General features: G+C 22.6%; 2 protein-coding genes across 2 annotated transcripts in view; one reads left to right on the forward strand and one right to left on the reverse strand.

Annotated features, from left to right (window-relative positions):
* LOC105363283 (ankyrin repeat domain-containing protein 50) overlaps window positions 1-5,458 on the forward strand; it is a 12,582-nt gene extending 7,124 nt beyond the window's left edge. Inside the window, exons 10-17 of the mRNA XM_011500946.1 lie at window positions 13-196; window positions 1,030-1,246; window positions 1,571-1,750; window positions 1,951-2,204; window positions 2,526-2,855; window positions 3,341-3,555; window positions 4,139-4,319; window positions 4,769-5,458. Of these exons, the coding sequence (XP_011499248.1) occupies window positions 13-196; window positions 1,030-1,246; window positions 1,571-1,750; window positions 1,951-2,204; window positions 2,526-2,855; window positions 3,341-3,555; window positions 4,139-4,313 (1,555 nt within the window). The 3' untranslated portion in view covers window positions 4,314-4,319; window positions 4,769-5,458. The remainder of the gene's footprint in view (window positions 1-12; window positions 197-1,029; window positions 1,247-1,570; window positions 1,751-1,950; window positions 2,205-2,525; window positions 2,856-3,340; window positions 3,556-4,138; window positions 4,320-4,768) is intronic.
* Window positions 5,459-13,361: 7,903 nt separating this feature from the next.
* Window positions 13,362-56,249, reverse strand: LOC105363284 (uncharacterized protein CG43867). The gene is made up of 21 exons (XM_011500947.1): window positions 56,219-56,249; window positions 42,292-42,354; window positions 33,540-33,707; window positions 32,956-33,141; window positions 31,789-32,030; window positions 27,344-27,552; window positions 27,177-27,244; window positions 26,232-26,394; window positions 25,668-25,904; window positions 24,919-25,195; window positions 24,420-24,693; window positions 23,460-23,849; window positions 22,574-22,747; window positions 18,500-18,792; window positions 17,058-17,391; window positions 15,743-15,982; window positions 15,019-15,155; window positions 14,817-14,946; window positions 14,084-14,293; window positions 13,751-13,886; window positions 13,362-13,436 (listed from the first exon to the last, which is right to left on the reverse strand). The coding sequence occupies exons 1-21, from the start codon at window positions 56,246-56,248 to the stop codon at window positions 13,372-13,374; spliced, it is 4,026 nt and encodes a 1,341-aa protein (XP_011499249.1). The 5' UTR covers window position 56,249; the 3' UTR covers window positions 13,362-13,371.
* Window positions 56,250-72,089: the final 15,840 nt, after the last annotated feature.

Consider the following 72,089-nt stretch of genomic DNA (forward strand, 5'->3'; position numbering starts at 1 on the left):
ATTTTTATTTAGACTAGCTGCTTTAGAAGGGTATTATGATACTGTGAAAGTGTTACTCTATCATAAAGCTGATATAAATGCAAAGGATGCAGATGGACGAAGTATACTTTACATTCTTGCTTTAGAAAATAGATTGGCAATGGCTACATTTTTATTGGAGCAAGCTCGTCCTAACATTGAAAGTAGAGATTCAGAGGTAAAATTTACATCAATTTCAACTAAAGATAAAAAATATATAAAAAAATATAATTAAAATTTTAAAAAAACAATATTAAAATAATTTATATAAAATTGTATACTGAAAGTAACATTAGAAAAGCTATTTTACATCTTCAAACAGATTACTATACATATTTTATTTTTAGGTTATATATGTTAAGAATATTTTTTGTAATATCTATAAAAATAGACATTGAAAAATAAAACGTCTATTAAATTCTTATAAATTTTTTTAAAATACTTCTAGGTTTCTATTCGAGTTTGAGAAATTAATAATGAGAACTTTAAATAGATTAAATGAAATGGTGATGAACTTCAATTAGAATTAATTAATAAATTATTAGTAAAATTGTATACACCAACTAGTCTGTATATAAATTTTAACAATTCATATATGCTAACAAAATAATTTGATTAAGTAAATAGTTTTCTATTAATAATAGATTTTTATAGGATCTGTTCATTCATCTACTGTTAGTATACTTAATTTTTTCATTTTAACTTTTATAAATTTTATATTACAATTATAAATCGTACTAATTTTACTAATTGCCTTTTAAATAAGTATTTTAATTATTGTAAATGTTATTGTATTTTATCCCTCAAAATATTAATCATTAATATAATTACAGATAAAAACAATAGTATTGACAGACAATTAAACGAATACTTATAATAAAAAAGCTATTAAAATATATGAAAAATAGTTATGTTTTTGTTTATCATTTATTTAATTATGAATGGTATAACCTTATTAAACTTACAAATTTGATTTTCCATAATAAATTAATTATATAATTACTTAATTAGGGTCGAACAGCTCTGCATGTGAGTGCTTGGCAAGGTCATGTTGAAATGGTGGCGCTTTTATTAACTGAAGGCTGTGCGAGCGTTAATGCTCGAGATAACGAAAACCGAACACCTTTACACTCCGCTGCTTGGCAAGGACATGCAGCGATAGTTCGACTGCTTCTTGAACATGGAGCTACTCCTGATCATACTTGCAATCAAGGAGCTACAGCTCTGGGTACCAAGCAAAGAATTAATTAGAAAATTAAGACAATTAAATAATTTTTGTTTTAATCTGTATTAAAATCATTAATTAATTAATCAAATTTCTCTCAAGCATCTATTCTTATTGTTAAAATATTTGTTTTATAACATATAATTTATTTGATAAAAATAATTATTAAAAATAAATGTAAAGCAAATACAACGCAATTTTAATTAAAATTTTAAATACTATAAGAATGTTGTAATAATGTTATACATAAAATATAAAATAATAATACCTTAGTCGCATGTTAAGGAAAAATTAAACATCACAAATAAAATAAAATAATATTCATAGGAATTGCTGCTCAAGAAGGACATGAGAATTGTGTTCGAGCATTGTTGAATCACGGAGCAGATCCTAATCATTCTGATCACTGTGGAAGAAACGCTATTAAAGTTGCAGCAAAGAGTGGGCATGATACTGTAGTTAAATTACTAGAAGAATACGCTGCCAACCGACGCTGTTCAAGAGCAGGTAAACATTTAAGTGAATAAGTCAATTCAAATATTGACATTTATTACATGTACACTACTGCTCAGTAATTATTGGTTTAATTATGTTAGTAATGACTTTTTAATCATTTGCTTAAATATGCATATGCAGCAATGACTTTATTATAATGTTTTAAAATTTATATTATATATTTTCGTAAAAGTATAAACGTATAATTGTAGCAGGGAGTAGTAGCACAGCTTCAGTTACTTCTAATTCAACAACAGAAACAAAGCCTTCATCTGCGATATTAAACCCAATATCAACACAATATAGTCCGGCAGAATCACCAGATTCTACCAAGAGGCGAAGTTGTATATCGTTAGGTAATAATTCAAGTAATAGCAAATCTAGTAGCAATTTAACAGGAAGTACTAAAAGTGACCGATGCAAAATTAATCAAAATTCACCTATAATCAATCAAGGTTCAAGCAAGGTAAGAAAATAAAATTATAAAATAAATTGTAAAATAAAATATCCCTCCAACCCATATGATATTTTACATCAATAAATATATTATTGTCATTTATCTATTATTTGTTTAATCATATTACATTTAAAATAAAATGCATAAATATTAAAAAAGGATACATTGTACATTCTTTTAATGTAAATTAAAAATGAAGATTTTTACTGTTATTGATTATCTTGAAAAACAATGTAATAACAATATTTTATTTTCTAATATGAAATTTTCAATCTCACGGCATTTTTATAAAATGTTTAATCCAAGTTTGAATCATTAACTTCTATTTAGGCAGTACTATCATTTACACAACAGTTACAACAATGCTCACGGGGTATAAAGTCTAGACCTCTCAGCAAACTTCTTTCACCTCTAAGAAGTGAACCCCAGAGTCCAATATATGCTTCACCACCACACTCACCCTCTAGCGACAGCATCATTCCGTATTCACCAACCAACAATAGTCCTCCTAGCGCACAGACTGCGGCAAGTATAATTCAAAGCCAACTGGGCGTATCACTGCTAACAGCGAACCACAGCACTCAATATAAATCGGCACATGCCTACGATCGCACGGGAGCTCTTTATGATGCTATTTGCATTAAAAAAAACCAACATATGGTAAGCATATTATAATGTATATTAAAGAAGAGGAAATGATATTTTCCCTTATTTATTTCTAATTTCTTTTACATTAGATTGAAAAACTTTGCTATCAATATCCGTCTTTATTAATCCGAATTCAAGTTTTTAATAATATTATTCTTTTGAAAGTTACAATATAATTTATCAGATTAAAATATTAAATTTCTATGCTAAATTTCTATATTTAAAGTAATTGTATTAAAATTAAATTCACTTTGTGACATAATATCCGTTGGTTATTAAGAATTGATTGAATTTTAATTTAATAAGTTTTTTCTTAAGATTTTTAAATTATTCATAATTATTCTATAAACTTGTACAAAATTAAACAGCTTTATTTTGTAGGGAATAATACTATCAAGTTTTTCTCTAAAGCAATTATTTATTACAATTTCAAACTTAACTATTAATATTATCTAAATTATGTACAATACTAAACTATATAATATTATCCATGATAGCATCAAATGGAGAGTGGCACAGAAACCAAGCCGTTTGAGTTGACAAATGAGATGCTCGGACTACCTTTTAACAATGAAAGAAAAAACTATTGTGAAGAAAAGAAGCCTGCTGATACACATTTTACTAGGGATACTCACATGAGGATTATTTTAGGAAATAGTGGCGCAGGAGTGGGACGAAATGTTAAACATAACTCAAATAATTTAAGTGGAAAGTAAGTTTTTTTTTTATTGCAATAGATTTATTGACAATAATTTAAATATAATTCTTACTATTAAAATTATTTTTGCTGTTATAGCTGTTGTTAAAATTCTGTAAAATTTTAATGTTTTCAATATAAAGAATGCTAAATTATAATGAAATTTTAATTTGATAATTTTATTCTAATAAATTTTTAAAGAGATATACATCGTTTACTATATTTTTTAAAAAATTATTAACATTTTTATATATAATATACGTTTTGATATTTTATATATATTTGCTATTTATGTTATTTATTTTATTAGTATGTACAGAAGGTATTTAATAACACAATAATATATTCAGCAAACATTTTTTTATCATGTCATATAACAGTAGATATAAAGTTCATGTCATTACAAATTTATCATACAACAATAAGTTAGATTTATTTATTTTAATGAAATATTAATAGAATTATTATTAAATATTATAAAAAGTTATTTTACTATATTTGAAGAAGAAATTTTAATATTTTAAAAATTTATTGAAAACATATATTTAATAATTTTTTTTTTTTATTACTACAACTCGTAATCAACGCTTTAATTCAGTATTGGAAATTCAAGACCAAAACGAAATGGCTTAGTTTCATCTAACCCGGCAATGCGTTTAGTTGCTGGAGTTAGAAATGGAATCGAAAATGCAACGAATCGAAATAAATCTGTAACTACACGCGTTAATGGATTTCAGTGGAAAGCAGAAGCTAGAAAGGAAACTCCCTTATAGGAGCAGGTAAATTTTATTTGACCTTAAATTATTAATTTTAAGAATGTATATTAGATTTTAAGTGACACAAATAGCAAAAAATTGTAATATAACTTAATGAAATATTACAATTTTAATAAATTAAGTGTAATATGCAATGTAAGAAGTGTTTTCTATTGAATATATTCGTTCAATTACATATACGCAGAATATAATAATTCAGAATAATAATTTGATATTTAATAAATTTAATAAAATAAAATCAATTTTTCTTAAATTAAAAACAAACAACATATTGTAACATTATTTCTATTTAAATCTCAAACTGCCTTTGCAATAAATACGCAATGACTTAGATTTATAAATTTGTATGCAGTTTCCAATTCATGTATATTTTGTAAACAAAAATTTAAAGAAATATCTACATAATTTTATGTATAAAATATCACTTAACTAAATGAAATTTTAATTTTTAGGATTTAGCTTTTGTTAAATGCACGCATGAAGCCTCTATTCAACGACAAACATCTAATTGGAAAAACTATCTGAGCAAAAGACGAAAATCTATTAAAAGATTTTTTTCGTTTCCTTTGAGCAGAATCAAATTGCCACCAAAGAAGGAGAGTAAGAGAAATAAGAATTGCAAGAAATAAAACGAAATGTGATTATGTTCAACAGGTTTAAATACCTGTCGAAACGTTATACCAAATTCATTAACGAATCATATGAAAACTTAATAAAATAATAAATAAATGACTAATAATATTTAAAAAATAGCATAAATATTATATTAGAAATGAACAGATGTAATCTTAATCTCATTAAGGAATATGTGTATAAATGTAATATTTAGAATATCCTCTATTGATCTCATCGAAGCTTAAAAATACGTTAGTACGTAAATACACTCATGCCTGTGCACATGGGTATATTCTGTACGAAAGCTGTGACGTTTACCTAAATAAAAATTAGAAGAAATAAAATATAATGTAGATGGTACATAAAGAAAGAAGACTTGTATCGTACTGTATTACATATAAAATAAAGAAATGATAGATATTGATTGGGGGAAAGACTGATTGCACACCAAATACAGTGCTAATTTTTCGACAAATACTTTGACAAACGTAGGTTTTAACAAAAAAAAAACGTAATTAAAGAGTGAAAATATGTATAGAATAACAATAAATACTATTATTATCTTAATTATTATTATTATTATTATTATTATTGGTATTTATACTATTATCATTTGTAATATTTACAATAATTTTTTTTTCATTATTGATATTAATATTGAATTGAAACTAAAAGGTAAAAAATCGAAAATTGTAAAATTCTTTTGTATAAAACCAAACTTTACAATGAATTGTTAAAGTTACAAGCATTGTTTCAAAATGATTTATTTATATAAAAGAATTTATATGACTGGATCTATATAAGAATTTTCAACGTTTTATATTATTTTATTATTAATATTACAACGAATAAATATTTATTATGAATTATAGTTTTATTGTAAGAAATCATTATAATTCCGTTGTTATGATTCAGTAGATAATATAATAAATTAAACTTTTGACAATGTTATATTTTATATTTATTTGCCATCGAAAATAGTTATTTTACATGCAGCGTCTGAAAATCAGATTACAAAACAATTAATTTTTATATACTAAAATTAAATTTGTTTTCTTAGAAAAAATTTTATAAAAATTAAACTACATTAAAATATTTTAAAATAATCTAAGCATAAGCATACTAAGGATCAGTTATATAATTATGAGAAAACAAGATCCTGTTTATATATATACATATATATATATTAATAGATAATGCACTATTTGCCTTTTCTGAAAATTCGACGGATGCAATAGTGATCAGTTTTGCCGATGAGTAATGAAAATTCAAGTCCATTTACAAACGTTGACATACAATACTACTCCAAATAAAGTAACATGAAATATATAAACGTGCACACCTAGTTAAAAGCAAAATCTATGGAAAAAATGAACTTCATATACAATAAAGTTCAATTATTTCATACAGTCAAAAAACTACCTAGTAAATAAGTTATTCTGATATAAGACCTAATAGCAACATACAAAATAATAATCAGAATTCCAATTAAAGTATGACTACGCAATCAACAATACAGAACTCAAGTTAGAATAAATTACTTTAAAGAAAAATATATTTTAAACATTTGTAGAGCAGTGTAACTCTACGAGTATGTAAATAAAGGTATATAGATATTGTTTTATTTATTTTTCAAAAAAACATTAGTATTTAATAAAGTTTTATTAACAATGCATGGTTAAAATTATTATTCGAATAATATTATTACTTTTATTTTCATTATTTTAATTGAATAATACGATTGAAATCTTAACATATGTTAAATTTAAAATTTAAACTTTAATTAATTTTGATAATATAAAATATTTTTTGCTGTATTTAATAAATTTGGAGTATCACAAACTATAATTGCTGTTTGATAAATTATATTTGTACTAGTGCAATATTTATTTTTAATTTATGATTCTTTGAATTTTAATGAAAACCTATAGTACGTCACGGAAGATTTGTTCTTCTGCTATGTATGCGAATATTTTACATTAAACGCAGAAAAATTGTTTTAAGAATTCGATGGAATGAGCAAAGAAGGCGAAAAATGGAAGCTAGTTTCTAATCGATATTACGATATTATATAGAAGCTATCAAGAAACAAAATATTAATGAATAGAAGCAGATTAGCCTGATGTAGCAGAATTGGGCAATTAAAGTTCAAATAAGATTACGTACGAATAATCTACTCTAGTAAATTGTAACTAACCAGCAACTTATTTCATTTTATTATTTATTAGCATTCCTGTTCCCACATACAGCTGCCACTGTGAGTGCGCGTTAATGAGATATCAGAATCGCTTACTACAATTTTCGAATATAAAAGAAGCGAAATAAAAACAAAAAATTAATTGTACGTGAAAACGGCATTATAATAAAAAGTGTATAAGAATAGTGAATTTTTTTATATGCAAAAAATCTTTTTAAATAACTTTATTGCTTTGTTATAGAGAATTCTATAATAATATATAGTTAATAGTAACAATATATGTGTGTATTCACTCATTCATTTTTAATAAATATGTAGAATTTTGTTAATTGATTCACGTGTTCTGAATTATACTTAGGAAATTAAAGATATAGATTATATATTTATATGTTAGAAATATCTCATGAATATTAAATAAAAAAGTAAATGTTTATTAATTTAATTATTGGAAAGTAAAAAAACAAATAATACAATTTCTAATGTAAATAAAAAGTATTTATCTACAAAAAATAAGCAAGTCAATCCTAATTATAAAAATATTAAATGATTTTCTTTCATGTGCCTTACAATATATTATTATTGATTTTTGAAAATTTTCTAAGATCACATTATCATAAAATTTCATATTATTTCTTTAAATTTTAATGATGAATATACATTTATTTATATATGCATCACATATGCTATACACTTGCATACTCTATATGCATTATATGCACATACATTTATTATACGTCGAGCACATATTTATAATTTCAAATAATTAGAACAAAAATTAATTTTATAGAGAATATTTTGTGTATTAATGCTAATAAGAAATATAAAGATTCTTTTTAGTTAAATAATAGTAAACGAATTTGTTATATTTTAATTCGTATTTGCTAACTTTTAATTTCAAATAACATGGAGTGGAAATTCTATTAAATATTCCGGTCAGGAATAATGTAAACAGAAATTACTATTTTTTTTATTGTTAATTGCTCTTAAATAAAATTTAAGATTTATTTAATAATTAATATTTCTAAAATTATGATTATTTCATTTGAAAAATCTCTTGATCTTTTCGTAATTTATTTTACATCTTTGAAGAATTTATTACTTTAAATTTATTAAGTATATTTATTTGATTCTGTATTTTCATCATAAGATAAAATAATATGAATAGTAGAAAAGAAGTTGGATTGTATTTAGGAAAATATTGTAATATTTTCTTACCTTCGAAGTTCAAACACAGCAAAATTCAATAGAAAACTACGTGGAACGTTGTATCACCAGACTTAATTGTTATATTGGCAAAGTAGAATAAACAAAATATCTATTTAATTATATAAAGTAAATTAAAAAAAATTAATAAAAAATAATTAATAACCTGAAAAAATATAGTAATTTTTAAAAATATTTGTAATTTATTTTCTGTATATAATTGTGTATTCATTTGAGAAAGCTCACTAAATTAATAATTTTTCATTTCTTAGTTCATTTATTATAATACAGTTACAATCTAATTTGAAATGTTTTTATCTTTTTTTTGAAACTTGACTTTAAAATAGTTCTTATGTAAAACATTCATTCTCCAATAGAGATGTGATAAATTACAATAATTTTTAAATTGGATCTAGATATCTAATTTAAAAAATACTTAATATGAATTATTTTCTAGGTACTATCATTATATATTAATTATGTTAATTTTAATTTTTCCTTCTATTTTAATACATTAACATTTTTAAAATTTAATACATATATCCAATACGAACTCCTTATTTTCCTTCACATTTGTATTTCTTTTGCACTATTGATTTTGTCTAGTTGCATTCAATGAAATTCATATTCATATGTTAAAACTATTTTTATTAGAATTAAATTGTCCCACTATCTAATTTTATACTTCGATTCACATTTATATTATTATTAATTATTACATTTTCTTAAAATAAGCCAAAAAATCAATTTGCTTTTTATTGAGAATAATTCACAGTTTTTTGTAGAAATCATTTTTTAAATCATTATCGTCGTCTATAATGTAAGGCAATGGTTATATAGTATTACTTCACTATAACATATAATATAAAGGAATATATTATTTCACAAATTAATTTAAATATTATAAATAATTGAATCTTGATTTTTAGCATAAAAAATTATTGTATAATATGAGAATGCAAACCTCATGGCTTAGTAAGAAACACAGGCATTATTTTATTCCTCGTTCTAATTATAAAGAAAATAATTTTAATTATTGAATACTACTTTTATTGCTCTTAAAGATATATATTCCAATCCAGTTAAGTATAGTATTACTAGCTATAATTATGGGTCGCAGAATTATTTTTTAAAACTAATGTAACCAATTTTATTAGTTCTAATGCAAAAAAGAAAATTTTTAAAACTACCATAATATTTATAAACTAATGAGATATTATTAGTAAATATAATTTATCATGCGAATAGGCAAAAAGAAATATAGGTAAATCTTATTTATCGTTTAAGTTTTGAACTTAAATAAAATTTAATAAGAGTAAATATTTTATGTTAAAAATATAAACTGGATCTTTAATTTAACGCACAATAAAGACTGTATAAACATTTAATTTTACTTTTATGACTAAAATCCTTGATATTCTTTCTTCTTTATGAAGTAATTAAAAAATAATCTTAAGATGAATGTGTCTGTATAGCTTCAATGTCTCAGAGCTAGTTCATTTTCTCGCCCTTCGACACTATAAATTAATTTATTTTGATGATAAGAAGATAACAGAAAATATATTCCTTTTCTCTATATTATTATTTTTTAATTTAACAAATAATATATAATAAAAATAAAAGAAAAATCAAATTTAATATTTTGTAATTAGCATATAAAGCGTATCGTAAAGTATTAGAAGTATAGTAAACGTATTTTAGTAATTATGTATCTTTACCCAAATAACGTATATTGAAAAACAAAATTTTTTATGAATTTCAATATCTTATTAATTTTATTTATTTTTATACGAATTTTTGTAATGGAAACTTCCTTTGGTTGAAATTTAATTTTAATTTTTTTTTGTTTTTTTATATAATTGAATAATTATATACATTCGTATTTATGTTGTAATACATTTAAACCTTAGGATATTAATTCAAGTATAATTCTGTATATCCATTTTATACATGTATGTAGTTATTTATTATATAATATGAATAAAATATAATATAATATAATTTAAAATGTTAATATTTAAATAGTACGCGTTAAATCATTTTATTTCCTTATATATATATATATATATATATAAAATAATATACATTTATTTATATGACATTTGCAAAAATGTTTGATTAATAATGAAATAATTGTATTTTTTATTTAAAATACATAAATAATTTTTGAAAAATCGATTTTGCTGTTTTATTTTATTAATAATAAATAATAATAAAATAAATATAGATTTTCAATTATTATAATTAATTAAAATTTGTTTAATTTTTCATGATTAAAATTAATTGAAAATGAAAGGTCCATATGTAAATAAAATATATAACAATTTGCACGTTTGAACTAACCATATTTATTATTTGTACAATAATACAATATATAATGATTTTCTTCGTACATTGATTGCGTCTATAGCGTTGATTTCTGTTGCAAATAAATAATTTATAAAAATTTATGAAACATATAATGTGTACGATTCTTGGCATTACCTTATTTTTTAATATACTTTCGAACGGATTTTTTCTGTATTTCCGCTGTGTATCTATAAATTTACATACAATAATTATATACAATATGAATACATTTTTCACATTTTTCTACATTCATAAATTTATTACATTAATTTTTTATATCAAAAACATAAAACAAAACGTCACTTTTTTTTTAAATTTCACTTCATTTATTATTTTTTTTTTTGTATTGCTGTTTTTTTTTATAAATAATGCAATACAACAGTATTTACTTATTTAACTAAACTACTTTTAATACTTCGATTTTATGACTTTATTGTATGTATTACTTGTTGTGTAACTGATCATTTATATTTTTGTATTTAAAAATGAATGTTTTTTTAAGATGTCTCTTACTTTATATTGCTTTATATTTCTTAAAAATTTTTAAATTCTGTTGAATACCAAATTAAAGTAAACACTAATCCGATCTTAATTTTGTTTCTATTTTGAGTTGAATTATAGAAATCTTGTACAAATTATATGAACGCCCTTTTTAAGTTTTTTTCTGTACAAATAATATTTTATTTATAATTATTTCATAAAGGAAGACTTCTTACTAGTTATTAAGGGCATAATAAATACATTTGTACAAAACTTCTATATCAGTTTGTGTAAAGCCCATCATGTCTTATTTATTGTAAAAACAAAATTTCTTTCATACATGCACTCAAGTACACAACATATTTTTATCGTACATATGTACAAGGTAAAATTAAAATTTTTAAAAATAAAATACAAATTAATTGATGACTGAAAATGACTATGATAATTACAATAAATCTCTTATATTCTAATTTAAATTTTCTTTTGTTGATTAACAAAAGAATTGGATATTGAATAATATTGAAATTATATTAAACATTATTCTGTGCATCTAGGATACTACAAACTATTAATGTATAATTAATTTATTAATTTATAACTGGTTTCAAAATAAATTAAATAAAAAATATAATGATCCAACTAATATATTTATAAAAAGATTAATATTTTCTTACAATTTTCTAAAATAATTAATACTTCACAAACGGTTACGTTTTCGAATATCTGCTCTCTTTAAAAGTAAAAGTTATTATTTTACAATTACTTGCTCATCGTTTTTATACATCAAAGAATTGTGTTTTATAAAACTTACTATAAATTAAACAATTTTATGAGACTAGTTGTCACAAAAAAACAAACAAAAGTTGTAACCTAAATTAACGAATGGGATTGTTGAATATCATTGCAATTGTTTATACAAAGAGTTTAGTTTTTTGTGTGTTGATTATTTTTAGGCACCCTGCATTTATGGCAATATAATCATATATATATATTTTTACGAAAGTTTAAATAGTCAAAGTATTATTTTCTATTAGCAATAACATATTAACAATTTTTTGTATATGTTTCCAATATTATTCAATATATTTTTTCCTTCAGTCGAATTTCGGTTACTTTCAAATTTGGAAAAAAATTCTAAAAAAGAAAATTATGCAACGATAAATTTAATTAAGAATACTTATACTAAAATGCTTATTTTATTAAATTACAAATAAATAGATACGTCTTTTGAGAGTATGTAGTGTAAGCATCTCTGCCTATTCATATATATATATATATATATATATATATATATATATATATAACTTTATATTTCTGTATTATTGCAATTTGTACATTCAAATTCTATATGCTAAATACAAAATGTCTATTGAAACCTAAGTTTAATGAATAAATAAAATAGGTTTTGTTTAAGAACTATAATAAAAATCAAAATAATATTTATGCTAAAATCAATGTATCAAATTTTCATGAGAATTACTCAACTACTCGTAAAGTATAATTAAAAAAATCCAAAATATAAAAGCATTGTTATATTATAATAAAAAGGATTATTATAAATATATAAGTTATAAGAAGTTACAAGATATTTAAAAAAACAAAAAACATTTTCTCACTATTTAGTCTAAAACGTTTTGAATTTACTATTCAATTTTGTTTCAAGGCTCCAAAATTCGTATTTAAAAAGTTGTCTTACTGTATCAAGTATTACTAAAGTCAAAACGTACTTTCTTAAAAATATTAAAAATGCTTTAGCTCATTTCAGTTCCTACATTTAGTCAATTATAGATCTCTCATTCATCCATTATCTAAATTAAATATCTCAATATTAAGCGTATCAAATACTAGTATTTTCTATTCGCTGTTGCTTATGAAATGTAAATCAGTTTTTAAAAAAACTAGAACTGTATAATGTAACTAATCTTTCTTTCTATTCATTAATTCAAAATTAACTTCTTGGATTATTTATTAGCTCCTGCGTCATTCATTATGAATTTTTATCTGTGTAAACACAGTATATAATTATTAGATACTTCCGTATTCAAATTTGTTAGAACAATTGTGTCGTTTGTATAACTTTCTTGTATTTACAAATTATATTTTGTAACATCTATAATGTTTGCTTTAGAATCTTGGAGTAACTGATGACCTTGTCCGAGTCACATTGTTTACAAGTAAAAAATATTTCGGAAGATTTAAATTGCTATTTCATGGCCGTTGATGATCTGGAGTAGACTTAAGAATGTCGGGTTGTATAGGCAGACAACTTGAACCTGTAAATATTTATTGTGCATTTAAAATATTGTTTTATATTAAATTCACAAATAATCTAAATATTTGTATAAAACACCTATAATAAGGAAAAATAATCTATATTTAATGATATGATGATCGATTATTTAATACTTGTTAAATTATTAAATAATTTTTTTTTTTTAATTTTTTTTATATATGATTATATATATATATATTACTATTGGTGTAAAATGTATCTAATATCTTTTATTGTATATTTGTTTGAACATAAAAATTTGGGGTTTTATTATGATGAAATAATTTGAATAAGTTTATTATTTAAGCTTGAAACCTGTTGCAGTTCTCAAGGTAGACTTTATAGATCGATGTGAGCCATTTCGCGTTAAAGTATTCATTTGAGGTGTTCCAGGTAAAGTGTGACCCAAGGCATTCATGTAATCTGCTATTAATAAAGTAATTTCTAAAATCTATAAATGGAAAAAAATTAATTATAAGAAAATTATAATTCTAAATAAATGCAAAATTATAATTAATTTATAAATTTGTCTTAAAAAATTATTAATTATAAATTCAGTAATAATGGCATACTGATTTTAATATTTCATTAATTTTTTTATAAATACCCATAATATATATCTTTACACAAATTCTTTATTTGACTAACCTTGGGCTTACTAAGAGCGAATAAAAGCTTTTGCTCAGCAGCACCTTCATCTGGACATGCTACGAGCATAAAGTCATCCAGACAACCACCAAACGTAACGATGTTTCCGTAATTGTATCGACAAATAATAGCCATACTTTGTAATTCGAGCAAGGTAACGCTATCCTCTGATACTGCTATCCATACCGTTGATGGATCAGATTGTTTTAACTGTTAAACATATTTTTAAATTATCTGCTATAATTAATGCATTTTAATATATTTTTAGAAATTTTATAATTTATTTTTTTTCCTATTACGCGAAAATGTATTAATAATATTGTAATGTTCATTACCGCCATCACGAATCATTACTTAAATTATTTGCCATTTAATAAATAATAGATTCTGACTTGTACAATAATAAATACCAATATTCTATTTACGAAAAATGTAAGAAGAAATGATGTAACAATTTTGTTAATATGTTGATCGTTTGGTACATCGATTTATCTACTTCAACGTTATAAGAATTAATTAATAAAGGATGAAAAATGAACAGTACATTATAAATTCATTGGTCAGACGATTTACAAACAATATAAAATAAGTCATGAAAACTGAATGAATTTTTTTTAATTCAATATATTTACTTCAATAATCAAGGGTGATATATAAAACTATATATACGTACGTAGCTATGAGGTAAACCAAGTCTCTGTTTTTTTATTTTTATAATATATTTCTTCCTCACCTTAGCTTGATAAAGTGTTGCTCCAAAAAATGGCCATTTTCTTGTACAAGTCAGATAAATTCTTACACAATCTAAAACACTTCGCCCTTTTAAAGAAATCCATTTTTCTTGTAATTTATCCTGTAACTCTCTAAAAGTATTTTTTTTTTTTTTTTTTTTGATTAACTTAAGATAAAAATTTAAGAATATGTTTAATATTCACCTCAAGTGATCAGCAGTAATGTTTGAACGGTATCTAATGGGATAAAATTTATCTAAGGCTTGCAAAACTAAATGGTGGGGATTGTTACTTGATCCACTGCCACGTGCTTTTTCTATATTATATTCTCCACAATCAATCTACAAAACACGAAAAATTTACAAATAAAATAAATGATATTAAATTTGTTATAAATATCAAAAATAAAATTTCTTTCCATTGAAAAGTAAAAGAATCTATTATTTTAATTTTCTTACATAATAAATTAATATTAAACTAATATTTTACTTAATACTAAATTGATTATATTAAATTGAAAGAAAATTTATTTTAAATAAAGTAAAGTATATTCTAAATAAGAAACTTTTCATAAATATTAAATCTCATATGAGATAGCTGTTCGATATAAAGATAATATAAAGAGATTTTAAACTCCTAATATTGTCATTATATTTTTACTTTCAACTAGAAAATTGAATTTTAATAATATACTTTGTAAGCAAATGTAATTAGTAACGAAAAATATTATCGATAAATTATGTATAAAAAACAGAATATATGGAAAATATAGTGAAATTACAATTGATTTGACAAAGTACTTTAAATCACTTTTCAAAATAAAACAAATGTTTTGAATTATTTATTAATTAAATTTTTAGGGAATAAATAGATATATTTTGACTCTTCAACTTAATATTTCTATTAAAAATAAGTTCTCATTATTCACCTGCGCCATAAGTGCTGTAAGTTCGAAGGCCAATTCTCGGCTAACCGGGAACTTTCCATGAACGACTTGTTGATTAATTTGATAACATAGCAAAAGCCGCTCTCGATCCGTTTCCATTTTTGCTGCGTGTCTCCAATAACATCGAGATTTATAAGTAAGTTGAATCACCCTTGTGTTTTCGAACTTTCCAGATCCTTTTTCTCGTAATGCTGTTTCCCACTTGGAAATGATATCGCAAAGCTGTTTATGAAAAAATACATAGAAAATATAAAATCCAAACATCACTATAACATTATTACAATATTTATTATATTTATAAAATAAATAAAATAATTTATAAAATATTATTCACATATCATTTATTAATTTCTTGATAATTACATCAAAATAGTTATTTATATAACATAATTAATATTCCATCTAGGAATAACTTTGAGTTATCATTAAAAATGATATTTTAAAATATTAACAAAAAGAGTTAACAAAAACTCGATCTTTTATTAATATATTTAGAGATTATATTTATTATTAATTTTTCATTATTAAAATAGATAGAATAGAGTTAAAATTGAATAATTGAAATATATATTTAAAAAAATTAAAAAGCCATTTCTATACTATATATGATACAAACTATATTTTCTAAATATTATATGTCTAGTTCACTTATTTCATTATTTTAGTAAAATAAGAAAAAAATACATTATTCAGTCATAAAATAATATTTTACAGTTATTTAAAATGAAATTTTTATATTAGCATATGTATAATAACTTTTAAATATTGCTTTTTATCTTTAATACAATACATTTTGTGTAAAAATATTTCTTCTTGATAATTTGATTCGATAAAGATAGTAAAAAAATTAATATTATTTTTTCTATTAGCATTTAATACATACTTCATTTGTCAATTAATTTATTTTTACTCCATTCAACTGATTAATGTGTGTTATATATATTTATATATACAGAATTACTCGTTACGTTTTTAAACAAATTTTTTGTATTTGTATATTCTAGTTTTATTTTAAATTTAAAGAATTATTTTACGTACATAATATAATTCAATTAGTAATGTTTAAAGTTTCGAATATTATGTCTTAACATTTATTCTTATTTATTTATTTATTTATTTATATTAATTTAATTTATATTAAATTATATTATTTATATTATTAGTTATTTATCTTATAAATAACTAATTCGGTACAGATTAAAATTTTATGACATCCATAGACAGCCTACTCAATCAAGTACAGTGAAAATAGATTTAAAAAATCCACATATAAAGTGTTTTAATAAATGATTCTTACTTTAGCTTGCAGATCTATGAAGTGTTCGAGATCCTTTTCAATTGGATCATCACTAAAAAGCGTAAAGCCGGATTGATGTACATCTCTACAGCAAATCTCCTGATTAAGGGTCATAAGGAACTCTTCGATAGTAGTACTACCATCAAAGCTAACGACCTGATACGTTCCGTTGAGGAAATGCACAGGAATTGCATGAGGTAATGAGTGATGATAGGGATTTTTCAGCAAAATTGACAAAACTTCCATTCTCGAAGGTTTTACCTCTCGACAACCATTTTGCAAAGTGCGTTCTAGCGCCCGTTCGCAGTAGGCTGCATATTTACCACACTCCGTTCTATATATTTATAATTAGATTTAGTAGTTGCACTTAATTTAGAATATCACAATTTAAAACTTATTAATTCCTAAAAATGATAAGTAATTCTTTATTAAATTTAATTTATTTGAGCATATAAATACTTCTACATGATTCTATAAATTTTTTAAAAAGTTTTTAAAATATCTCTCAAATGCATTTTTAAAACATTAAGAGTAAGTTGTAATATAAAACTATATATTTATTTTATTATATTTCTATTATATTTTTTAAAAATTAACTGTTGATACGTAGTATTTTTAAAATATTAAATTAGATTTTGTACAAATTTATAATAAATAATAATTTACTATTTTGTCCTACTGATTTTTAATAAAATTTATTTTATAATTGTATAGTAAAACGTATGATATAATAAATATTGATTTTTATGTATTGTTACATCAAATTATTTTTTTTTTATTCACGTTATAAAAATTTAGATTAAATTAGATTAAATTAATAATAAAAACAGAAATATCATATATATACTAAATAAACCTAAAACTATTTTTTATAGATTTTTTTATTTTTCTTTAAATACTTTTATTTAAAATTTTTCTTATATGAATAATATATATTTCATTTTAACTTTCATTTATATATAAATTATTAAAGTATATATTTTTTCAATATAATTTTCATTAGCAGGATAATTGTACTATAAATATAATACATTTTTTATAAATTAGTTCGTATATTTTGTACAAAAATATTATAAAGAATAATCCGTATAATAAAGAGAGTATGTTTTCGTTTATAATGAAAAAACAAATAACAAATATAAATATAATAGAAATCGTCATTCACGTTTATATAGTTTTAAGTTACGATACTTGTATTGCATATTATAATCAATAACAATTTAAATATATTATAAAATCTATTATCTCTATTGTTAGAAATACATTTTATTATTATTTATGAGCTTCTAAAAATTGAAACTTTCGAATGAGAATTTGTGAGAAAAGTATTTGTGATATCATTTGCATTCTATAATCTATCTATCCATTGTTTATTGTAGTAGTATAAATAGTTGTTAAGAATTAAAAAGAATTGAAGTAGAAATATAACGAAAGCTTCTTACTTGGTATCTGCATTCCTCTGCAGATGAAGCTTAAGGTACCACAGCAATCGATTGTTCCTGGGTAGGAAGAGTGAGACGGCCAAGGCAAGCAGCTGCCACCCCTGGACAAGGACGTACTGGGCCGGGTTGGTCTTACAGTCAAGAAGATTCGCGGAGGAGTGAGCCTGCGTGAGCGGAGGACTGTGAGAAGTTGATGCAGTCGACTGAACGTCCGCATTATCGCTGGCCCCGCTTGTCCCGGGGCCCTGCGTATCGCACGTGAAGAGCGAGTGGGTGGCGCACAACAGGAGTTGCTGCAACGTCATGGTATGCTGGCATACTACTCCTTCCTCCAAAATTCACACACACGCACGCACACATTTATACGCTAAGTTACCTTCTCTCTCTCCCTCTCTCTCTCTCTCACTCTTTTTCTATCTACCTCCCCCCGAATTCTAAATTAGTTCAAGCTATATTCGACTATATTAAAAATTGTATTTAACAAAGAAAATTTCATAAAGGATTTTCAAATGTATCAAGAATTTACAAACTTATTAATTTTCTTACTGAGCTTCATTAAAAACTGGGAGCCTTGTATGAAATTAATATTAAATATTAGCTGAGATATGATTAATAATAAAATTATATATATGTATGTATATATAAATATATATTACTTTTTTCTAGAATTTTGAAATTCTACCTATCAATATAAATAATTATATTTTAAAAATACAAAAATTATTATCTTAGTTTTTAACTTAATAGTTTGGTATTCGATTTATATAAATAATATTAGATTTATTTTTAAATGAAAAACAATGTATTTAATATCTTTTTTTATAATTAAATATTGCAAGTATAAATAATGGGATGAAAACGTTGAGTTAACAAAGATCATATTATTATTAAATTTAGTGAGAATTTCGGTATCCAGAAATAATTTTTTCAATATATATTTAAATACTTATTTTTACATATATTAATCAAAGCAAGTAATTTCATCGAAAATTTTATAATATTCAGTAATAATATTAAATTATGATTTCATCGTGCTACTGTAAAAAAGTTCATACAAAAAAATAATTACAATCTCTTTGTTTTATTTGCAATTAAAAAATTCTCATATCTCATTTTTCTTGTAAGAAATAAAATATTGGCATGATTACTAAAATATTAATGTGTATAAATACATTTTAAGCATTAATTATACGGTGATGATAAAATTAGAATAATTAATGTACGTTGTTAACTTATATAATTAAAAAATTTATAAAATAAAATGAAATATTTTCTTCATTAATGCTTTTAGTATTAATGCATTATTTTAAAAGTTTCGAAAGAATTATATTTTGAAGACCTTATTAGAACCTTCTATAATGATAAGTAAATTAAATTTTTAATTATTAAATTTTATCTATTGTCAAAAATGTTGAGAGAATTTGAACAGTAGTTAATTAATTAAATATTTCATACATTTAATATATATTAGCCTATATTAAATTTTAATAATTTTAATTGACATAAGAAAAACTCAAATTTTAATGAAATGCTCGTTAGTTAAATATTTCATTAATTTAGTTTAATTTAGCTATTTTAATGTATTACAGTATATCGTATATAGTACTTTTAAATTAGTAATAACTGATTGATTTAACGATAATAAAAGAAAGTTTTTTTATTTATTATATTTTAATATTATCTTACATGTTGTTGAAATAAGAGAAATAAAATAATTTAAAAATATTTTTTAACTTTAATCTACTGTAATAGAATAATATTATATATATATATATATATATATATATATATATATTATTTTCTCCTAATATATTATAGAATATAAAATATTTTGTGGCAATGAAAATTATAAATCGACAATAAAATAATCTTTACAAATGTATATTTTTAAAGATTGAGTTAAACAAATTTTTCGTTTTAAGTAGAATAAAATGAACACTTTTTTATTTATAATTTTTTACAAATATGTAAAGTTAATGTTTTAATCCTTAATATTTGAAGATCAAATAATCACGATAATATTTTTACCAAGTATAGCAATAACGTTTGAAAATTTAAAACATTGAACATTCTATTCTTAAATAATCAATTCAATAATCAGCAATAATTAATAATTAAAAAACTGAAATTTATATGTTAATAATTAATTAATTGTCAAGTATAAAGCTGGGTTGAATTGAGAAAAATAATTAATGAAAGGGGTTTTAAAATAAAATATTATATTTAGGAGACTAAAATATTAACAGATGGAATTATGTAAGCGTATTTGATTGAAAAACTCTTTAAAAGTAAAAGCTAATTATCTTAATGCATGAAAAACTTAATAATTTTTAGTCAAACATACAATATACAGGAAATCCTAAATGATAAATTAAAATGTTTATCAGATTCTATTCTATAGATTTTGAGTTGCTTATGTTAGTATTATATAATTATATATTGATTACAATATGCCATAATTAATGTACATTTATAATTCGGAACTGATACTATTAATTAAAAAATTAATTAAATCAGCCGTCTTGTAAAATAAACTAATATCTAATTAAAATGAAGAAAAATATTAACTAAAGGGATAAAGATAAAAGAGAATAAAAATCGAGAGTCTAAAGAGAATGTATTTCTTGTGTGTGATTTTTTCATGTACACCAACATACCATTCTGCAAATGTGCGTATAGCTAAATGTACTTCGAATTAGTGAAAGCACTTTTTTTCTAATATAATAAGCTTATACATCACTCTTAAGGAAAATAGAATTCTTTCGAAGTACATTTGGCTTGCCTAATTGGATATATAGGACGTTGAGTGATATTAGAAAGTATTACACAATTGAGTTATTTTGAATTATTTTATGAAATAGAGTATATGAGCGTTTTTATAATTAATAATCCTGGAGATATTATAAAAAATGTATTCTTTTAAATAATATAAATAAATATATATATATATATATAGCGGAACGTTAAAATTTTATATAAAATGTATTGGATAGTTATTATAACCATGGGTATCTATGTATATATAATTTATTTATATTCTAGTTTCAGCAAGTTAATAATTTATACTTAAATATACATAGATATTAAAATATATTTGATAAATATCATTTAGAGATTTTTTAAAATATATTTACTACTCATTAATTCTATTCATAATCATAATAATATAATATAAATAAATTAATATTTTAGATATATTAGAATCATGCATTTGTGTTAGTATACATATATAGCAGTAGCACATATAAAGCAGCAAACAATAGTAAAATGTGAATCGGCATTTCATAACTAAATTTATTATTAATTTTTTGTCAAGTATAGTATATTAAAAGAACATTAAATTCATTATTTTTTTACTAATTTTAATTAGTATAAAAATAGCAATTTGTTTAAACATATATGTTGTCAATACGATCATTTTTTTATTTTTATTTTTATTAAAATGATAAATAGAATATATTATTACTTTATTAATTAATTTAAGAATATAAATGTTAAAGAAACATATAGTCGATAGTGAAAATTTTATGGAAATTGTTATTAACTTAGGTAAAATAATTGTTTTCATACTTGACTGAGTTTACCCAATGCATAATTTATTATTTATTAGTGAGATTATTTTTATTTTTAATTATTAAATAATAATAATAATAAATGTTATTTTTTTAGCTATTTGAAATATTGAAATTGATATTGAAATATTAATTTGAATAATTACTATAAATAATAAAAATTCAAATTTATTCAAAGTTCAATCTGTATCGCGTTTGATCGATTATGTTGTAGTTCAATCAATTTTGCACTTAATATATCATCGAAATCATTGATATTGTATAAAAACTTTAATAATAATAGAAGTTAAATTATTATTAAAAAATCAGCTTAAAAAGTATTTCCTTTTATTCTACACTTTTATCCAATATTTTTCAAATAACATTTTAAGAAATAACTTTATATAAAACATGTTACTGATTATATGCAATCGTGCAATGGGTAAACTGATGTGGTTAAACAATAAGCAAAACTTACAACACGCGCAATACCCAGCAACATTAGTCTGGCTGCCTCTTTTACCTGTACGCCCAAGCGATGCTGTGTGTGACGACTGGTTTGTTTAACCAAGGCGCATATAAATTCTGATTGAAGCTCCGGTTGATCTAGACACTGTTGCAAGGCGTTTTGCGCAAGAACGACATGATAGTCAATACCGGCTTGTTCGACTGCGACTGACATAAATAGTTGAACAGCCTAAATTTACGAAGAAAAAATTACTTAAGTTGAATAAAATAAATTCATAGATTCTTTCTTATAGAATATTTATCAAACTCGAGTTAATCATTACTTTAGCAAATTTTAAATCATACGTTAATAAAAAATTAAATTATATTAACATAAAATTTAATTAAATTATTCTCCCCTTATTAATTATTGCTTAATTTTATTTAAATTTAATTATTTAAGTTTATTAATTTATTATTTAAGTAATAAAAGTAATAAATTGGTAAAATTATAGTCAATAAAATTCATTATTTCCATATTCTACAAATAAAATTATTTTTCTTTTTCAATAATAACAAAACGTAAATTATTTAACTGAATTTTTATTTGATTAGTTTAGTTATTAGAATTTAATATTAATAACAGTAATAATTTTATATAGTAAAAAATATTTTTTACAGATGCATATAATATATAAAATCAATTATAAAATAAATGAAAGTTAAATAAATAATTTTAAATAACAAAAATATTTATTAAAATATTCGTATTGGCCTTGGAAATATTTCCATCATTATATAATACAACCATTTTAATTCCGAAAATATAATTACCAATCTATCATTTATATTTCATGTAATTCTTCATATGAATTTAAAAAAAGATTCAATAATTTCTTAAGAATTTATGATACTTAACATATAAGCCAAAGGTTATGAAAAAATAAGAATAATGAACTTACCTTGAACAATTTTATGGCTTCTATCTGCAGTATTTCCGAGGTGAGACTTGTTAAGGGACTTGTTATATTCTCTTTAGAATGTAATAATAAAGGATGTCTCCAAAGTACGCAATTTGGATCGCCATCGGTCTCCATGAGCCTTTGAACGAGTTGCTCATATTGGGTACCAGCACTTGGTCCACCACCGGATACAACTGTTAAGTGATACAACCAATTATCTTTGTCTTGCTTATGCTGCATAAGTAAGTATGTCGGGCCTTGATGAGATGGGAAAATTCCAATTGTCTGCTCATGTGCAGATTCTGATTCGCGTTCTTCGCTATCACTATCCGAAACATGTTCGACTTCCTCAACGCGAGCGTCTCGCATATTTATCTGACCAATAGGATTCTAAAAAATACTATGTTCGAATTAACATTCCAATTTAGTGGTTCTTAATTATAAAGATATACTATTTAATTATTTATTTATCTAGCTTCTTATTTTCTTCTTATTTGCAATAATATCAACAATTATACTTGTGTATATATTTATTTTTTATAAAATAATTTACAAAAAAATTGATTGTTTTAATAATTGTTATTTAATATTTATAATTTATTATTATTAACGGTTGTTTAATAATGTTATTTAATCAATATTAAAACATTGCTCTCAATAAAGTTATGTCCGATAGACAATGGTAAATTTTGTTTTTCTTTTTGTAGGATTTAAACAAAATTTATACTCATTTTCAGTTTTTTAAATTATAAGCCATCGTTATATTTTTTTACATATAGATATTTATTAAATAAAATTACAAATATTTTTTCCAAGGCCTGTCTTTAAAAATTTACTTATTTATATTTTATCTTAATTTTTTTTATTAATTAATTTATATTAATTTATATTTGTTCTTTTATATTTCCTTTGAAAATTATATAAGAAAAATTAATCAATTATAACGTAAATATTACGTACCATGTCATTCGGGCATTTGAAATAAAGAAACATTTTTCCAATAAGAACGCACCAACATTTTTTCGCATGGCCATTTTTTACTTTTGTAAGCCAGCCTTGTATCGTTGGTTTATTGTCTTCTTTACTTAATAAGAGTTTCGTAGCATTTCGTCGCTGTACGTTTTGTAACACTCGTATCCAATCTTCCATTGTTGCTATGCAATCAGCGGTTAAATAATAAGTTTTTTTTCCAATTGCAATTTCAAAAGTAGCTGCACCTTCTGCTCTATTTATCCTGTATAAATTACACATTATCACTGGAATATTCGTCGATTTTCTTAAATTTCTATTATTTAAATTCTATTTTTTTAAAATAAAATGATAAATTTTGAACATTAAAGACTAGAAACAAGTCACTAAAAATTAGTTGGATATATTTTTATTTAGTATTTAATACCTTGTTATTAATGTTAATAGTTTTTATAATAAAGTTTGAATAGAATGTAATAGATGTAATAACCTGCAAACTTCGTCAAGAAAAATTTGACCCTGTGGCTTCCGATTAATATCATTTTGGCTCTTCCAGTAGCATAATACACCATTTTTCAATACAAAGTATCGTTTCCTCCAAGTTTTGAGTTTACCACCGAGTTTCGCTAGGTGACCTGTTTTCTCTAGAGACTCGAGTCTCTTTGGACTTTCACCAGAAACACGCAGAAGACTTGGCATGCTTGACTCAAGAGACGTTGAGCTTAAAGCATCTGGTGGTATTGCGTAGTCTTCTGACAGTCCTGATTCTAATTAATTTTTACATATGAAAATATTGATCATTTTTAGTTTTTTTACTGTTATGAGAACTATATACAAGAGAAAATGAACAGATTAACAATTACATTATCAATTAGTTAGGCGACAATAGTTTTGATATACGGTAAAAAAATTTCATAACTAATCTTTATATTAGATATCTTATTGATAGAACAATATATATAGATTCTTTTAAAATAAGATTTTTATCGAAATGTATTTCAAAAATTAGAAATTCTGATTTAGATTTATAGTCATCTACGATATTTATATAAAAAATGGCAGAAGAACATATGAAATAGAAAATGAATAAAATATAAATTTTTAAATATATAGTCTGGCAAGTCTAGTCGTACAAAACGGCTTATAGTGCTAAATAAATATTTCTACAATATATAAAATTTCAAGTTACCATTAAACATTCTTTTAATTTTGTAATTAATTAAACTATGAAGAATTTACCACGCTTAATGCTTTTACTCGGTGAGCCACTAGAACTACGTTTAGCTGGACTAAGACTGCTAGTAGTTTTGATACTTTTTGACGGACTACTACCGCTGCCCAGAGATGAATCTGTATTATCAGAAGAACTGTTTGTAATTCGTGTGTTTGTCTCCGTCTGAATCTGGTGTTCTTCCCCATCAGAACTATCGTCGGAACTGTCGCCAAAAGGCATTGATCTTATTTGACTAGCTCGACCTGTAATATTAAAAATAAACATGAAAATTATAAATAGAATATCTCAATATCTTAATTTTTTGTGAAAGCAAATTCAATTAATATACATGCCATATAAAATAAAAAATTTAAAAGCGCGAAAAGTTTTTTTTTATTAAAAATTGTAATATATGTTGAATATATAATCGAATTGAAATTATACATTAGAGTTTATATTATATATATATAGAAAATATGATGAAAGATATTATTAGAATACACAATACATTTGTTGTATTTGTATGATATCGCTTATGAAATAAACAAAAATTGTAATTATTTATTATTATTATTATTATTGTTATACACCTTTGACTGTAGCGTAAACTGGAACTGAAATATCACAATATCCTTGTAAATTGTGTGCTGTTAAATTGTGTCCAGTATGAGAGTGCTTTGATGTATTTGTTATTGTTGAAGGAATCGATTCATCATTCATCTGGGATCCAATTCCTAATCCTCCATCAGCCACCTAACATATTAAAAACTTATATTTACTAAGAAGTTCATTTCTTGAGAAGCATTTTCTTATTTTATTTAAATATTAATATAATATGGATATTTCTGATAACTTAACTTTTTTGTATTTATTAAAATATACAGACTTGTAATTACAATTTCTATAAATTTTTTAATTACACATAAATCAATTTTCAACGATATTAATAAAGTTTAATATTTAAAACTCCCTATTACTCGATTACACAAATTAAATTATAGAATTAAAAATAATATTGAATTAAATAAATCGCTATGGCAAACATTACCAAGAAATTGTAATAAATTATCAAAAATTATTATTTAGATATTTTTTATTGCAGATCAATTTCATGTCGATAAAATTTAATGTTTTTTAAATTGATCATAAATTTCACTACAAAAAGGTCATTTAATAAAATAACAATTTACTTGCTTACAAATGGCTTGACAGTAATTTAGATTGATGCTCTAGAACACAACGTTTTGCGTTACAATCCATTATAATGTTATAAATACAGCACTAGATATAATAAATAGTAAATTGTGAAATGGCTTTGCAATCAAGAAAATTAACATCGCTCCATCATCTAATGTATTCACTAACTGTCAATGTTAATGGGCATCACATTAAAATTATTGTTCATGGTTGATCATATTCATCACTATGCAATCGTATGCTGCCACCTTATACATCCATATACAACTACATAAAGGTACATAGTAGCAAATAGATTAATAGATTGAGAAAATCCACTGGATGTCAAGTATCGTCACCTGGTAGATTTTTGCCTCCCAACTAGGGAATCTGTGAAGCGGTGGGGTCGGTGGCTTCGGGATATTGAGTTCGGATTGCTGGTGGTGCTGCTGTTGCTGCTGCTGTTGCTGCTGTTGCTGTTGCTGCTGCTGCGGCTGTTGGTGATATTGCTGCTGCTGTTGATGATTGTTATGCTGTTGTTGTATCCAGGCAGCAGCTTCACGACTTGGGGTATAGATCTCGGCGTAATCGTGGATGGCTTCGTTCCCGCTATCTGCACTGTCGCGACTTTGGCGGCTATGGCTCTCGGATGCTGCACCCGTAGCGATGCTGGACGCCGTGTTCGGCAACATCACAAGACTCTCTACTGCTGCAGCCAACTCCTCGGATAGCAAACTGCGCGGGCCAAGCGACATCTTTTAATCTTGTACTCAAACAAACGGAGCCTTGCAACGTTTTATTTGTTTCGCAAGCATCGATCTTCTTATGAGTAACAACCTAGAGTTTTTCAATAAAAAATGAACTCAATGTAAGAACATTAATGCTCTTCAAAGACCAATTAGCTTTTATTATGATTGTACTTGTAAGAAGACTGAAACTTTTGAGAACACAATTTTTTCTTTTTGAATATGTTAGCATATTTCATGCTTTCCTTTGATGTCAAATCGATTACTGAAATTTACTTAAGGCTTTAATACAGAAGCATGAGTTGCTCTGAAAAATAATAGATTTATTAGAAATACATTAAATAACAGCTATTCTAATTGTACGTACAAAATATAAGTACGTACCAATAGTATTAGATAAGATGTAAACAGTCTTAAGTCCTTCTAGACATTAAAATAAATTTTATAACATACCTATTCTGTTATGTTAATAATGATAGGCAATTAATTAAAATAAATTATAGTATTTATAAATTTAGTCATTTCAAATTAGTATAAATAAATTAAATTAAATTTAAAATAGTAAAATAAACTTTTTGAAGATAATCGAATTATTTTTTGCATAATATATAATTATTTATAATTTCACAATATCAAAAGAATAAATAAAAAATTTATACTTTCTCTTTCATATTTGCAACTTTATGGTATGACTTTATAATTAAAAAATATATAGTTACAGTTTTAAAAAAAAAAAAACTTGACATAAATAATAACCATATATATTTTAAAAGATATATTAAAAATAGGTTTTACCTTAAAAATATAATTCGTAATTCTAATGTCACCGGTTGTGCTTAAGTTAATGTTTTTTTGAAAAAATCTCTCTTTTAAACTGAAATGTATTTATACATTTATACTGTTACACTTTTTGAATTTTTACTAAAATACATTACTATAGTTATATTTACAATTACTATATCTATGTTTATAAAATGTAAAATTTTCTTACTGAAATTCTTAAAATTATAAATTACAATCTTCATTAAAAACTTAAATGATATGAAAATAAACTATAAATATTTTATCTGATTATGTTAAAAATTTTTCTTTTTAAAAGATAAAAGCTAAATATGGTATAAATAATATAAATATAAAAAAATACATTTTTATTTATTGAACAAAGAGAATTTTTAACATATAGCATAAAGTTTAAAAGATATCAGAACATAATTAATCAAAATCAATACGCCAAATATTTCAAGCTGATAGATCCCTGCAGGAAGTCCCAGAACGTTACAGGGTACCATATTTTGTTTAAAAAGGCGCCGCTATTACGTCGTGAGTCCTCCCAAAGAGAATAATAATGCACTTTGAATATTTTGAATATTTTAAAATAAGTATCTATATTTTGTATTAAAAAATCATTTCTAAACAATCATTTACTTTTACATTTTTTATTATTGTATTATAGGATAGTGACTTTGATTTTGTACAAATCCTTAAAAATGCTATCTTTATTGATAAATTTAATTTAAAAGACTTTTTGGAGCAAAGCCACAGAGCAGTTCGAACAAATCTAAGACTTTATGTATTTTATTTTTCTATTCCTTATTATCTTAAAAATATATTTATAAAATGTTGAAACAAAAATTTTAAATATTTTGAATTATATGTGCATGTTGAATTATATTGTTTGTGTAAGCTATTAAACGCTTGAAATTAAGCAGGGTTAAGCACATTTTACCTTATTTACTTTGTAGTATACATAAACTCGATGACGCTTCGATGTATTCGTTTTTAAGCATAAAGTCAATAATAATTCTTTTTATGCTCTGATGTACTCATCCTGCAGATGTCTGAGCACGATAATTTAATTTATTACAAAAAAACTGTAATTGAATTATTTTAACTATAAGATTTAACAAATAATAAAACGAGATTAAAAATTTCCTTTAAAAAGTTGATGCACTACTTATATTATTATCCATTTAAATATTAGTTTAAAAATATTAAACTTTAAAAATTTCGATACTATAAAAAAAAAATTTATAAAAAGTTAAAACGCTAGGCAAAATATTTTCATTTACACTCTTTAACGAAAATTAAATATAAGAGCGAATTTCAGGTTTTTCTTATCGATATGCTTGTGGTAAATAAATATTTAGATTTATTGCATTCCATTTTTATTTTGATTGCAAAAAAATTGCAAATATAATTTAAAGTATTCGAAGACATAAACTGAAAAAAAAGAAATTTTAATTTGTTTTTTAATCAGAAGATATTTACACTACAAACAATGTGTCTCTTTTACCGACAAAATATCTCTTTAGGAATAATAACATAAAAATCAAGAAAATGTTTAAAACATTAAAATTTTCAATAATGTAATTCATAAAAACTACGTTAAAGATTTCAATTCAATAACTTTTATATGAATCGTTAAAACTTAAGATTCATATAGTATAAAAAAGAATTTATAAACTATAAGCATAGGATAATGAGTACAGGCTTACGATATTGAAAAAAAACTCTTCTTTAAGAATAAATTTATCGTGCAACTTATAACTGAGCTATGTTTCTATGAATTCACTATTTATAATCAAATTTATTCCATTAATATAATGGATTCGATTATTTTTTTATCCCAATATAATTACTACTCAGAGGATAAACATTCTTGGTACACTTATGAAGTAGTAACAGCAAGTGATATATTAAAGATTATATTAATAAAGTAAGGCGATTAAGCAATAATTTTAAAGTAACACCTCTAATTTATACAAACTTTAGTAAGATAAAAAAAATAAATATATATATGTAAGGGTTTATAAAAAAGGAGAGCTGAAATGCTGTGATTTTAAAAGTCGTTAAAAAAATATTGTCAAAAAAACTATAATTATCAAAATAGAGCTGATTTGAGAGTTATTATTCTTAAAATAATAATATTAAATGGTTGGAAATTAAAATGAAATCGCTATCAATTGCATCACAAAAGTTCAGTCAAGGTAAAAACTTGTGGAAAACTGAAAAGAATTCTAATAATTATTACAACCCTAGTTTATATTATAAATAATAATAAATTATTAAAAACGACTGAAAACATTTTTTAGAAAATTGATTTATTCAAAATTGGGTACTTTAGAATTATATAAAATGTTAAATAATTTTTTTAAAGAATTCCAATGGGAAGGTTTCTAAACATTTTTATACTCGATGTAAATTTTTTAAGTAGAATAAAACTTTACTTTATAATATTATATGAATACAATATATATTTAAAAAGTATGTCATATACTTTTAAAATTATGGAATAGAAAATATAATAATGAATTTGTTCAAAATAATTCTGTGGCTTTTTCTTTTAATTTCTGAAATGAAATATCAAATTCATTCAAATTTGAAACTCATTTCTAAATTACATCTTTCCTTCTGTATTAACTTCAAATTTTACGAAATTAGTTGATACATTTTATCCCTTTATAATTAAAAGAAATTTCTCATGTATAGTGGATTTAATTAATTTTATTCAGTAATATTTATAGAAATTTAATGATTATAGTAACGTTTAATATTTGATTCTTGATCTTAATCTCATATTAATTTCTATAAATTTACACACTGATTTTTATAATGAATTTCTACAAATTATATGATGTGAATTTTATGATATTTTAACTTTCAAAAATCTTTTAGAAATAAATAGTTAAGGAAAAACTGAGTTGAAAAAATATAGAGATTATAATATACATTTAGTCATCAATCTTCAAATTAAGAATTTTATGTCGATATATAAAGATATCGATAGAGTAAACCTTTATGATCTTTCTGATTTTCTTCATTTTTTTTAACTGTTAAAATTATATGACGAAAACTCAAAAATCATATAGGATGCATTATGAACTATATATTAAAATGTGTTATTTACAGTAAATTATTGTATTTTATTATTAATGATAATATTAATAATAATTTTGTAAAATCGATAGAATATTTAAAAATTTAAATATTATTAGGAACAACATGTATGGATAAATTTTGAAAAAATTGTAAAGTAAAGCAATATCAATACTAATTAAGCATATACTTAATTAAATATCGTACTGTTTATTAGCAAAGAAAATGGAAACAGACAAGAAAGAAGTATAGTTAACAATGGTTAAAAGTTAATGCCAATATTTTTGGGCTTAGATATACATATGGATATCTTGAATATGTTGAATATAGAGTTTATAAATATCCTCACCTGGAGTCCATATTTGCGGTTTGACTGGATTGCTGAATAGTACCGCAAGCAGATAAGTGCCTACGATGTCTGGTACCAACTATGGTTTGTGGCTCAGCTACACTCCCCGAGGCCTGGAGTAGCTGACTTCCCGCGCCGATACCACTATTTTCTGGGATCACCTGGGCCGTGCCTTCCAAACTCTCCGATCTTCTGCGCAGACTCGAATCGATTTCCAAAGATAAAGAGGCTCGGGTTGGCAACTGTGGATTACAAAATAAAATTTTAATAATTAAATTACAAAATAAATAATGGTCAAAATCTCCAGTTCGGTTTACTCACACCCATTACTTTTAAAATAACAATGATTAATTTTGATTATATTATTTTTATACACTTCTTAAATACTACTGCGTCTATTTGATTAGAATCTGATTTTATTTTTGTGCAAGAAATTTTATAGATAGAATTAAGATTATTTTATGTCTAGATAAGGTAATAATTTCAAATATACGAAATAAGCATAAAATAATTTAGAAAATTTTTTGTTCTTTCGTTTGTTAAGTGATATAATTGGACAGTCACAAAGGAAATTTTAAAAATATAATATAATCGAATTAAACAAGTTTTTCACAAAAATAAAAATTTTTTTTTAATTAAATATGCATCTACACTCTTCTTACCTAATAATCGAATAATAAACTGAAGCGGTAATTAAATTATCTATATTTAATTTTACATTAATTTGAGAGATCTTTTATTTGAATAATAGAATATAACTTGGATTCCATTACGCTTCAATGATCGTAAAGCCTCTCATAAAATAAAAAAGTACATCCAAATTTTTAATATTCTAAGAAACACAATTAAAGAAGTATATAGAATATATTTAAACAATTTGAAATCTAATCGATTAATTTCAGTTCGTTATATAAAAAGTAATATAATATAATATAATATGATACAAAAAGTATATAATATATTATTTGAATACATTAAAAATTATATCATACAGAATTAAGAAAAAATAGTATTAAAAATTTTCTTCCATGAACGAGATTATTAATAATTAATTGAAAAATTAATTTATTCGTTAACTGTTCCCTATTAAATTTGTTTATATATAACCTCAAATAAGTATTATTTTTTTAGAATATTAATATTAAAAATCTAGGATACCGAACTTACAGGCGGTCTCAATCCAATATTAGTGATATGATTGCGCAAAAGTTCAAGTTGTTGGTTGCACTTATTATTTTGTTCTCGTAGATGCTGATTTTGTTGCTCAAGTTCCCGCAGTTTGTTCGTCACCCACTCTTTTATTCGTGCGGCTTTCGCTTCAACTTGTCTTGCGTCCTGCAGTCGTAACTGTCGCTATAATACAAACGTCAATACACAAAGGCACTAAATATAAATAGATGAAAGTAAAAGTTTTGATGTATAATATTATTTGAGGTATTAGTTTATTCATTAAATGAGTGAAAACCAATAATAACTGAGTAAAATAAACTTTTTAGAAACTTGGATCATTTTTATTATAATTACTTTCTTATTTTTCGAAATAGATATCTTAAATTTATGTAATATGCACATAAGAAAAAATTTTACAAAAAATACGAAAACTAAAATTGATACATTATTAAACATTAACTTAATTAATTTGTTAACTTAAATTAATTAAAATTAATTAACTTAAATTAAAATATAAAATATATGATTAAGAGATAAAATTGCTGATAATCACGTTGATAAAATATCAAATGAATACAGACCTGTTCTTCGACTTGAGTCTCTAATTTAGAAATACAAGCGCAATGAACCTCTTCAATTTTTTCATTCTGAGTATCAGAAGTTGAAGGCAGAGAATGTACTGGAGAACCAACTCCGGAAGTATTTAAACAGTATTCACCCTTCACAAGCCGTTCCTCCATCATCCGTACCTACAACAAATTATTATTCTTATTTATATCTTCTAATATTATTAAAATAATTTCTACTTATTTATTATATTCATAATATTAAGAAGTAAATAATTATAATTTTATTATTAATAAATTATTTAGATAAAAATGAAATGTATTTTTATATAAAATGTATTCGAATTTATAAATTTTTAATTAATTTTGTGTTAATATTTAAATATAATTTATCTACGGCTTCATCATTGAAATTTAAAATACAGAAATTAATATTATATATAATTAAAAATCTAATTCTATTATTTAATTACATAGTAGTTAACATAGATGAAAATGTATTTGAAAAGACAAATAATACATTCGCGTTCAGCTATGTTTATGAATTAATAACTACTAATAATAGAAAACAATATTTTTAAGAGTAAAAGTAAATTTTTAAATCATAAAATTCAGTAAAAGAGAAGTACATCTCGAAAAAACGTACTAATAAGTCGTAATAACTTTACCTAATTTGATAAAGTAATTCAGAATATTATCTACTTTTTATACATATTTTACATTCAAAAAAGTAAAAATAATTCATCATCTTCACCTAAATTTTAATGATTAGTTTTAATTTTCTAATTAGATGATTTTTTATTACAAAAATTAAATAAAAATGAGTTTTTATTATCACAATACCTTTTTCTTGATATAAGTAATATGTTCGTAATATGATGACATTATGAATTAATCTAACAATGTTTATGGAATGGATATTTAATATTTATTTAATAATAATTAAGAGGAAAAAATAAGTTTCACTAAAAGTTCCAAAATGCCAGCTCATACTGATTATAAATTCACTTTAACGTACATCCGACGATCTGTACTACTGTGCAGTGTGTACATACTGTCGCTTTACATGGACTGCACCATTCAAAATGTAGAAAAAAGTATATGATTTTAAATAATGGAGGGATCTGAAGCGTCTCTTGCGACACGTGCGCGCATTCCATGTATGAACGTACCTACACCCCCTCGGCACTGAGCAGCTGTCAAAAATCGATGTCGTACATGCAATCTCTCGTCTATCTGTCTGTCTCTCTCTCTCTCTCTCTCATCTGTCTGTCTCTCTCTCTCTCTCTCTCTCTCTCTCTCTCTCTCTCTCTCTCTCTCTCTCCCACAGGCATACACTTACATTCTCTCTCATATGCACATATACTCTTTCACGTATACACACATTTGTGTAAGCACAGTATCATTTATGTAGCAGAAGTGTTGTCGACGAGACGGAGAGTTAAAGCTTCGTACAGCGGTGTACGTCGTTAAGGGGATACACTACAGACGACGACACGCGAGAAAAATCAATACTGGACGTTATCCCTTTTCCTTTCTTCATTTGTTTTTTTATTTTATTGTATTTATATATATATATATATATATATAATATGAAGTGTACAGTATGCTAAATAAATTGATTTTCTAATATGATCAAGTTTTTCTGGTCATAGGTCTTAATGATTTTCTTCAATTATTGATTTTTCATTGGATTAAAAACGTAAGTATTTTCTAGTTTAAATTCAAATATTTAAAAATTTTAATTTATGCTACACACTTTTTCACTTTATTTAATTAAATACAAAATTATATAGATAAATATAAATTATTACACCAAAGTAAATAGTTATTTTTGTAATTAACATGATTTTCAATCGGTGTAATTTTTTCACAAGCACTATTATGATATAGTAATTATATACATAAATTTACCACTATAGTATATTTTTACATAAATATGTTCATTCGTAATTGTATATCAACTACTTTTTTTATTTTTACATACAACATATTTATTGCCAAGGAATGAAGTTAAATAAAAAGAACATTGACAACAATAGTATAGCCTTAAGTTTTGACATATTATTTTTCTATGTATTATAAGCAAAGCATAAAATGGTTGGAATTTATATTAAATTTCAGTAAAATAATATATTACTTTAACTAATAATTCACTTTAAAATAATAGATTTTATAATGATGAATAAAATTCAAAAGTTCTTTTTTTTAGCATTGACTTTTTAATATTTTTTATTAATAAATGAATTATTTATGATATTTTAAATATAAGAATTAGAGAAATTTAATTTAATTACAAAATAATTAGAAATATAATTATTAAATTATTAATATAATATAATATAAATATAAACTTAATATAATTAGAAAATACTAATATCATTATAGATTATCATTAACAATACCATTAACATAATATATATAAATATTTGAATTTTACTTATTGCAATTATTCATATGCATGAGTACAGGAAACAATGTTCGTAAATAACAAATAATAGCAGATATACGGTAAACGATGATATCGATGTACAATAAAATGAAATCCAATGTTCTTTTCATTTACGAAATCTATACTATTTAGTAAAGAATGCATTCATTATGAAGTTATCTAATTATGAAATACAAGTTACAGCTTTATTTATGATATATTAGTATTTGGAAAAATTATATATCACAAAGAGGTTCGCAAAAAGGGAGAACAGGAAATGGTAGAAGTAGCTTCTCTCACCGTTCAAGGGCTCCATAATTAGAGCGATTAGAGGAGTTGGAGTCAGAGATGGACACGGAGATGGAAAATGAAGACTCTTCAATTATAATCAATAAGTCTTAAACACATCCTCCTTTACCGCTGCATGCAAAATAAAAATCTCCTTGCACACTATTGTACCGATACTGATAAAAGAAGCGATAATAACAACAATAATAGTGGTAGTGACGGCTAAAACAACAGCAGCAGTAGTATCAATAACAATGACGATAATAATGAGAAACACGAATCGGTTCTTTCTCAACTCGCGTTGACGCTCCCCGTGACTTTCGGAACCAGATTAAACTGGGACTTTCCTAGAGGCTTTCATATCCACGCGGTGACTCATAGCTGGCTCTCAACCAAGCCTTCCCCATTGCTTCCCCGTCACTTCCCCGTCGTTTCCCCGTTGTTTCCCCGTCATCGATGCCTACGAGACCTGGAGGGGAAATTAGCCAGGCGAAGCTTCCATGTATGTGGACCGTCCCTGACAGTCAAAGAGAAAGGTTTTTCTCATTTTTTTCAGAGGTCTTTTCGTATTTTCCTCTCTTTGCCTATGTATGCCGAAGCTTTATATATATATATATTATTACGTTTCAAGGCATTTTGAGCTTTCCACACGACTATGGAGCCTCTTTCCGGGAATCCACACATCTTTTCAGATTTGCAAGTACTTTAAACTTAATCTTTCTATTATTTTTTTCGTTTTTTACATCTTATATATTTGGTTGCAAAATTTTATAATTTTTATTTATAATATCTCGTTCTTTCGAATGAATACAATAATTACTCTTAACTAAATAAATAATAAAATTTTTCTATCTTCACTGATACATGAATAATATGACGAATATTTTTTAATATACGATGCATATTAATAATAAATTATATTGTATTCCTTTCATAATTACCAAATACAATAATTATTTGTATTACTTAATAATTTTATTGGAAATGTATTTTTATAAATTTGTAAATAATTATTATTATATTTAATTATAAGTAATAATATTTATAAGGTATGTCTAATTTCCATACCTTAATAAAATTTCAAACTACTACTTTTACAATCTATTCTTATGTATCATGAAAACGCGATCTTATTTTAAGGGATATTTAAATAAATATTATATACATATTTTTAATTTCTTTCAACTTCTGTACAATGTTTTTATTAATAAAATAAAATTCTATTAACATTTAATAGAAAAATAACATTTTTTTTTTAAATTTTAAAAATATAAAATACTCCATATTTTATCATAATTTTAGATATTATAGCGTGTAACGGCAATAATTTAAATGTACTTGTTTATTAATTATAAGTGAAATATACTTTAATACTTCCATATAAATCTCTTTAATGTATTATTTGATTCATTATATTGTAAAATATTTTAAAAGCTTTTTATAAAAATTTACGAATTTAAAATTTATTTCATTCTTTAAATAATGTGGATAAAATATGAATTTTATTAAATTGAAACATTCTAATCACAAATGATTGAATATCGAGTATTAGGTATAATTTATAAAAATATTAATTAAATATACATTTAATAAAGATATTATAAATTCTTTTTAGTAACATTGGTAACCATATTTCGCTAATGATTTATACAAATTTTATATATCCATTCATATATATATTTAAACCACAGTAAACAGAATAACTAAACGAGCATTATTTATTAGTTAAAACATTTATTATAATAAAATAAAATCTAATTTTTCAAAAATTCATACATTTATTTGAAATTACTTTGAAATTATACTACTTAATTTGAAAAACTTTTTTTTAATTACATTAATCTTTTCATTGTTATGATTAGGTAAACATAAAATTGATATTATAAATAACAAAAATTGAAAAATTAATATTATTATACGTGACTTAAATTAAACTTAAATAACTTATATTCAATAAATATATATATATATATATATATATATATACACACACTTACATATACGAAAGCGAGAGTAATGATTGATTGACAATATTTACTTTAAATAGTGTTATAATTATTGATAGCTTAAAAAATAATTATTTATTAACTATATAATAAATACTTAAACATTAATAATAAATTAGTTTTTAACAAAAATAATATTTTATTTTAATAATTATTTTTTTTATTTATTTCAATATAAAAACAAGTACAATAGCTTACTAATAGGATTAATCTTATAAATAGTTTACTGAAAATATTTCGCAAATACAAAAAATATACAAAGGATCTTTTATGAAATTTATACTGTTCAATAATAGATTTCTTTGCATATTTTTTGATATCTATTCTTGAATATGTACTTGGTGTTTTAAATACATATTTTTTAAACAAGCATTAAATGAAATATAATCAGGATAGAAATAAATGAGAAAATTATATAAAAGATAGAAATATATTCTCTTTAAGAAGTAATATATAAAATTTTAATATCACTCAATCACTCGATTTTGTTCTAGCAAACGATCAAAAAATTGTTTCTTTACAAATTATACAGTACAAATCACAATTAATTCAAATAGTCGTTACAAATTCTTTTTAACTCAAGAAATCTTGAATTACAGAGGTATTTTGTGTAACAAATGAATCTATTAGTGTTTAAATATTGAGATAAGTTATAAAATAGAACAAGAATAAAATATCCAACCTTAGACAACATTACAAGCAAAATTTTTATTGTAAAATAATCTTATTCATCGGAATAAAAAGCTCTGAGATTTATAAAGCAATAGAATAGTGTATAATGCTATATAGAAGGTCAATGACTGTCTGCCTTTAGTCGAATGACCGCGAAGCTTATAGTTATGCAGTCGATAACGGTCGGGTAGTAAAGCGCTTTCTTTCTCTCTCTCTCTCTCTCTTTCTCTCTCTCTCTATTTTTCATCACCTGCCAGTATCTTCAAACAATATAATCACTAACATTTGTGACTTCAATGATTCTGGTAGAAATTTTTTAATTAATAAAAAACTACAGCTAATAGAATACATTAAGCTAATAGTTCATATAAATTGGAAAAATGATAGTATAAAACGTAGTTATATTGATAATTATTTTATTTTTATAATTTAATTGTTTTATTTGACTAACAAAAATTAATTGTGTAAGTTAAGTACCAAATCAAGAACAAAAGTATATAAAAGATTTTTATCACATCTTATATAATATTTATTTATTATAAATTTTAGTTAATATTATTGTTTTAACAACAATAAATTAAAAAATTAAAGATAAAGTAGTAATTTGGAAATAATACAAGTAATATGCAATTTTTAATTAAAATTTAAATAACATAGTGATTGATTGAAAATCTATAGAAAAAAGACAATGTTTTTTAAAGAGAAACTATTAAATAATATTTATTTCTCTACATTCAATACAAACAATATTATCACTGAAATGATCCATTTATAAAACCTTTATAAATGATATTGAATTCTAATTAAAATCATTCCGTCTATTAAGATATTTCAATATAATCTTAAAGTTAATAATGAAGTATAAATATAATAGCTTATTAAAAATAACAATTTATTTTTATATAAAAATTAGCCAAGTTTTATATTAATAATTACTATTAAAGTATTATATATGGAAGCAGCTTATCCCTTAATATTCTAAGTGATTGAGAAAGAAAATGAGAAAGAATCCAGTTCATAATAACCGCCAATATTATAAACTACGTATACATTGAGAAATAATACGGTAATTAATAATAAATATTTAAACATTTTAATTTTGATTTATATGTTAATATAAATAAGATAATTAATAAATAAGATAATGAGACTTACTCAGTAAATTGTATGCTACATTTTAAATGTTATCTATCAATGAAATTATCCTGAATCCTTTTAATTAAAAACTTCAAATAAATAATAAAATTAATTATTTTATTATGAATAATATTTTATTATAATTTTGATAAAAAAAGTCATATAAGTGAAAACTACATATTTTTTTATGTTCAAGGGAAGTAATAGAAATCGGAGAATGTGGAAATGCAAGAGAAAGAGAAACAGAAAAAGCAAAGAAAATATAACGATCGATTGCTAGTTTAAGAGTTAAGTTTAAAATATATGGAGGATTATCAGCATAACCTTTGGGTTATTCGACAATTTTAAGTATGTTTCTAAATTTAATCGGTAGACAACAAATAAATTTTAGTTATTTAAAAAGTGATTCAATGTTAACAATATTTACAAAAATTGTTATAGAAACATTATACGATCTATACTATCCAATCATCCAACTATTTCGATGAGAAAAGCATCACTACTTAATAATTATACTGGCTCAGTGGAAAAGGAAAAGGCACGGATTCTGAAGCGAATGCAGAAATAAAGGCAAGGAGACCAGTCGTATACCTGTCACGAGTGTCACCTGCTGGGATCCATAACACAGTGGCTCATGTGCAACTGGGACGTTGTTACCTTGCGTACGCGATCACGAAGACGAAGGTGAAGGCAAATGTAAAGGCAAAAGTGAATGCGCTGTCCTACCTGGGGCAACTTTCACAAATTCACGGACTGGAGGATCTCCTCACGAAGTTCGGACCCATAAGAGGGATGTGCCGAAGCCGGTCTGCCTTCTGCCATCTTGGCGGAGTCATACCACTCGGCTGGTATTCTTTCGTCCGTTAACTCCTCTGCCACCCCCCTCTCGCACTGTTCGCGTGCGCTTGATTCCCGAACGAAAATCAATGCCGTCAAGAGCTGCCGCCAAGAGCTACCGCCCGACCCCTTTGAGCAGCGCAAATCGATTTTGACGAAAGCAGCGCCACCACCTTTGCTCCTAGGGGATTCTAGTATATGTCGGTAAGATGTCACCATACCAGTCTTTTTTACCAAAGGAGAGCACCTGAATACAGCAATCTACTTGGATATTTAATTGTAAATAATACGACTCGATCGATGATCTTTTAACTTTATCGCAAGCTAATAATTCATTTTTTTACTTCAAGCTTCCCCGAAATCATTTTTATTATATCATTCTTAAATATTCATCATTAAATATAATTATTAATTATATTATTATTATATATAATTATCCTCGATAAGACTTCTTTCATATGAATTTATCTATTTTATTTTCTTATTATAATATTGGAATCTTTTTCTAATTTCGCTAATGACTATTTTCCTTTTCTCAATAACTATTGCACAAATAACAATAACAATAACGAAAAATAATAATAAACTAATATAATAGGATCAAGAGGAGATGATTGCTTTCAATTATTACAAATGTAACTCATTGCTTATTATCCACATAATTTATACGATATTAAAATCCAAATATCCTCGCATTATTATTAGAATTTCATCAAAACTTATGAAGAATACAGCAGCGAAAAATCAAATGATATACGTTACTTTTATAAAAATTTTGTTTTTCTTGGACATTTTTCATCAAGTGCATACAATTATTCAATAAATATCTTTTTTTTTTAACTACCCTGTGTAATTTGAATAATATTGTATATATTATATATATATATATATATATGATATATACACACACATACCGTTATGCACCATATTGCAATAATCACATCATTTATATATTTTTATTTTATAATTTGATCCAATAAAAGAAAATAATTTTTTATTTATCAAACTAAATAATACCGGAATAGTCTAAGTTAATAATTTAATATTGATTATTCTTAATTATATAATTATATGAATTAAAATTATATGTTCAATTAGTAATAATATAGAACAAACTTCAAATGATTGACAGTTATGTAAAAGAAAACTTCTATATGTTTTCAAATAGAAAATGTTGGATTTAACAATTATATAGTAATTTTAATTTAAGCAAAGTGAATTCGGTTAACACTTAAAAATTCTATATACTTCTGGAAACTGGAAGTATATGGACATCCAATGGTCTATTTTACAGAAGTTACATCAATGTATATACTGGTGTATACTATAATATTTTTTCACCAAACTAAATTTTAAATTATTTGATACTTAAATTTTTACCATTAGTAATATATACCTTATCTTCTGCCTCATTAGCACGTCCTTCTGCCTCTAGGACACGCTGTTCCAACTCTGATAACTAAAAATAAAAAAAATTATTATTAAGCAAAGAGATTTTGCAAGATTATTTATTTAATCTTTTTCTTAATATTGATTACATTTTTTAATTATAAATTTTTTTCAGAAATAAATAAATATATTTTATTTTTATAGGACATATATAGCCAGCATTGAAAAATAAAAATACTATTAACGCAATGAAAACTAAATCTATTTTAATGGAGTCACAGCATAATTTAATTTAATTTGCATGTGAAGGATCATATTACCTATTTTTATAATTGTTTCATAGATAAAATGTGCATATATCGTAAATTTTGTAAACTTGATTTGCATAATCTAAAAAGAATGTTCTATAATAAATATACAATGTATTATTTAAGCTTTGTTTCGTTTAAAAAATAAAGCTTAAAAACAATTTTTATAAAGATAAATATATTTGTACGCAGGTATAATTTACGAACAATATGTTTAAAATACATTGGCAAAATATTTATTAATTCTCACGCATGCATGTACGTACGCACGCGTATCCAGCACACACACACACACACACAGAGCCACAAATATTCTTTAAAAGTTTCAAACTTAAATATTTATTATAATAAATGATTACTAATCAATTTATAGTAGCTATTATATTAATAAATAAGTATAGTTGTACCTCTTCAATATATGAGATTATCAATAGAATAAAATTGATAAAAATTAGTAGCATAAATAATAAATGAATAATCTGTATAACAATGTAAAAAATTGGAAATTCAAGAATCAATTAAAAATAAAAACAAAAAAAATAAAAAAAACAGCAACAGTTGAAACATACATACGTTTAATAATATATTGACAATTTTGCAATTTTATAATAGCAGATCATGTAAAAATTAAATATTCTAAGAAAGATGTAAACCAAAAATACAAGCGTAAATAGTAGCAAGAATTTAATATTTTTTATATAACGGCCATTTTTCATGAATATTAAGGTATATAAAATAGCTATAACAGTGACAATATACTGCTACTGATAACAGAATTTTATAAAACGGCGTTGACGAGTATTTAAATAAATATCGAATAGTGATAATGAATAAAATAAAAACTAAACATACTACAATTTATAATCGTAGAAAAAAAAGAATCTTCTGAAAAAGTACTATCCCTAATAAACTAACACTAGCATATGTAGAATATATGTATCCTAACAAAAAAATATATCAATATGTAAAAATTGAATTAAAAATGCAAGTAATATTGTATTATAAAACTGTAACTATAATGCTAAAATTACTTATATTTGCTTTACTTAGCTTAGCATTAGAACTAAATATATTATTATTAAATACGACACATTGAAAATTTTGCATAAATTGGGAACAGAGTGTTTTTTTTTATTTATGACGGCCCTTGGTTCCTATATTTTTTATGAAATTATATATTTCAAATTACACTCATTTATTAAATTGCCTTTCTAAATGCTTATTAGTGGCGTAGGTGATACTAGATACACATTCTTCTTTACTGCTCATCATTTAATACTTCAATTCCATTTGTTTTTTATTACAATCGTATGTCTTTAATTTTTTTATTCTCAACTTTCATTTTCCTCATTTATAGCCTTCATTTTTGTTATTATTGTTTTGACAATTAATTTATAGTTGAATTTACAGCTAAAAATTTATATAGACTAAATCGCCCTTTGTTGTTTTGCTTCTCAACCGATTCATTTGCGCTGCAGTCTGATTAACTCTATCGTATTTGACTTTGAAATATAATTTGAAAAATCAATCCGTTATAAAATTATGACTTCGCAATTTCCCTTTAAATAAATGTATGCAGTATATATGTTGAATGGCTCATTGATATTCTTATTTTTCTCCCTTTAATGTAATGGCTTCATCAACTTACTTTCATGCATTGAAATAATATTTATTGATACATAATATTAATGAATAGTCATATTTACTTTTTCTCAATAAACATCTTGCAACTTCATTAATTTTATACTAGGTTTTAAATGCTTTAAATGGATCATCTTTTATTATCATTTTTTAGTTGAAAACTATCGATAAAATTAGTCACGCATGGGATTTGTATGACTACACAAACATGCTTAATTTCATTTTTATTATTTGCGTCCAATATCTCTGATATTAGATACATTTTCTATTGTAGGATTTATATCATTACATAATGAATTCCTATTCTACAAATTTGCATCGTTCTCAGCAATGCTGTTATTTCTCTTTCTATTTACCTATCATCTTGAATAAATACTAAATCACTTAACATATAGATGATTTTAAATATTCGTTCGGTTGCACAACATTTTTAGTATTAGTAATTTTTCAACATATTTTCCTTTTTAATTCAATCATTTTTAATTGCTCAATAGTTAATTATAAATTTCGTTCACTATTTCCTTACTAGAGCTATAATTTTAATACTTAGCCGCTAATTGCTATCAAAATTTAACAAAATAGTTATAATGATATATCATTTTATCTTAAAATTAAAACTTCAATTACTATTAATATTAATTATGAACCCACTTTTAAAACTTTAGTTTTCTTTCTTTTGTTATAATTTGTTATTATATTAATTTTATTTTATGGATAATAATTTAAAGTAATTAAAATATCACTAAAGTTTATAAATCTCTTAATATAATTATTGATTATTTTTATTCAACGAATCGCGTTGTCTTACGTCTGTTTAAATAAATTAGAACATAATTTTTTCATGATAATTTCTAAAATTCATTCTCTAGAATTATTATAAAAACTTTAAACGTTGTATTTTATTTTTATCTAATTAAATGAAAACAAATATATGTTTCAAAGATGATTTTTCTTATAATTTAATATCAGTATATTATTTGTAAAATACACTTATTTTAGCATGGTTTTTCGTATATTGAATCATAATATTAAAATTTAAACTTAGCAGTTGATTTACTTAGTTGAAATAATAGTGGAATAATAAAAGCATAATAGTTAACCCAATAGTTTTATTATGTAAAATATTTAGCTTTTGTATTTATTGGTTAAGAATATTAATGATTTTTTAAATGAAGTATTATGTGATTCATATCCGCCATTTATTTATAATCAATCATCAATTGATGTATATTTCTCTCTCTTCTTGTAAGACGAAGTATATAATAATACGCATATTAAGTAGTACGTTATTTTACTTAACTGAATATAATGTAAAATATTTGTATGATACCTATAAGTCATATTTTCATTTAAATCGTAAATAGATATATATTTTAATATTTTTAATTAGTTTTGGTTACTTTTCATAATAATTTAATGACTTTGTGTTACCCGTTATTCGGTGCGAAACAAGCAATCGTTGAAAAATAGAAGATTAGATTTAATAATATAAAATTCTTCTGTTATTATGGAAAATAAAATTTTTTTTTTCAAACTCTCTATAACTTCAGATTAAATTGACTGCGAAGTGTAATCTGCAAAGTGTAATAATAAATGTGAAATGTAAGTGTCTTTTTTATTTTCATTTACTTTTCAAAATATGTAATAATAGCTATACAAGATTTTTCAGAAACGTTTCAAAATTAGGAAATATTTAATTGAAAATTTAAAACTTTGTACTTAATGTCTATGATATTAATATTAAAATACACGCCTACTTTTTATTAAAAAAAAAATTATATATAATGGACAAAACAATTTTTCGTTTTTAATTAATTTCTTTTGGTTTTTTTTTTAAATGAAACCTTCAATTTTAATAATAAAAATAATTATGAACTGTGATTGTGTTTCATTATTTATAATATATTTTACATAAAGTTAATTTAACATATAAATACGCATTAAAGATATTTACTTTCACTGACCAATGATATATGAAAAAACATCACCAAATAAATAAAAGATTAAATATCGTACTAATATGTTATTCTATGAAATAGCAAGTAAAATAAAGGTAATTTATTAATAAATTAAAGTATATTATTGATATTCAAACTTAGAGACAAATATAAAATTTTGTTAATAATATTTTCTCACAAAAATTTTTTAACAATTATACTATTTATTTACAATATTTACAATATTGTATGTATATCAAGTGAATGATAGTAAATTTGAACGTAAATTAAACAAAAATACAATAAATTATATGATTTTTCTAGAATATATCTATATTAGCTATTAATTATGATAAATTACTAATAGATTTCCTTGTGTAATATTTCATAAAACAAAATAATCATAAAACAAGTATTAAAATATTTAAAATGAAAATTATTAATATGAATAAATATCAATATTTCTAATTCTACTAATTTTTGAATATCCTATTTATTATAAGGAATAAAAATATTTTTAAATTCATTTCATTTTATCTGTAACGATTATCAAAATTTTACAGACAATAACAATCAATATTTTAGAGGTCTAATTTTTTAATCATAAAATTTTATATATTTCAGAAAATTTTTATTATACAGATACATATTAGTTGAAAAATTATTATATAAACGACTCAACTTTTATTTCGTATTTTGACTATAATATTTATAAAGAAGATCTATACGTTATTCCAACAAAAAGATAAAATCTAATCGATATTAAACATATATAAACATTGTCGCATATTAATTATACTAAATATCGTTGTAAGTAAATTATATTTTAGATCATAAACAGATTTATGAATTAAGCGTCTATAATTGTAAAGTATGTTTTCTAAATTGAAATAAATGTTCAATTTTTAGGTGTCTTCTTTTATAATTATAAAATTCAGACCAATTGAAATATAATCTAATATTTCAAATATAATATTAAGAAGTATTTTAATATATTTCACATTTTAGTAAAATTTTTTAAATATTTCTAAAATTTATTGAATAATTTAATAAAAAATTAATTATAATGTATATAGATAATATATGTATAAGGATTCTGCATACATGCTCCATTATTTTATTTTGTTTTTAAATATTCATACAAATGCAAAAATAGACATAAAATGATTGTAAAAGCTAATATTTTTATATAATATATTTTATTCTATTTATAGCAATCTGGTATACATAAAGATAAAAGAATTTAGAACTTTAAATATATAACTACTATATTAAACCTTGCTTTAACTTCCTAAATTTGTATTTTATTATTGTTTGAATTTCTTTACTTATATTAGCTCTACGTATTTGTTAAAAAAAAATTAGAGAACTTATACATGATTTATCTATTTACTTACTGCCTAATATTCATAAAATTTTCAATATAAGTGCAGGATTTCACGGTAATATCGAAATCTAACATTTATCTTTTATAATGAATAAAAATACAATTATAAAAATTAATTAAAATAAATGCAATTATAAGAACATAAACGTTCTTTTATATTTAAAGAAAATATATTAAAAAATAAACACATTTTTATTATATTAATATAATACGATTTTATTGTAAATGACTCATTACATATTATTCATACATTTTACAGATCTATAATATATATACATAAAATTATTTAATGTAATTTATGCAGATTCTTATGGTTACTTGTACCAATACAGTTTAATAAAATAATATCAAAAATAAATTTGAAGTACATATTATAACTTTTTTATTTATTAACTTTCTAGGTTTTTTATATTGTATATACGCACCATCTTCTGAAAAATGATCAATTAATTTAAACTGTATAATTTCAATTTCAATTAATATAAGCTTTGTTAAAAATTTGATAAGACTTACAGAGTAGTATCTTCTTAAATTAATACTTTTTTAATACAATGAATTAAAACTATAAATAAAATTTAAATATCTGTAAAATTAAAATTTTAAGCTTTTTTTGATCTTATAAAATTATAAATATTTAGTTAATGACATTTCATAAATATACCCATGGAATTTTATGCTATACAATACTATGATGGATACGCTTAATAAAAATATAAATAAGAATTAATTAGTAATGTCTAACCTGCTACAAATGTAGGTCATATCAAACCAATCGAAATAGTATCTCCTTTTGGAAGTACGAATTACAGGGACAATAAGCAAATACTGGAATATGAAATAAGGTTGACTCAAACCCTCTCTTTGCCGAAAATCTCAAATAAGGGTAGATAAATAAAAATCCATATATATAGTTATTTATAAGTAGGAAAAATACGTTAAAATTAAAAAAAAATTAATTATATGTATGCTATTCAGTAAGTGCCATGATAATATAAATATGTTAATATTAAAAATATTAAATTTATTCCATTTTATCACTTGCCCAATATTAAACATATAATGCATATTAAGTTTGACTCTTACGTGTATTACTCACCTGAAACAGTTAATAATGTTATGTTAATTAATGTAAGGTATTTTATACATATTTCAACTATAAAAACTTTTAGTTCAGTATGTTTATATTATTGTAAATTATTCAATTTTGAACATGTTGAAAATATTCTTATATATGGATATATAATTTAAGTATTTTTAATTTCTATATCAAATTCACTTAACTGTTAAATATTATATTATGTATTTCAATATTTCATTATTATATTATGTATTATATTACATTACAATGAACTTGAGCAATAAATCTATTTCAAAATATATTCAGAATAATGCAAAAACGTAATATAAATTTTTTAGTTTTAATATTATATTAATAATATATAATTAAATTTAAAATTAGTTGCTCCTAAAATGTTCAGAAGATGTATTATTTAAATTACTTAAACTTGAATTATAACAATATACTAATTAGAATATATAATATAAATAAAGTTCAATCACACTTGATGTCCAAAATTACTATTATTTACAAAATAGTACAATTATTGTATATTTTAATTAAAAATATAGTTTCATTTATTACAAATATATGACTAAAAGTGAATATTTTATATATATTCTATATTTAATTATATGATTCAAATTGTATATAAATATAATTATTTGAAGCAAAATTATAAATAAACATTATATTAATTATATATATTAATATCAAAGGTATAATATCAAGTTTATTCTTAATGAAATAGAAATTCTTATTCCATTATTTTATTACAGTTTCTAATATATCATTGTTTTTTATTTATAACTTGTTAATTCATTGTTTTAAATAATTTATTTACTTCATTTAGATTTTATTACAATGTCTTTTTTAAAAATAAGCAAACTCAAGCACTCATCACAAATCTCTTTGAAATATAATCGTAATATATGTAATATTATAAAGAATTATATAATAAGGTAAAGCCCGTTAAGGAAAAAATAATTTAAAAAAATGTGTATTATTATTGGATTAAACTTCGTAAATTATTAGTATCTGTCTTATATATGAATGATTGTATATTCTATACTGTATTATTAATGTTAGATTAATCTATTTAAGAAAAAAACGAATTCTGATGGTAAATTGAACAAAGAAAGAAAAAATAAGAATGTACTCAATTTAGAGTAGGAAAATAATCAATATAATCTTTTAGAATGAAATATATATAATAAATAGAAAATAAAATTTACAATAATGCTACGAACTCGTGAGAATCTAACGCAAATAGATACCGACAATTTATATATGTTGTTAAAAAATACAGACTATAGTCGGATTCGGATAATGTCGTTATACTATATTATATAATAAACACTCATAATTTTATATATAATATATAGTTGTTCCTTAGATAAATGTAAAAATTGGATCAATAAATTCTTATCTATGCATTATTTATTAAGTCAAAAAAAAAAAAAAAAAAAAAAAAAAATCGCATCAATTTATTGAAATACACTCTAAGTACATTAAAATAAGATGATTAATGACTTTATTAAAGATAATTATAAATTTATACGAAAAATTTTGACAATTAAATAAAATATTAAGCAGTTTGTATAGAAATAAAAAAATTTATGTGTTGAATAAGTATTAATTAATAAGCAAATTTCTTCAAGCTCATACACACTGAATGCAATATATAAGTATGTTTTTATTACTTACATAGAGATAAAATATATACATATATAGTATATCTAGTATTTAATAATTATAATTAACTTTTTCGTTTATTAATAGTAAAAATAATATTAAATTCAAAAGTGTTCATAAAACATCAATTTTAAGTTCATACCTAAAGAAAGGTTTAAAAACTAGTCCAATTTTATAATAATAAATGATTAGTTGATTCTTTAATAGCTCTTTTATTTCTGTCTTTTAATCTATTTCCATTAAAGGTAAAAAAATACCCCTACAAAAAATAAATTTAGTGATAAAATTTTTTAACGATACATTTTCATATATGCATATTTATGTATAATTGCCATTTTTTATTATCTTTTCTTAAATTCTCAATTAAATTATTATGTTTTGAATTAACTTTTCAATTAAAATTTTTTAAAATATATATATATATATGCATTATATCACATATTAATATTATATTAACATGTTTAATCTTATTATAAATTCAGTCATATGCACGTTGTTAATTTGTAGAGCCAACATAACACTGAAGTAGTTCATACAAATGATATTTTAGATCAGAAACGATGCTTTCTATTACGTTATACTATACTGAACATCTATAGTCTGCTTTCTACTTACAATTAACATAAAATTTACAATAGTTTTCAATATTTGAATGTATAAGATAAGTAATGAATCTAATTTTTTTTAATTACACATAAATTATAGTAAATAGTAAAAAATAGGCTTCATTTATTTTGCATTGAATACTTTTGCTTATTTAATGCACCGATTATGTTTAGGTTTCATTCATTTTTAAATGTGTAACGATTAAAATAAAGAAAATTATATCACCCATTGGTATGTATATCAGTATATCTAAATCAAACGTAAATCAATGTTATTCTTTACATATTTTTACTGTGCATTATTTTGATTTAACTATTATTTTGTGCATAGAGAATTTAGAAAAAACTACTATTACATTTATTTACATAATAAACTAAACAATAAATTCAAACTTAAATTAAGTCAATAACAAACACTAAAATGTTGAATTTTTAAACATTAAAATGATATTTATGCGTATATTGTTTTTAAATTTACCAGCATGTAATTATTTTTTTATATTAATTATTTTGCTTATTTATGTTTTTTTTTACAAAAACAAGAATACAATATTTGTCTAAAAAAGAAGAAATAACTTTGAAAGAATGATTTAAAAAAATTTTTCATTATTTTACACTTTATAACTTTGTGAAAAATTAAATCAAAATAATATTTTAATAATAAAGGTACATGATATCCTTTAGATTAATAGATTAACGGTGTAGGATAGATATGAAATTTGTTAAATACATTGGTATTTCAATTACATATAATTGATACACTTTAGTCATTGCTATCCATTTACCAATTATAAATTTTATAGACCCTCTTAATAAAAGTACAGACATTTTTTATTTATTCACTGTCAAAAATTAGCAATTATTATGTTAACAATATTTATATATATACAAAGATTTTTATGATAGTTACAGAAGCATAAGTACAATTCTATAAGAATGAAACTTGTAAGCTTAATTATAAAAAATGTAGTTAATATACATAAAAATATATAATAAATTTTACTTTTTTAAATATACCAATTATATACTAGTTTCGTTTTTCTCTGTTTCTTTTTTACCTATAAAATGTTTCTTATGATATCTAAATATTTATATTGTTCTTCTACTAATAAAAAATAGACGTATTTGGAATATTTAATAACAAATTAACTTCTAATCAAATACTTATGAAAGAAAAAACTTTAATTAGATTCCATTTACTTTTTAATATGCCGAGCAAACTCATTTGCATTTATAGTACATCCAATATTATAATATTAAATAATTTTTAATACTCTGCTTCCTTTACACTTAAAGATTTATCATATAATATTAATTATGTTACTAATTAATTAAAATTAAAAATACTTTAAAATTTTAATAACTTATTTATTCGTACATAGTTTATACTTCTACTACAAGATACAAATATATTTTCGATTATTTTGGCACATTTTATTACAAATAGATTTCTTTCGAATTTTATATAAATAATATAGTTGGAAATTGGATAAGTATAAATTCTTTGATTGCTACATAATAATAAATATAAATATACATAAATGAGATAAAACAAATATATAAATATTTTACATGATAATATAAAACAAAAGCATTGTTAACATCAAGTAAATTCAGATTTTTATGAATTAAAAATTTCTTTAAGACTTCATTAAATAAATTAAATAGCATATAAAATACTGCAATTCCACTTCTTATCGTCAACTACCAATGTTAAAATTAAAAAAAATGTATTACTTAAAGATGTTTACAATACTATTTTTTATAATATAAAGCATATAAATAGATAGATATCTTCACACATAGAAGTTAAATAATTTACAAATTAAAATGTAATAGTTTAATATCAGTGGTTCTTAATAATACTAGAAGCTAGAAATATAAAAATAATAGTGAAAACAAATAAGATAACAAATCAATATAAATAAGCTATTATTTAAAATAATAAATATAGCAAGTGTTAATTAAGCAAGTTAAAAATTAGATAAAGCTACTGTTAGAAACTTCTAAAGCACATTGTTTTATATCAAACATAGTAAATAGACTGAATATATATAAAAAGATAAAAATAAAGAGAGAGAGAGAGAGAGAGAAAGTGAAATAATCAAATTCTGTGGAATTATATTTGAAAAGTGGATAATATGGAAAACTACCGAACATTTTCTAAAATCTAAAACGTAACATTACCTGTTAAAACAGATTTTTATCTTATAGATTTATTCTAAATTCATTATTGCAAAAAAATTATATAACATCAAAATTATGTAGTTTATTATAATATTGAAAAAAATATAATTAATATTTATATATATACATAATGTGAGTAACTATTAAAAAAAAACATAAATATACTGTCTAAAGTTAGTAAAACCTTTTGATTATTTCAAAAGTAATAAATCTCTATTTAAAATTCTGGTAAAATATTTTGATTAGCATAAAATTAGTGCACTATGTGATAATCCTACGTTTGTACACAATTTCACTCTGACTGTTCTGTTTTTAAGCTTTCCATCTTCTTTCTCTGGCTTAGAACCATAGAAATGATGTCATTATACTTCGTAACTTTTTATGTCATTTCCACAGTTTTCTCGAAATGAGCAATTTATATGCTTTCTTAAAGAACTATCTGATTGTTACAATATCGTATTCCTACGACGACTAAAAGGAAGTTCATCGCTTTATTTGAAGGGATCATGACATTGTGATTGAGATATTAATGTTTCTTTATCATTCACATAAAATTGTTTAATATTGAAATATATAACAACTTCAAAGAATAATAGCAAAATGCTTTTAATTTCTTATAAACGATTTTTAAAAATCATATTTTTATTTTGTTTAGTATATTAAGATTGAGGCAATTGAATTGAATTTATAACTTTAGATAATTATCTTATATGTAACAATAATCACAGCTTAGTCTTATAATTGCTTTATATACAAATTTCACTTTATCCAATTTTAACCTAGAAGAGTTACCGGAAGCTCTCCTACAATTTCAGAGAGTACTAACAGTCTTTTTGCGCATTAGTTTAATATACCCTGATTCCAGCTCTCTATTAATTATTCCTCTTAAGTGTTTAGCTGTCTAAAATAATGTTTAAAAAATATTTGCTGAACTAAAACTCATATACCTTTTCTGACCTTGTATCTAGTTGTAAAATACAACATAGAAACATTGTTTTATTTAAATTAATTAAATATTCAATAAATTCCACCGCCTTTATCAGAAACTATATTTATATTATATATTTATAACAAAAATTCTATTAAATTATTTATATTAATTTTAAAAAGTTATAACAAAAATAAAGAACCCAATGCTCGTTTGGTTTAAAAATTAACTGACTATTGATTCCTACAAAGGTATGTAAAAGTTGTAGATGTAATTGTTTAATCGGTTACTTCAATAAAAGTACTGATGTAATTTTAATGTATATTTGATTTATGATAAAGATAAAAATGATTATTAACACCATCATATTTATAAAATAAACGGTCTTTTAAAGACTGCTTTTAAATAATTATGAAATATTGTACAATAATTTATAATTTGCATGAAATATATGAAAATTATACAGATTAATTTGTAAGTCATAAAACACTTATAATTAGTTTTAAAAACTTTCATTAATTTAAGAAACATAAACAATTATTAAAAAAAAATTATTAAATGTATTTTTATCGAAAATTAAAAGATTACATTTTATTTTATAGTACATAAATGATACTTTTATTTCAAATAGAATGAAGATATAATGAAAATACTTTATTACATTGCTTAAACTCATTAATTATTATAAGTGTATAAAAAATTTATTATGTAAATTTTCATTGTCTATTAATACATAATATTAGTACAAAAAACAAATTAAAAGAACGGTTTTCCTTTAATGTTTTTCATTCTCTCATATCTTATACTACAAAATAAGACTGTTACTTGTATAATATCTTTCCCAAGTAGAATAAAAGCTCAATCTCAGTTGAGGTAACAAATAATGCCATTCAACAGTATTTAATTGTGAACGTTAGTTGCTATTTTGTTGGGAAATCAAATAAATATATTGGACTAAATTTTATGTGTGTTGTTTTAATACCGATAATGCTAGAGCTCGTGACCAAACAGTATAATGGTTCATATGCAAAATGTATTTAAGCATCCATTTTATAACACCAAATTAACTATATATATGAATGTTCGTGCAAATTATGAAACAATTATGATAGTATATAATTTATAGATAATGATAACTTTTGTCATAAAATTCAGAAATATATTTTATAAAAAATATATAAAAAAACTTGTTTTCATATAGATAGAATTCTTTATTTCAGATAAATAAGGATTATAATACTAACGTTATAAAAATTAGCATATCTTAAATAAGTATTGGTTCAATATTTAAAAAGTTTTTTCAAAAATAAAATATATCAATCCCAACTTTCACTCTTAAAACAGCATAAACGTAGATGAGAAATCTTATTTATCTAATGCATACATATATTTAGTGGTACGTAAGTCTTTAAAAATACATTATAAATAAAGATATCATCATGTCTTATTTATGCCTCTAAATATCATTATTTTTAAAATATGCTATTTAAATAAATATTAAATAAAAACAAAGCTATTATAATATCTTTAAAAATATCTAATAAGTTATTTAAATTTGATGTCCTATATAACCAAAATTTATACAGTTGTATCAGTAAAAAATTAACAAGTGCTGATGGATGAAGTGTCGATGTCAAATATTATGGATTATATATTTCTTGACTAAAATGTGTAAAAGATGCAATAACATTGTAGACAGTGAAAACTTAATTTATTTTAATATTTTTGCTGCTATATATGATATACATTGGTTTTGTATGATTGTAAATATACAAGTAATTAAAAGAAAAAATGTAAGTTAAAATAAAGAGAATAAACTATAATGTAGCAAGAATATATTACGGAAAACAGGCAAAAATAAAAAGTATAAATATGTTATTTTTTATTAGAAATATAAATTTAAATTGATATAGAAAATATAAGAAATATATATTTCAATATTAAAAATGTAATTATAATAATTATTTATTAAAAACATCTATTTAAAATTTATTTGTAACTAACGTTCCTAAATATATTTAAATTCATCTAATAATGAATTATAGTTTTTATAGTAAATATACTGTATATTATACTGTACAGCTACAATTAATACTGATAAAACTTAAAAAAAATAAATCATCATCCTGTTTAACTCTTACGCCTATAATATCACAATTGTGGTTGCATATAAAGTATATATTGTTTACCTTACGAAGCATCTCTTCAAGGGACTCCATAACCAAAGCGGAGTTGTTATGCTCCGTAGTGATAGGTTGTACCATTTGACGGATATGTCGTCTCCCTGTTGATGAGAATTTACACAACACTAACAAATAACAATTCCCTTCTACAGTAATATGTTTGATAAATTGATAAACGTTCGTCTGTGATTATTATTTTTTGCTAATTTAAAATTTGTTTATATTATGTTTTGATGCAAACATTAATATTCTTCCACGAACTTACTCAAGTCCATAAAAATATTCACTCTCTTATTTAAGAACAATAATATTGAAACTGGTAGATATATGAAGAATAGCCGAATAAACATATTAGAAAGATTCTTAAATCTTCATCAAGTGTATTATTAAATTCGGCAATTTAAATGAAGATTCAGATATATGTGTCTATACTTATTTAATTAATTAATTGGCAATGTGTTTTTTTTTAAGAATGAATTAATATGTAAATAAATAACTGTACGTGATTTCTTATTTCAAGGCTGTATTAAATACAAGAGTATTATATTCAATATTTCGTAATTCAATATGATTTAATGATTTCAATATTAATAATTCATTAATTAGCAATTGATAAAACTTGAAAAGATAAATCATTAAAGTAAAACGTATATATATTCTGAAGATAAAATACTAGTTTAGTGAAATAATATATTTCTTAAATAAATAATTAAAAAAGTCAACAAACTGAAATAAAGATAGACACTAAAGATAAATGGTATACTACAAGTATAGTTGAAAAGGCAACTTATCCGTTCTTGGACACCGTGTAATTTATACAGTTGGTTAAAATAGTCTTTCTCTATTAAAATGAAAGCTATGTGAACACACAGCAGAGAATCTTGAAAAGCAGAACAGGAAGAGTGAGATTAAAGAAAAGTAATAGAAAGAGATAGATATAAAAGAATGAGAAAAAACAATTGATTTTCTTTCATAATTTTTTGTTCTTATAGCTCTATGTAAAAAAGATACGGCATACTGAAAGCTACACTATTTATTGTATTTCTAAATATATTTCTAAATATATTTGTACATAAAGTATCTGGATATTGAGAATACATGTGAGCTATATTATGATAGACAAATAAATCCCCAAAAATTAAAAATTCATTATCGTTATAAGGCTATTAACGATAATTTAAACAACAAATGAAATGAACGATAACAAAGATCTTGCTAATTTCAAAAAATATTTCAATTTTTACTGTATTATTTATAATGTTTAATGAGATATTATAAAACCATTAATTATTCCTATTGTCTTTATAAAAAATATTACGATTAATTTATTAATTGGCTTCGTTTTATTTGTTTTCGTTATTGTTTAACTTACAAACATTTTAATGCATTACATAATTTTAATGTATTTTCAAGTTTAAAATTATTGAAAAATGTTTTTCATTACTGATAAATAGTAAAAATTGATAAGTAGAAGTTTACTATTATTATTTGATTAATTATACAGTAACATACAATGTACAGTGCTGTCTCTAAGTAATAAAATATACGGGAAATATTGCTGTCTAATTATTCATTGATTTTTACTAATTTTACTTGTAAATTCTTTTTCTTCAAATTTTTATTAAATAAAAATTTTAATTTATCGATTCAAATTGAGTAAAGATCTTAATATCGTGGACATATGTATGCATACATATTGTTTAATAATTAAAATTTTTAAATCGAATCAATTTTATTACCTCCTTAAACTGTTTTTCGTTAGAATATATTTTAATAGTACAAATCTTAATGCTCTTTATTGCCATTTACATAATTGGTACATTATTAATATATTTTTATGGTAATATAATAATGATGAGATTATTTATTTGATTAATTTATAATTTACTAACATAATATTTATAAATATGTGAAATTTTTTTAAATATTTATGAATAACATCTAATTTCAACTCTATTTTTTAGCAATCTGCAAAATAATAACCTTGAAAATCTTTAAATCTCTCTTCAATTAAAGTGTTCAATTCAATAAATTCATGTAAACTTTATCATTATCATTATAACTGTGTCTATCGACAAATACAAAACAGTACAGAGTTTTTGGTATCTACGAGTTGTTTCTACAAACTACATTTAATTAAAATCATGTAATGGAAAATAATATATACAAAAAAAAAAAACAATAATTTATTATTTTTACTACTTTATTACTTGTGTTTGACAATTTTCAGTAATTTTGAAAGTAAAAATTATATTTTATGATAATTTTCTACCTTCGAAGAATAAAGTATAAATATAAATTGATCTTATTATACGATTCATAATAAAGTGAAATTAATATACAGAAATATTATAATTTATGCAATATATTTTACTACTTGAAATTATATTTTGCTGCTGTATCCAGCAAGTAAACTTAGTAATCATAAAAGATTGTTTAATAGATAAAATATTATAATCACTAAAAGCATATGACCATAATTGAAAAGTATAAAAATGTAATAAAAAAGTCATCGATTTTTGGAGAGTTCATATGTAGAAAAAAGAGTCAAAGTAAGAGATATAACAGCTAGGATGCAAGATCCGCTAACAAATGCAAGAATGGAGGAGAAGCACAGCCCTGGGAAATAAAGAAGAAAAAGTAGAGACGAGTCCACAAAGCGGTGAATCAAAGAAGAGAGATATATAGATAGAGAAAGAGGGAAAGAACATCGCGCGGGCGTCGACGCTATACTATTTCCAGTGCGAGTATTTTTATGGCGTACTCAGCTTGGTGAGACTTAAATGCTGCTCACGAAGACGACGACGCCTCTCTTCGCTTTCCCCAAAAAAGAAAACTAAAATAATTGTATGCGAATGACTCGCCCTCGCTTTACCAAAATAACAAGCTCTTTTCAAGTCCTATTCTATAGTAATTTCTCAGTAATTTGTTATATCGAACAATAACAAGTTATATATATATATATATATATATATATATAAATGTCTTCGTTTCAGCTGTATATTCATCTTTTAAATAAGAAGAAAATAATATTACGGAGTTACTCATAAGGTTTGCTTTCTTTCTCAATTTATTTTTTTTTTGACAAGCTACATCGCGAAAAAAGATGTTTCCGGTTTCGTCTCATGTCACGACCAAGAAAGATGCGCACTGCGCGATAGACTACGAACACATGAAAAATAAGATGACGTCCGTTTATTTTTATACATACTAAGTCATCAGTTGCCCTTTTCAAATATCCATTCACTCTTTCTTCGTCCCTTCATTCATTAAATTTTAATTTTATATTATTTCAATGGTTTTTATAATATTCCATATGATATTATTTTTTAAATAAGATGCTATTAAATCGTACTTAATATTACGTTTAATACTTGGTTAACGTTAAATTTATCCTTGAGAAATAGTACGTGAAATATTACAAGTTTAATTAATAAAAAAATTAATACTTTTGTAATATTACATAAATTAAAAGCATTGTTCTATTCTATATAAAAAATATAAAATATTTTTATAATAACTTATAATTTGTAAAATCCTGAACTTTTCCAGTTTTAGTTATTGAACGATTATTTGAAATTTTAAAAAATTGAATTATATTTTTAATCAAAAGTAATATTAATTTACAATTCTATATAAATTATAATTATTAATGTAAATATTAAAATCATTAAGAATGTATTAATAAAATGCATAAAAACTCATAAGAAAAATATTACAGTTCCACAAATTTTTTATACTTATTATTGTTGAAAAATTATTTTTTAATAATTATTATCATAGCCCTATTAAATAATAGATATTATAATTCATACTATTCAAGGTATTTTTATGAAAGATGTAAATGTATGAAAGATCTTTAATAAAACATATTTAAATTTTTTGTGTATTTATTAATTACTCTTTCTATAAACTATTTATGTTAAAAAAAGACGATTGTTATATATTGTAATATACGATTATAATTAAATGGATTTAATGATATTTGTATAATCAAAATATCTGTATAATCTATATTATAACATAACTATTATAAATTTCATAATATTCACAGCTAAATTAATATTATATAAAAGTAGAATGCTTTATAATATTTATAAAAAAAGAACAAAAATTAATTAAAAAAAATTTATGATAATTCAGAAAAATGATGTTTTATAATTTTTATTATATATAATTACAAATAAAAACCGAGAAGATAATCAACATCATTGATATTTTTCATTAATAAAGTATTTAATATATTGTGTAAATGAAGTATGTAAACATAATTATATAATTTATGTATATTGCTCTACGTAATAAACACATCAATGTTTTCACTGATCCATATGTAAGATAGAGCAGTATTTTCATATTTCATATATATTATTTAAAGATAATTTCAATAAATATCATAAACAAATTTAATTCTGAACACAATTCCCTATCAAACAGTTGTCTCTTTCGAAAACATAATATTAACATAATAATACTAAAATAATAGAGTCTAATAAAATGCAAGTTTCATAAGAAATTCTTATCTTTATAAAAATATAAACTAGAATATTATTCAAAAATAAAAACAAAAATTAAAAATATTAAAAATTTTACTAACATAAATTATTTATTTTGCTATTAAAATCACTAATAAAATAACCAACTATCCTCTTATTCCTCTATGAAAGAAGGTATAAAATTGTTTTTTTATCTGGTGGAATTTTATGCAACGGACTAAATTACATGTTTTATTTGCATATATATTATTTAATTTGTTAGTTTCAAGCAAATATTATTTACAATGATACGAATGGATTTACGTGAATGAAATTGGAATGAAAAATGAAATTTTAATGGCATTCCTAAATTATGAATCGCAAAATTTTCGTAATGTATTTTAGAAATTATTTTTAGATTTTAATATTATAATAGTTGTATCAAGTACAAGAAATAATTAATATCAGAAATTAATAAATTTAATTAATATATTGTCATTTTATAAAATATTAACTTAAAGCGGTTAAATTTTTAAAAGAATAATCAAATTATATCTTTATATAAAAAAAGTACTATTTTAAGTTAAATTATTAGAATTTAAATGTAGAATTATTTGAAAAAATTATTCATATTCTTATGAAAAATGAAATATATTCAAAATATATATGAAGACTATATATAGAAGGAAAAATATATATATATTCACATAAATCAGCTCGTTGAAAATCGTAGAAGAACATTTAGTATAAGACGGTAGAAAAGCTGTTCATTCTTAAATGAATTCTTTGCGCACACTCTGTCAAAACAACTAGCGACTAGGTCACACGCGTGCTCAAGGATCAAAACTGAAACTGAAACACATTCGTCACACCCTTGATATTACAATACCCCAAAACACCATTATTAATTAATTGTTTATTGTACTTATAATTTGTTGGTAAAAAAAAATAAATCGAGGAATAAAATAAACAAAATAAAAAAATTAGATAATAATATTGATCGAAGATAGAGAAATAGAATTCAATAAGAATAAATGGAAGAGTAAGCACATATATCCGCCGCGATTTCTGAAAGACCACTGATGCTTTAGCGTTGTTCCCCGACGAAGCGAATAGAACAGACTGCGCACGCGCCACTTACAATTCTTCTCTCCATTCTGTACCTACACATTTTATATATTTATTCGCCTTTGTATGTATATATGCATAGGAAATATATATACAGGATTATATGATATATATAGTAAGCGTACTAATATCTGTATGCGAATAATCCAGTCAATTCGAATTAGCGTTCGACTAAAATATAGAAATTATTTCAAATCATAATGAAAATTAGCAAAATCAAGTTAACAATCAATATTTAATTTTTTTACCTTTATTATACGATACTGTTATACGATATAGAGGTTGAATACCAATATAAATTTTAATACATTTTCAATATTGATAAAATCTTGCATTCAAAACATTGAAGTATTTATGTGTTTACTATCTTGATGGGACATGATAATTTTAGTATCCTCCATATTTCTGAGAAATAATTTATCTAATACTGTACATTTATATTATAATAAATAATCCAAAATATCAATAAGTAAATATTTCATATAAATAACTATAAAAATTTAAACAATGCAATATAATTGCTTGATATTGGTCAAGATTATTTTTATAAAATATATTCAAAGTAACAATACAATTTTCTAATTACTTTGAAAATAATATTCTAAAATATTATGTTATAATTATTTCAAACAAATTTTATTTATTATACACATTTTAGTAATTATATAAATTAATTATAAATAAAAAAATTAAAAAAATAGCAACAATTTAATTTGTTGAAAATGTTGAATGAATTGAATTAAATGAATACTTGACGAATTACCTTGCTAAGAAAATAAAATACATTAACTGAAAACAAGAAAATAATAATGCATAACATTATAATCATAATTTTTTTAAATTAATTCTAATTTTAAACTGATAATATTACATTTTGATATTGCATGCTGTCCCGTCTTTCATTTAATAATTATACTGTTTTTATATATAGCATCACTCGCTTATATTTGGATAATAATATCAAATTAATAATAATTTCAAAATGTAATTTCAAAACTATTCTAATTATTATCAGTATTAAACAGAATAATAAAAAAATATTATATATGTTATTATTAATATATACTATTAAAATAAATAATTAATTATAATGATAATTATTTTTTAATTATTGTTTTATGATATTAACATAGTTTTAATATTACTCAGTCTTAATTATTATACAAAATAATTCGAACTGCATAATTTATTAATAACATTCACTGTATTTTATTACTTATGAGTGTAAAACTTAAAATATTGTTACGTAAAAACAAGAAATTTATATGAAACAGTTATTTTATTAATTATTTTGTATTATTTAAATTCATAAAATTTGTCACAATAAAGTACTTGGTAAATTAACAAGAATTCTGATGAATATTATGATATTAATATTAAAACCAATTTTCAATACTTAAGCTATTAAGTATAATAATATCAATATTCCACCGCTAACATTTTATACTCTACAAATTTTAAGTACATATATATATATATATATATATACATATATAATTTTATTATTAGAATTATCAAAGTTTCTATAAATAAATATATACAAAAATTATAAATTCACATACGTTGTGTGGATATGTATTGTAATTAAATCATGAAATATATATTGATTGAATCAATAAAGACTAAACATTTTTGAACAATTGATGACGTACATATTATAAAATAGGAGATCTTCAACACAAAAAATAAATTAAGTTTATAATTCGATATACTATATAATTAAATATTTATCTTTATTTCTTTCTAAAGTATATATTTTATTACAAATAATATTTATTACTATATCAATAATTCAATACAATATATATTATGAAACGTAATTTATATGTAAGATACTGCAATGTATAATAATACTAAATTTAATAATTCTTATGTCATCAACGGTGTCTGATCAGAGATACTTTTATACTACTGACGAATGTTAGCATAAGCCTTCCGCTTAACTATTGGTGTCAGCGATACCATACTTACATTTGTAAGTTCTTGCTTACATTGGTATAAATAATAATAATAATGCCATTAATATTGATTTTATGTACAGGGAATTGTACGCATAATAGAATAATTTAATGTTTCTAAATTAAAATAAAGTTTATAGATAAAAAAATAGTTGTTTGGAAAGCTTTTATATTTTTTTATATTTTTTAGATTCAATATTATATATATACAACATACCATTTAATGTGTCCTTCGTCATAATCAAATAATTTATTCACCAATTTGATAAATATTATTTAAATGAATAAAAATTAAATACAAAACCTACTCAAGACCGATGGACTATTTTAAATATACACGTAAATATAATTTTAATCTTATATATCTAAATAAATAAGCGGGTATAAGCAAGGTTAAGCAAAAATAAAAGAGTAAAGCTTAATTTTAAATACATTATATATAAATACATTAGAAATGTTAAATATTACTTGCAGTCAACTTCATATATTGGATTGGATAAATATACTAGTTGTCTCACAGAAAATTACGATTACTGTTAATAGCTCAATAAATAAGTTATAATTTCTTATATACCTACGAAATTCTCCAACTATGAGGATTTTAAAAAGGAATAATAAAAATACAAATTGACGAAATGAACTAAAAGAATTGAAAGGAAGATCAGTGCGTCATTAATAATCGGAACGTATACTGGTAAATATAATTATAAAATTGATACATTTGTATGAGTACACATAAAAATTATAAAATTTTCTAGATTATAAAATTTTCCAGATTATTTATTATATTATTTGTTAAATTTATTATGTTATAAAGTACATGGGCTTCTAAATGCACTTACATTATCGTGATACATTCTCTTTGTATAAATGAAAATATACAAATAAATATATTTACAAATATTTATGAAATATATTTAAAAATGTATGTAAATATTATAATATTGACATTATAATTTTATATAATAATTTCTTAATGTATACTTTATACACTGAAAAATAATAGATAGTAAATATTGTAATTAAATTAGTACGAAAATAATTTATACTACTCACTACTACATAGAAGTTTTGCATAGAAAGCGTTTGCAGTTATGGGAAAAAGTAGAAATATTTTACAAACAACACTGGTTGAACAATGTTTAAAATTAACTTGATACAAATAGTCTATAAAATGAAATTTTATTTAATATATGAAAATAACATATACATGTACAATGTATATAATATATTTAATACATATTAAATAAGTAAAACATATATTACAACAATTGTTATAAGTAATATTAAAATAGTGTGTCAATACACACACCTATTTATAATAACAATTATTAATTAACTATGTAATTTTTGCATGTAATTGAACATAATATATAATAGAATAAAATAAAATAATTACACCTCTACTTTCGAATTTTTAATTTTTATTCAAATTTGTTTAAACTACACTGAATCATAATTAAGTTGTAATAAATTTGTAATAAAACATGATTATTCCACAATTTTATGTAATTTCAGTTAAAATAATAGAAATCAGTTCTTATTTTCATTCGACTATTTATAAATATTTGAATACTTGATCATCAAAATAATATAAAATTTTACAATAATATTGTTTATATGAAATTGTAATGAATGAGAAGATATTCTTTGGTAAATATTGTTAAGGTTTTTTGATACATTTAGCATCACAGACTACTGTATACTGTGTTAACTAAATAAAAATATATTTAAAAGTGTCATGTATATATTTAATTATCAATAGTATATCAAAACATAAAATACATAAAATACATCTTGTATACAATTTTGATTCCCGATGAATATTCATATTATTGTTCCTCACTAGATCATTTGTAGAGTTAATTCTTAAAAAAGTTCTAATATTAATCAGGCATAAAGAATAAAAACTAAATAGATAAATAACATAAAATCCATCTATTTTTTTATATGAATAAATTATAAACCACATAATTAATTATATATATTTTTTACATGCCTACATTTATATAAATGATTTTGTAAATACTTAATTTTTTTGTATAATAAATATCAAATAAAAAAAATTATTTAATCTATAAATGTACTTGAATTTTTTAAAACAATTTATAAATTGTCATTTACTTTAAATAATATTATTAATATTTTGAAATATCGCAAACGTATTAATACTAAAATTGAATTAATTAGAAATCTACTCAATTATACATCATCATGTACCTTTTGTTTCTTTTTTCTGGTTATTTACTGTTTTTAACCACAATAATTTTTTTTTACTTATTATAAGTTGCTCTTTAGAATGAGAGATAACTTGTTAAAAACAACCACAGATCCACTTGTTCAAACTCAAACTGCCATAAAAATTTGTAATTTCCAAAAGTGTCAGTTTTCGCATATATTTAAAAAAATAATCACGATATATATATATATTACGATATATATTGTTAAATTTAATAAAATAAATACTAATTAAGAAATACGTTTTATGATTTTATTTTAATACAATATATATTTATTAACGCAATTTCTACTATCAAATCAATGAAATTCCGAAATTTTATACATTCGACAAATTTATACGTGAGAAAATATTTTACAATAAATGCAATAAATATCACAAAGAATATTCAATCTTCATATATTTTGTTTGATTTTATTGAATATTATCCAGAAATATGAAAATATTTGTATAGGATTTTATAAAGCTGTTCAATCTACTGGAAATTATCTTCAAAAGAATAACTAAATTTCGATAATAATATTAGAAACATTTATAATTATTTGTAATCAATCTTTCTTATTTTATTTTTCTTTAATTTTTAAATCTTTAATATTTTTCTTCATTAATCATAGTTTACATAATTTTCAATTACAAAAAAGCAATATCCTATTATAAGAATAGGATAATAAATTAATAATTAAATATATTGGATTAAATATATAGATAGTAATTAAATATATTAAATAATAAAAGAAATAACACACTTTTATTTTGCATAGATGTAATAATATTTATTTAATGAACAATTAATAAATAAAAAACGAGAAATATATTCTATATTAAAGAACAATATGCATGTAATAAATATAATGTCTCAAAACGGTGAAAAATACCGATAGAATCTTCCGTTTAGATCTAACAATGCAAATAAAAACTTAAAAAGAAGTTATGAAAGCTATCAAAATAAAAAATAATCAATGAGATGCACTTAAAATCGATTTCGTCTGTAGATTCGACAACTACATACCATCATTTTTCTAAAATCTAAATATTATTTTTATTAGTGCGAATATATTATTCAGTTTTGCTTACATATATAAAGTAGAATTCATTAGATTTTCCACAAGATTAGGATAATAGAAAGAGAAATATCAATATGCACATATATATTATCGCAAGGCACTATTGCATAAGCAAACAAATAAGAAAAGTTTTCAACTTTGAATTATCTCTTACGTTCAATTATTGATTTACAACTACGACTAATTACTCGCACTTGATTGTTATTGACTTTTATTTTATTTTATTTTGTTTCTTTACAATATAAATAATGTTAACTTATAATAGATAATTACAATAGCAAATATGATTGGGCAATTATGCTATTTTCTTTTTGTTAAATTTATAAAATAATTAAATATATCTAGACAAAAATAGCATTCTGGTGGAGTTATATATTAATTTAAATATAATACACAGCGTATATAATACGATGATAGCATAAGGTACGTGATAAATCTTAATTTTAACTTGCATTCATGATTTTGTTGTTTATTTTACCCCTATATTTCCTATGTAATTAGTTCTATTAGACAAGTAAAATAATATAAAAACATAAAATATTCTATAATTTATTATGTATTTATTTATAATGTATTATTCTTCTAAACGATGTAAAAATTCCACATGATACATAAAATAAATTAATACAATTGATTATAACTATCTAATTATGTCTAATTATGAAAAATAAAACTTACCTATTACAAGAATGAATTATAATATTCCTGATTATTGGTATTTAAGCTTGTGTAAATATTTATGAAGATGAAATATCATCATAATATTTCAATGAAGAATGTTGAAAGCATGATTATAAAGTGATATACTCTTTTCTATATCAATTTTTGTTTGTAAATAAATATTTTAAAATAACATTTTGAAAATCAAAAATAAAAGATTCTTATATACATACTTGTTGTTTGGAAACTGTAATACCTATGTTCCAAATTTTAATTAATCAATCTTATAAAAGTTTAAACTTTTTTTTATTAAAACTATAATTTATTAATAACAGGAAGATAGAGATAAGATGTGTAAAAGAAGATGGCAATATTTGTAACTACAATGAAAATTATACGAAGATAGATGGCTATAAGGTAATTATATTCCCGTGAAGTACTTAAGTAATTCTCGTAAATATTATAAAAATGGGTAATAATTAGTATATAACATTGTATATAACAAATGATTAAATAGTACGATAAGATCTATTTATTAATTATATTTATTAATTTTTCCAATCAAATTTCATAATTAAATCTTCCTAGTCTAAACCAAGTTTATATTTAAACTATCGATAGGCGAAAAATTTGAAAATTAAAATAGAATATATTTTAGCGCTACATATGTTAACAATCTAAATAATTAATATAAAAATAATTTTTGAGAGACTCACCTTTTCTCGAAGCATATCTCGAACTCTACTAGCCTGATTTCTGCTACGATGAAGTTCCAATTGCAACTCAAGACATCGTTCTTGCCAATTCAATTCTTCCACGGTATTGATATAACCATCAAAACTCTTTGGTGACACATAACCTACTTTTGTTTCTTTTACTATTTCTTGCTCTACAGGCAATGAACTGGTATTTCCTTTGTCGCCATAAAAATATTTACTTTGACATTCAAGCTGCTCCCTTGTAATGTAATTTTTTTCAAACGAGTTATCTGTTGATATACCGAAATCGTAAACTGAATGATCTTTTCCATATAATTGTATGTGCTGTACGCCTTGATTATTTGAATAACAAGTAGATCTATAATCTAACGGTGACTGATCAATAGAAGATCTTCCATCCATGTATTCTACATGTCCACTGAGTTCAGATGTAAAGTTATAAAGGCTATTATTGGTTTTCGTACTAGACGTACACGGTAGACTTGTATTTTTCAATTCTATATAACTTTCATTCTTAGTAGTCTCGGTGAAATTTTTATCTTTTTGAAACGATAAATTTGGTATATTAACATACGGTGCGTCTTTATAGTGTAATGGACTATTATTATTTCTGGGACGCGGAGGTGGCGTGGGACGCTGTTTTCCGCGTTGAGATTTTAAACCTGGACTGTCAATTCCTAATGATTTTCTTGCATATTCTTGACCTAAAGAAGATGGTTCCGAGCATGTATTATGATGACGGGAATTCAATTTTGGACTACAAGGCGCTGAAGAGGTTGCGTTTAGCTCTGACGACAACCGAACTTGTGACAGCCGATGGGCTGGTGAGCCACGAATCTCCTCCATCCTTTTAAGTATATATTATCGATACATCTTTATCCTTTATTTTTCATTAAAAATTTTTTCATAATTAACTGTTGTAATTATGTATGCAGTCGTAATTGTATAAACATAGAATTCTTAACAATCATCGTTCCTTTTTCATTACTAATAATTATAATAAGCTTCATGAGGAAACAAGCCATATCATTAATTTTATAATATCTGCAATAAATAAAAAATACAATGTTAAATTTCTATTTTATCGAGTTTTACAAAAATTTCAAAAAAATATAATTTTTTTAAGAATTTAATACATTATTTAATATCTTAAATATAACTTTTAAATCTTTTGATAATTTCATGAGATGATCGAATGTCTTTTTTAATAAATATAATACGCTGTTTCATGTATTTAACTTATTAATTTTATATCTTCTAATAAATCTAATACATTTTGATATATCGTTGATTTTTTTTTTAAATTAGTTTAAATAAATTTCAACTCCTATTAATGAAATAAATAATGAAAATAATTCTGTTTTTTGCAATTGTATTGTTTGTATATATCATTTTCCCTGTGTCAAAATAAACTCATCATAAACGATTTTGCATTCGGTCAAAGTAATTTCATTATATTATTAAATTTGTATTGTGTTTTTGTCAAGTTGAATTGCAACATTTTAATTCATAATTTAACTATTTGACGTTATTAAACACATTTTTAACTATTATACCAATTGATACTTATTTTTTATATATCAAAATGTTTAAAGGAATAAAAATTTATTACATTATAAACATTTTACCGCAACATTTTGTTAAATTAAAATTTTATTAAAATATAAAAAATTTGAAACATATTAATTTTATGTTTTTTAATAGTGTGAATAATAGTAATAATATAGGTTCATCCGCACACTAATTGCTCGCTAAAATATGTAGGATATACTTTCCATTGCAATCACAAATAAGATTCGTATTAAAAAATGAATTTATTTCAAAATATTGAAATAACAGACTCATTAACTAAAATCACTAACCGTGCGTGGATGATGAATTTACTTTTATACCAAGCTTTTTGTCTAATTTAGAAATTTACAAATATGTATACATTAATTCATATCTGGAAATGTGTTTATCGGTATTTACTCGCATTAGTTAGGATTGTTTAATCTTTATAGTAAATATGAATCATAAAATGAAATTTTCTATAGATTATTGGGTTATAACAAATTTAATATAGGAATGCATTTTTCATATTCTATGGCATACCTATCACCAGCACTATAGTTGTAAAATATGTTGATCAAATTATGTTTTTCGTTATGTAAAAGATGGGAGTTTGTGTAACAAATCTAAACGTGTAAACTACTTCAAACCTGACTCTTCAGGTATGAATATTTATCTTTATTTTTTATTTATTAATTGATAATTTCATAATACAAAACACAAATGAGAAATTACATTAAATATTTTCCAAATAAGTTTCAAATATTTTTATTGTTTGAGAACAAACATTAAATACTGTCTCACATTTTTCTTCTTTTTATTTAAACATCATTTCGCTGATAATGGTTAGATTTTTAGGAATATAAAATCGATAATGGATAATACTTTGAAATAAAATCAACGAATTATATTAGTGTGAATGGTGTATTTCGTATTCTGTTATTTTAGTCAAATATTATTATAAACTCGGTTGAATTAAGCCAATAAGGCGTATAGTATATTGAATTAAACTTTCTTATATTTCTCAAATATTATAACTTCCATTATAATATTCATTATTATATTTTGAAAATAACTTCATAAGTTCTTGAACAAAATTATTTATAATATATGAATATAATACTTTCTAAATAAAATATAATGAAAAAAGATTTTTTTAAATCAATCTTTATTTCATACATTGACATGAAAAAATGATAGACATTGTACTATAGTTAATAATATTTTAAATAAAATTGAATTTATAATTTAGATCATATAATATATAAAAGTTAGCTGGAGTATCTGATTTCGAATAGCAATTGACATATAAAGACAAATTGTATAACAAAATGCATAACAATTATACATGAGGTGCAACCTTTATACCGAAAAAGAATAATTAATAATGGATAATTAAGGTTAATTCATAAATATATATATATATATATATATATATATATATACGTGTGTGGGTGTGTGTGCGCTCGTGCAATTTAAAATGTGAATTGTTAACTCATGAATTAAATATTTTTATCCCTTATATTATTTTATCTATAAATGTACCTGATGATCTGATTAAAATTTTTAATTGACGAATTACATTATATGAAAGTACACTTTAATATTATAAAAAGTCATTATAATATTTAATATTAATAGTTTAAATAAATTTATACGTAAATAAATAATAATCGAAAATATTAATTTATTGTATTCATATTTTCTTTATAATAATTTCATACATTATTAAATTAATATTTAATATTTAAATGGAAAACTAAAAATGAATAATTATGAACATAAATAATGCGATGATCTCATAAATTGCTGTAAGGATGGAACGAAGACAATACAGTGCAAATTTAACAACTGAAGCAAAGTAGTTTGTTCTGGCTAAATTTACACCTTATTTAATTACAGCGGGAGTCACAAAAATATGAGTTTTGCGGTAGCTCTAAAATCAACCATATATTTCCATGTTATTAATAAAGATTATTTTCATAATAATTCTTATACGTTTATTATTTTTATTTAATACAATATGTAAGAAATCTATCAAAAAATCATTTTTAAGTAACGGTAGTTTTCATTACTCATATTC

Source organism: Ceratosolen solmsi, unplaced genomic scaffold (assembly GCF_000503995.2).
Source record: "Ceratosolen solmsi marchali unplaced genomic scaffold, CerSol_1.0 scaffold27, whole genome shotgun sequence".
Lineage (NCBI taxonomy): Eukaryota > Metazoa > Arthropoda > Insecta > Hymenoptera > Agaonidae > Ceratosolen > Ceratosolen solmsi.

Excerpts from the sequence above, each read along its gene's own strand:
- LOC105363284 (XM_011500947.1), bottom strand. The coding sequence starts at position 56,248 with ATGGAGTCCCTTGAAGAGATGCTTCGTAAG. Across the intron at positions 24,694-24,918 it reads TTTCTTGACGAAGTTTGCAG|GATAAATAGAGCAGAAGGTG; the intron begins GTTATTACATCT and ends TAATTTATACAG. Across the intron at positions 22,748-23,459 it reads AAGCCATAAAATTGTTCAAG|GCTGTTCAACTATTTATGTC; the intron begins GTAAGTTCATTA and ends TCGTAAATTTAG.